This window comes from Falco rusticolus, chromosome 3 (assembly GCF_015220075.1).
Source record: "Falco rusticolus isolate bFalRus1 chromosome 3, bFalRus1.pri, whole genome shotgun sequence".
NCBI lineage: Eukaryota > Metazoa > Chordata > Aves > Falconiformes > Falconidae > Falco > Falco rusticolus.
Genome location: NC_051189.1, coordinates 45,741,138 through 45,812,096, shown reverse-complemented (window position 1 = coordinate 45,812,096; position 70,959 = coordinate 45,741,138). Strand labels below are relative to the sequence as shown.

The 70,959-nt window shown below is 39.8% G+C and overlaps 1 protein-coding gene across 3 annotated transcripts; it reads left to right on the top strand.

Moving 5' to 3' along the window:
* Positions 1-51,047: 51,047 nt before the first annotated feature.
* On the top strand, positions 51,048-67,966 carry UBXN2B (UBX domain protein 2B). Of its 3 annotated transcripts, none has more exons than XM_037379829.1 (9): positions 51,048-51,203; positions 53,290-53,390; positions 55,916-55,987; positions 57,533-57,692; positions 59,245-59,322; positions 60,632-60,741; positions 61,192-61,329; positions 63,431-63,592; positions 64,637-65,258. In XM_037379829.1, exons 1-9 carry the CDS (start codon positions 51,081-51,083, stop codon positions 64,644-64,646), a joined length of 954 nt encoding a protein of 317 aa, XP_037235726.1. In that variant the 5' UTR covers positions 51,048-51,080; the 3' UTR covers positions 64,647-65,258. The 3 variants fall into 3 exon arrangements, with proteins under 3 accessions (XP_037235726.1, XP_037235725.1, XP_037235727.1); XM_037379828.1 differs by lacking the exon at positions 64,637-65,258 and adding an exon at positions 65,760-67,966 and having other exon boundaries at positions 51,049-51,203; XM_037379830.1 differs by lacking the exons at positions 51,048-51,203; positions 64,637-65,258 and adding exons at positions 51,626-51,747; positions 65,760-67,966.
* The last annotated feature ends 2,993 nt before the right edge of the window (positions 67,967-70,959 follow it).

The window sequence follows — 70,959 nt, the reverse complement described above, 5'->3', positions numbered from 1 at the left end:
GCTAAGAGCCAGACGGGGACAGAGTTGCCATCTGCACATTCCTGATTCTCTTCACAATAATCAGCCCATTTTTCAAAACATACTTTGCATGCAAACGCGTGTGCTTAGCATTTATATTAGCGACATATGTGGCATTGCATTGTTTGAGCTGCAAGCTCATTAGCACATCGATGTGACGTGCCACCTGAACAGAATGGATCTTGCAGGACAAAGATTAAAAGGTACGTGGAATTGGCTGAGGGCAGAGTAGACGGTGGCAAACAGTAATACTCTGTCTAGCACCGGTGAGAGTCATACTTTTTATTTGCCATGTATTTTGATCAATGGCTCCAATAGCCTCACATTTGAAGGCATACAAAGAATGGTCATAACCTAAAATGTAGCTTTTGTCAGAGCTCTGAGGACTGTCAGCCCACAGCTGACTAAAGGCAATGGCTGCAAAGACAAAGAGCAAGAGTCTGGACTAGGCTTAGATGGATCAAAAACTCAAATCGAGGCAAGAACAGGAAAAAGAAGACAGAACAATTCCTGAAGCAGCACTGACATTTACATGTGACAAGAAGGTGGAAGAGGTGCTATAAAAAAATGCAACTACTGCTATAGATGATGATTACCGAAATGTCCAAGAGAACAGACTGTGTCTACTGTGCTAGCACTTGTGACTGAAAATCATGAAGGATCAACATGGATTTTGCTAACCAGACTGAAGCTGATCTCAAGCAGTGGCAAAAAGGGAAAAATAAAAATTTAAACTACGAGTTATAGAAAAGAAACAAGTTCAGAACTTTGATGTGAAGAGAAAGAAGAAAAAACAGCAGTTAGCTGTAGCATATGAGCTTGCAGCTACATTTGGTCTAAAGGAAACATAGCTTACTGATCAGTGAATAGCTTGGACTAAGAGTGAAGTAAACTGTGTGAATGACATCCCTAGCACTATATAGCACTTAATTGTACTAGAAAGTCTGGATATGTGGAGAATCGTCATCTTTGTCATCACCAGAATAAATAATGTAACTAAAGGGAGACTGATTTCTTGCAGTGACTTCCTCTGCATTTGGGGTCCTCAGCAGGGAGCCGAGTGTGATTTAAGTGCTTAGATGCATGCACAAGCCACCAAGAAAGGAGAAAAACATTGCCAGGACTGATGTTGGTTTCTGGAGCAGTGGGCTGCTTTTGTGCTGAAAGCCTGGCTGGATTTCATCAGCTTCGTTCAAGCAGAGCATAATAGAGGGGCTTTGAATTAGATATGAAAAGAGGAAAAGGACTTCTACTCAAACTAATGTGGCACAACCCGACATGAGGCAGAGCTTTGAGGTAGATCTGCTTACACCTTTTCCTTCTGGTGAGCACGTGAAAACTGTTTCAGTCTCTGCAGTTCCATTTCAATAAAAAACAAGCTAGACTAAAGTCACTGTTGCAGCCAAGGAAACTCAAATCAGCCACATCTGAAACAGATTAAAACAAAAGGTCTTGTAAACAAATCTTTTCCTCCCCACATCCTCAACCCCCTGTTCTTCAGGGAAGGTCTTCAGTCTTGCTCACAGGCCAGCAACTTTTAGAGGCTTCCTGACTGCAAGAAACTTTACACAGTGTCTCTCCCTGGGAGAGTCTCTTTCTTTCCATCACCTTTGAGGTCTGGCTCCATCTCTGCCTCCGTTGCCCTGCTCAGGAGCCTCCAGCCCTGCTGCCATGGCAGGCTCCCTGCTGCAGCACCTGTCCCTGAGCAGCCCAGCTCAGGCTCCACAAACATCCTCCCCTGCTGCTTCCTCCCCTCCCCGCCAGGGCTCTGCCCGCCTCAAGTGCAGCAGCCCAGACTAATCTCATGGCAAAATATATAGTACCCACAGCATAAAAGGTGAACACACAAGTAAAACCCATCATCCCCTTGCCACTTTTCAATTGATCTAGGAAGTTCAACCCACACAGAAAATATCAGGAGGGTAGTCAAGATGAGTCCCCTTCTGCTGCAGGGCACTGCAACATACGGTATAATATAATCAAGAACCACATATGTAATATAATATATCACATAAACCAGAGAGTCCACTGGACGCCTCATTCTGAGAATAAAAGTAATTGAAGAGTGAGTAAAATTATACCCCAACAGACAGCGCATGGCAGTGGGGCAGAACGAGAGGAGCAGCAGTGCCAGAGAGTGGTAATGGAAGTGTAGTGCCTGTCTTGTGAATACACTAATCCTGACATTACTAATAAATGAAAGTAATGCAGCATGAAATAATAAAGGGTGGATATAAACATGAAAAACAGTAGTGAGATCAGATAGCAATCAATACACAGGAGGGGGGTTAACACAAAATCAGTCAGGGTACTGAACTGTGGCTACTACTGACATGGTTTCTGAGCTTAGCTAAGCCTGAGCTGATAGCTACACAGTACCTGAACACAATGTCAAAACCACGTTGGCATCAGCCCATTCCTCACCCTCCAGACAAACATTCCGTTTGCTACTTCAGGCATACATGCACGTGTACATAAACACGCACACAGAAGAAAGTTATTTTGATTTAGTCACCTCCTCTCATTTTCCTGCATATTGTTCTTCTGCATGATGCCGGCATCCCACTCAGCCTGTAATTCCAACTTAATGGCAATCACCACAGGTGTTTGGTGACATTGATGTACCTTTTGCACATATCCAGGTTGCCTTGCAGTTGTGTGGATACCTAGATCATCTCAGAGTTGCAAGCTGTCTTTGGAAAGGTTGGAAGCCATGAAGTCTGATTGAGTTTGATATTGTTATTATCTCAGCTGTACTGTTAGCATATCACAATACTGCTGAATGGAAGTGCAATACGGAAATGAAAGTGCACCGTAATAATCCAGCCATCTTACATCCCGCTGTGACTTATTTATTTTTTCCTTGCTTTACTCATGAAATCTTTCCTTTTCATGCTTAGTTTTTTTCCCGTAACATTTAATCAAATTTAATTTTATTTTTCATTTTGTAGGTCTCATATGGGTGTTGTTGAAACTGAAACCAATTAAGAAACATCTGCAGACAACAGAACGCTGTCAAGTGTGAACTGCGATTTCTTCTAAGAGAAGAGAGCAACCAGGGCACACTCTCAACAAGTCTAGGAAAGCTTTGTCCAAACAAAAGCCATGTTATTATCTTCACTGGAGCTTCCAGTGTGTTGCAACCTGGCTCTAAAGAGCACTGTAAACCAAGACAGAGCTGACCCAGCCCTTGCAATCAGCAATACTAATTAAGTTTAGCCCATCGCTAGCTAGTCTAGTTTAGGTATGCTGTACTTCAATGATATAGGAACATAAAGCAATGATTGCTTGCTTATGAAAAAGATATTTTAGTTTAAACTGATTTATTTTTTTCTTTTTTTAATTCTCAGGATCTCACTAGAGAACCTTATAAAGGTTATATGAAGACATTTTCCCCACCTCTAACCTAATTTCAGTTCTTTTATGTTTCATCTCAAGTCACTAGGATTGTCATGTTTCTTTATGGGTTAATTATAATATCTCCATAAGGTTTTATTACCTTAACATACCGGTATATATTCTCAACCCTAACTCTGGTTTAATATGTATTTTTAAATAATTAATATGTGAGTATGGACAAGCATGTGGTGCAGCAGAGAAATTAGATACCAGGAGGGTCTCTGAGGGAAAGGCATACCCTGTTCATATTCCTGTCCTCCCTTGAAGAGTGACCAAGAGGGGTCAGACCTGAAAAAATTGGTACCTGCAAGTTGCCGGCTCCTTCCTGCAGGTAGAATGGCCTTTAACACAGCATTGTCAACATGAAGAAGTAAAAAAAATATGAGATGAGGCTTACACATCAGGAGTTTGATCATGCGATTGAAAAAAAATATTATGGGAGAAAGGGCTAGGGTTCTTTTGTGTTTGCAAATGTGAGGATAAGAAAGTGGGTTTGCCTTCTCTTGTGCTTCTCACAAATCTTACGTCATTAAGAACTGCAGGTCTAAGTAACAGAAAAGAGATAGTCTGGTAAGGGCTTGAACGCTAGCACTGCCGGTGTCTATAAACACCACGAATGTATCCAACCCAGCTGTGAAACAGCTAGCTCCGTACTGCTGGTGCTCCAGCTGTCGCAGCAAGGGGGTCCACCCAGATGAATTGCCAGATGTCTCAATGCAGTCCTGAGCGGGTTATTTTGCAGCTGCCCCAGCAAAAGCCCCGGTATGTGTATTTGTAAAAGCCCCAGTATTACCCATCACTTCACGTAGCTGGGTGCAGGGCAGTGCCAGGAGCTGTGGTGCAGACCCGCCAGGAGGGAGCTGACCGAGATTATCATCTGTGGCTTCACAATGAATGTGCTGCCTGACTTTTTTCCTGAGCAGAGATGGGAAGCCTTTACACTTGGGTTTGCAAACATAATATTTCCCTTTCTTTATCAGAAACAACAGATACTGTCATGAAGGCCTTGTGCTCCACGAGTTTTTTTTTCCTCAGGCAATGGTAACTGAGCTCTTGGTTCCACTGGTAAGGCCACAAAAGGAGTCATTAATTATAATAAAAACCAAAGCCAATAGTAGTTGTTACTCACAGATAATGAAAGATGCAGGAAGAAAATTGCCACAGATGAAGCCAACACCTGACACGGGTATCTCAGAGTTACCTTGCAGTACTTCCCAGGAGGGGAACAGCCTTTACCACACCACTAATAACCAGGGGCACGATCAGTGACTGAGGCCTCTGCCACCTTTCAGAAACACTAAATTCACCACCAAGGTCTCTGATTATTTTTCAGAGAAAAAAATTTGGACCAGTGCAGGAAGAACTGATTGTACAGAGAAATTTTCACATGGGGTATCTCCAGACACAGCAAAATCTGCACAACAACATCTAGAAACAAATGGAAGGATGCCTTATGAACTAAGTAAATGCCAACAGATAAAATTATTTGCCCACTCCATTTATTAATGGCCAGTATTTTTGCATTTCCCTCCCTTTGCCATGTAGCCATGGGAAATGCCCATCCATGCAGACATTCATTTTAATAAAAGCTTCTTTTCTGTTCTGACATATCTCCTTATGTTTTCTCTCTTGCAATGTCACCATCTCTGCAGCAAGCTCTTTAAAGCAGTTTCTAATTTTATCTTGAGCTGTGAATTTTTTGAAGAATCTCTGTTTGAAAAAGGCTGCATGAAAAAAATAGGCTGAACTGAATAAATAGTTCTTCTAACATTTTGATGTCTCATGGGTATAAGAGCTGTTCAGAATGCGGGGGTAGGACAAGGCTCTGAAAAATGACAAGCTTATTAAAGCACCCTTGATGTTTTCCTTCTGAAACTCAGGGCTTTAGGTCATGCAACCTCCTTAACCTAGGTGAACTTAGTCACAGAAGTCTGATGCAGTCCTTGTGATGCAGCAGCCCAAGAAAGGAAAGAAACAGGACAGGAGGAGATGAGTAAGAGAGATTGGGTCATAAGCTTCTGCTCCACGTAACTGCAGGCATATGAACAATGGAAATGTTTGCAAAGGCATAAGTCATAATTGTAGCAACGAGTCATGTCTTGCTTTTCTGTGAAAGCCTTGAGGAAACAGCTTTATTGCTTTTTGTCAGTATATGTCTGCCTTTAGAATAATACTAACCTGTATTTACAAAACACTCTGAACGACTTGGGTAGAAAACACTACACGAGTATTATGCAGAGATATGCCTAAATTTCTTAATAATGTACATTGGATCAGTGCCTAATATTTGCAATGTCTTATTAAAAATAAATTTAAATTGTTAACATTGATCAGATACTTTGCTAAAGCAGCTTGGTGGTGGGCTTGTTGTGTGTTTTTAAACTTGGGAGTTCCTCACTTAAAAGCAGTGCTTCACTGACTGCCACAAATTAATTGGCACAATGCGATATATTTAACACGGTAAAGAATTAAACTGTAGTTTTTGTTTAGCTTGGCAGGCCTTGTACTGAAACACATACTCCAAAGAATCCTCTCAAATCCTGCAAACCTATTAAAGAAAATCACTCCACTACTTCTCAAGAAAATATGCTACAGCCTTAGACTATTTGGGGGATAAGTTGTTTCCTTTTCTCGTATCTGAAGCAGTTTTTTTCAAAATTTTTAGTTGTCTTCTCTTCCCATGTTTTCCCCAAACACCTCTCAATGTTGTCTGTGGGAGCAGTCACAAAGAAATAGAAACATGCCAAACATATTGATTACCAAGTAAAATGGTTACCCTGGCAACTAAAAATCCTAGGAAAGCTCTTAAAACTTTCCTTACTCATGTGACTTCTTTTTATATACTTTTATTTCTCTGCTGGTTTCAGAAATCATGGATGTCAAATATAAAAGTACTTGCTCTGAATATACAGCAATGGAGAAAAGGTGATTCATGCCTAGATTATCTATTCCACCAGGAATATAACTACCCACATTACTGCCTTAGTAATCCATCACTTGCATAACGGGCAGGCAATTTTTGTAATTTTTGGGGGCAGAGTAACCCTCTCCCACCAATTTCTAAATCTATATTCAGATGTGATTTAATGAAAGAAATTCAAGGACTAGCATTTTCCTTAAGTGACAAGGTGAGCAAGATGAACAGTGTGAAACAATTATTATTCATGTAACAACCAAAAGCTTGCTCTGCTCTGAACAGAGCGAAGGAAATAAGTATCCTCTCTTGATGGGTGGTTTTGATCAAACGGTGGCTAGGTGTGACAAAAGTACTGACCTAACCAGCGGAGCAGCAGGGACCAGAGCTGGTGGTAGTGGGCTCATGCAGTTACTCAGGCTCATTCCAGGCACAGCTTGGTGGTGCCAGTGTATTTAAAAGCGCGTACAATTGAAAATACACACGAAGCTCATTTGGGAGCAACTTTAGATGGCTTGTTTCTCTGTCTCCTGCTTGGTTCAACCCCCAGATGCACAGAAGACTGCCTACTTACTGCTCAAGCGACTCTCGTGAACAGACTCAGCTTTTCAACCCTTTTGATGTTTCGGGAGGAATTGCCTTTGCAGGCATTAAGCAGATGCTTGCTGGTCCATTAATTTGTAAGCAGGAACTGTAACTGGACTATGAGGAAAGGGGGAAACATGTAACAATGATTACATTAGGGTTTGGGGTTTTGTTAGAATAAGGGACTCTAAGCCAGCAATTCAGAAAACAGGGCACTACTGTTCAGGCTTTGATATGCTGATTTTTTTCTTCCCTGAACAAATGGTGGTAGGGGTTTTTTTGTCCTTCTATACTGGCTTTCCAAATAAAAATGGTTTTGAAAAGCCGCAATTACAGAGGTTACAAATAACGTGCAGCAACACAGCTGGCACTGAAACATTTCCAGAACATAATCACCTGTCGCGCACACTAATTCCCGCTGTGATGAGGGCCCATTATTTCCAGTGGGGTCTGACAGATCTATTGTTAAAAATGTCATCTCTTAATGGAGCAGGTTTGGGATTGTCTGAGCCCTAGCCTGCTTCTCTGTGTCAGCTTGTGTTAAGAAGGTATGTTATTCCTTTGAATGATGGCTTTTTATTTGTCCCAGGCTAGTATTGTCAATAGAAGACTGAGGAAAATGTGATTAAGCTACATGGAACCACAAATTAGGTTGCTATGAAAAGAAATGACACAAGCAAAACTTTCCAGTAAACATAATCCTAAGGATAACCGAATAGGGTATAAAGTGTAGGGAGAAACACAGTGGTTAATTTTTATAGGTGGAATATTACTTCAGTGCAACAAAAGGCAGTTCTCTAACTTCCTTTATTTGAACAGATGTTTGCCTTGTGTTGTCCTTTGTATTCTCTGGGCTTTTCTGTTGGTCTTGAGTGGGAAAGCTCTGCTAATACCCTTCTAATACACAGTCTCTAATTATTTTTTTCTGCTTGAAAAATGCAAACCTCTCTAGTAAGACAGCAATATTTGCCTCACAAGAAGTTGGAATCACTGTCGCTTCTATAAGAAGCCTTCTGCTGAGAAACAGAAAGATGATAAAACAGTAAGCACTAACATTTTGACATGTACCAGTCACAGGACTTAATAGTAATATCAAATTGACATACCTCTTAAGGGAAGGAGCGAGTCCTCAAAGGGAATATGGTCCCACTTTCCTGTAACTGTCATCACTTTCTTTTGCATGGCACTGATTTGGGGATGTTGGATTACATCCCAACCTGACTGATTTTGCTACACGAGTGGGGCAGAGCATATTTCCAATTGCACTCTCAGCCTTCTGCTGCTGTAACAGAGCCCAGTGTTCCTCCAGAGGCCTCTGCCTATCTGCCACAATTCCCAAGTGACCATTTTCCAGTTAAAATGGGAATATGGAGACTGTCCATCATTAAATACCAGAACCCTGTGTGATTTTTCCCGTTAGAGCTTGGCGGCAGCCAAGTTTCTTGCACTAAACCCCACGCATTTTTAATTCTGGCAGCTCTGAAGACTGGTGCACTCTCAAAAGCCAGGTGAATTTAGCTTCCCTGCAGGATGGAAAGGTCCCCTGATGCCACAGATATCCCATATCCCAGCAGGTCATCCAGGTAGCTCTGCCAAAGTCTGAGAGGTTTCCAGAGCAACTCTGCTCCACTTCACCCCTGCCCTGCTGTGCTGCCTTCCCATCCCCAGGTACGCTGTGCCAGCCACGCTGGCAGATGGGGCTCAGCTGCAGGCACAGCAGCAACCGCCGCTGATAAAGTGTTCACTGCCAAAGGTCCTTCCCCACGCATTTGGCAGGGGATGTTTTGTGGAAGCAGAGCAGCTCCCTCAGCCTCTGCCTGACTTCCCAAAGCTGGGGCAGGCAGGGTTTGCATGGAGGTACCCTAGCGCAGCAAGAACCCACAGCTGCATGTATGCTTTAAGTTGCTTTTTGTGCTTTATCATATCCTTCCATTTCCTCTTCTCTCTGTGGATTACTAACAGGCCTACATGTGGCCACGAGCTGTACCCTGTAAGCGCTGTATCCTGTTAAGCCAGTGGGCACACACAGCAGCAGCTACAACTGCCACATGTCCCACAGTGTGGTTCTTTAAAAAGAAGCACCTCCAGGGCAGCTATGGGGAAGGGATGCTCCTGCCTTTCAAGTGTGCCTGCGTGGGGGTGTGTGCACACATAGGAGTTGTTCTTATTACTCACTCCTTGGAAATTAACAGCAAGTCTTATGAAATGATAGATGAGGCATTAAGCACAGGCTGTGGCTTATTGGATGGGAAGTGCTATGTAGATATTGTTGACCCAACAACCTCCTTCTGTGCTCCCAGCCCTTCTCATGGAGATGCTGGACCCAGACTATTCTTTCAGTGTTGAGTACTTGCCTTCTAATCTTCTCTGATCTCTCTCTTGCCTTCTCTGTGCCGAGTAATTATCTGTTACTTATTATATGGACAGGACAAATTTCCTTCATTACTTGATCTTAGGGCCCTTAAGTGGATACTGCTGCTGAAAGCCCTGGGAAGAAGGTCGCCTTGGGAGGCCATGGTTATCGCTGAAGGCCACAGCTAATTACAGGTGCCAATATGGGAGTGTGGAGGGGAGCAAGAGGTGGAAGGAGGGAACAGTCAAAATGGCTTAATCATCAGATGGGGCTTGTTATCAGCAGTGTTATAGCTAGTAGTATTACTAGGAAAGCCCTAGGGTTTTAGTCTTCCTTTATTACTTCCTAATAAAGTAATACAAATAAAGTGTCATTGGTTTTGCACAAGAAATTTAAAACATAATGTATTCACCATTCCCATGAATTTTCCTTTCTGATTTTAAAGTTGTTCCATGTGGACAAATTTATGCACAAACAAGTTAAGGCCTTGTCTTATGGAATCAGAAAGAAACCCAAAGCCTACAGTTAGCATACAGGCTATTGGTAAAGTGGGGTCCCAGAGTGACACAAATCCTGTCATGAATGAACAGAAAGGCTCCTATCTTTTTTTATTTTTAAGCACATCAGTGTTTTTCCAACTCTTATCAGCTGATCTAACAAAAGATGTTGACTCCCCCAATGAATGTTGCCACAGTAATACCAAACCATGCATCTGAAATTGCCCCCCATCTCCAAATGTTGCATTTACAATTATTCTATGGCAAACCAAGTCACTCTTTTGCAAATATGTCAGAGGAGACAGTAACAGTGATTTGTACTTTTAGATAATATCCTTATAGGTGATGGAAGTAGGAAATTAGAATTTGGGGTTCTTCCCAGGCGAAGAGAGTTCATGCACACATTGACCAATTCCCAGTAAATGTCCCAATCTTGATGCTGTAGGAGAGGTCAGGTAGAGAAAAAGCAAGACACTCGTCCCTCTCTTTAAATTGTGCCACTACACAGAAAGTGAATGGTACTCAAGAAGCAAGCCAGAAAGGGAGAATTCTAAAATGAAAAAGTGTCCCATTAAGTTCACCTTGAAGAGGCAGAATAGCCATATGAGCCTGGCAGAAACTGGTGCTGCTTCTTTACATTTGGTACAATGCCCTTTAACACAGCTAGGCATAGCTGGTACTTCAACAGGCTTATGCAGGTCTAGATTGGGCATCTCTCACAGCACGACACTGTGCCACAAACACTTGTTTCAAATTCTGGAGCAAGTGGTGGTCCTCCTAGTGATTCTGATGCACCCCAGAAAGCCTCTCTTCTGTCCATGCTTTCATAGGATATATACATGTTGTTTCAGGAAAAGCACAGTTTCTTGTATTTGCGGTATTAGGCACATACATATGAATCCCTGCCTTACCAAGCTTTACAAATACTGAAGAAGACAGGGCTTGCTACACAATATATTCTTTTCATAAGGAAGTAGCTACGGGTTGATTCATTATTTTATTTTCCATTGTAAATAAAAATTACAAATTATATCGACCATTAAAGTAAACAAAAAATCAATGAATCTAATGAAATTGCACTTGACTTTTCCTCTAGTCTACTTAACTGAAAGCTCAGACACACAGAATAGTTTGTAGAAAACACTCAACAAAGATTATTTCCTCTACTCTGATGAGTTGCAAATCCTTCCAGCAGAAATTACTGGCTCCATTATCCATTGGGTTTTCCAGTCAGGCTTCAGTCTTGCGAAGACTTAAAAGTCCTTGAATAGCTCTGTTTTGCAACACTCAGACCTTTGACTTTATTTCTACTGTCTCATTCATGTACACATATAAGCTGCTGAGGTAGAAGACCTGTACAGCCTTTGATCTGAATAATTCAATTGTAAACTTTTTGATACATCAGAAGTACAGTTAGGGAAGAGCATTTTGTACATTACTGGCACTTTACGATAGGAAGTACCTCCATCTTTGCAATCTCAGAGAAGTGGATTGCATTTTAGGAACCTTCTCCTCCAGCTACATGGGTTGCTTAAACCAGCACTTGAACAACATCAGTAGCAAAAGGAAGAAAAAAGCATGCAGAAGTCACAGAAGACACTGTCAACAGCCTGTGTTTTCTTGCATGTGAAATGAGCTCGCTCATCTTTGCTATTTATCTATCTTTTCCTTTAGTGAAAGAAGTCAAGAAAGCAGATCAAGAAATCGGAACAGATGAAATGAAATTGAGCAGGTTTAAAAATAAACCCAGCTGGAGGTTTGAAAATCAGGAATGAGACCAAATTCATGAATATTGGCCAGCATTTCTGTTGGGCAACTAGTGATTTTGAATTCCTCACTTTTCAGATCCCAACTGCAGAATATCCGAGGTCTCTGACAGTGCTCAGCATCAGACCTCCGGAAATTTGATCTCTTTTGTCAGCCTTAAACTGGGCACTCAGAAGTACTACTTGCTTTTGAGAACTATTAGTCCTGCGAATGTGCCCCACAGAGGGTAAATATTTGTCTTTGTATTCTCTTTTCCCTTCCTTTTTATGCTTCTGTAGTCATTTTGTTCCAGGCTGCCAGTACACTACATCAAATGGATTCTTGTGTTGTGGTTTAGCACAGGAGTATGCTTTAGGGTGGAATAAATTGGGGGATTAGCTCAGTAAAGGTGTCTACGAGTAACTTTATGTACGGAGGAAGTGTACTCCCATGAGTCTTCCCCCACATTAAGTGTGGGCTGCAGATGGACCCAAAAATTAGAGCTAGCCCTTATTTCAGTTGCTGATACCCAAGTGTATCTGCTATGAGGTTAATTTAGGCTGTAGCAGAATCCATTAAAAATATGTTCTTTGCGCAAAAAACAGCCCGTCTCTTTCTGCTACTTGAATCTGACAGATGTTCAAACCCCCCTGAAGACTAGGCTTGTGGTGAGAGAATACATGTGACTAAAATTGAAGGTAAAATCCCAGCTTTGTAAAAATAAGTGGAAAACATCCCATTGCCATCCATGGAACCAAGACATCACACTAAGTGGCTTTGTACAGAGCATTTCCCTTTCTAAAGGCAGCCTTTATGCTTTGAAGCTTCTACAGCAAAGCTAATTTATAATCTGGTCAGGATCTGTGTACGGGTGTACACATTCATATGTCTGCCATGAAAATTTTCTACCAGCCAATCACAACCCCAGTGCAGACTAGAAGCTGGCAGAGTAGCTAATTACTTGCACTAAGAGAAATCTGCTAGCTTGATTAATGCCTGTCTACCAGTTGTTGCTGTTATTTCAACTGTAATCTCAGAAACAGGTTTGCTAGGGATGACTCCCCTGGAACTTTGCTTTTCAGTTTTGCTGTGCTACAAGCAATGTTGCATTCTTCATTCCCAGAGGCAATTCCCTGGATTTTCACATAATGGTAGTGATAGCTGTGAGAATGTAGTAATTAGTATAGTGACTGTGTGGCACCATCCTCTTTCATACCACTATTCATTTGTTGATCTAAACTTACCTTTGGAAGGAGGCCTCACTATCCCTGTTTAACGGTTTAGATCTGGATGTTGAGGTTAACACTGAGGCTTCCACCTTAGTTAAAATTTTCCACCAGGGGTAAATAAATACTAACTTAGCTAAAAGACACTATGTGGAGCACCTGACATAGTCTCACTGAAGTCAGCAGAAAAACTAGCATTGATTCAGATCAGGCTGACAAAGTAGGAAAACCAAAGAGGACAACTTCAAGTCTGCTAAACTGTTTTTTCCATTTCCGTTTCCAACTTCACTGAAAATAAAGATCTCTTGTCACTATGCAGAAATTTACCTTAATCTCTAAGTGCATATTATTTTAAAAATGGGGATTTTTTTAATAGTTGCGGAAAATAACAATGTCCAGCATTTGGCTTATAGTTTATATCACAGTTACTGTGCAGATAGTGGCCATGTAACAACTGTTCCGCAGTGCCTGTTTATTTCTGTAGAATAACTTTCTGCCTTAAAAGGTTACTTACAAATGACTGGATGGACACAGTTGTCACAACTATGATTTTGGTAACCCTTGTAGGTCAAGACCTTGTTCTGTTTATGCCATATGTAGCACTGGGGTATGGGTGGGAGAGTCACCCAGACAACAGAAGAGCTTTCTCTTCCCTTACAAAGGGGCTGAAGTGAGGTGGTAAAGAATATGCTGTCCAGTTTGCTGTTCCAAGACCTACCAGCTACTAAACAGTATCTTGTCCATCTAAAATGAAACAGAAAGAGCAGTTGCTGCCTTTTGCAGAATTTCAAGTGCACTTCGAAAGACAGAATTGTTTGTCCACCTGCACAAGCCCTCTTACAGCAATAATTCACCCTGCCAAGTAGGCTGTGCTTGTAGTTCCTTGGGAAAATCAGATTGTGTGAAAATGCATCCTGTCTTTTTTTTTTTTTTTTTTTTTTTTTCTGGGGGGGTGGGGAGCGGGGGAGGAGTAGTATTCCTCAGCTCTCCCTGTGAGATCATTCTGGAGGCAGAAGCCGGTACTAAGCCGAGCCTGCCAAGCCTCTTCTGACTTATACTGGTTAGCCAAGGCTCCCACCAGGCCCTGGTGCAGTTATGGATAACTGGAGTGCAGCTCAGTCTCCCTTCTCATGGGAAGAAGGCCACCAAGAAGGGCTGGCAGAGGGACAACTTCTGAGAGTCAGACTCCCCCAGATCCCCGTGGCAGTAGTGTAAAGAGTATTGCAGAGCCTGTGCAGCTGGCCTTCATATACTTCCTTCATTATATCAGTGATGCTTTTTTGCAGATCATTTCTATATTAAATGATGGGTTTGCATTTCAGCACTTAATACTGGCCATGCTGAGGGAGAAAAAAGCTTCACCTGGTCCACTGTCTAATTTCCAGAAGTGACCAGTAGCAGTTCTCTTGGGAGGGTACAGGACCAAAGTGAAGGTAGCAATACCTCCTGCTGCACTGCTTCAGCACTGCCTCCAGCAATCTCCGGCTCAAGGGATTCTTGACTGAAAGGTGGTATCCTTGTATTTGCATGTGTGTGCAAATTGACAGGGCCCTGTGCATAAAGGGCTCTTGGTAGGTGGCAGCATCTGCTGCTGCCACCGTCCCTCTGCCCACACGTGATCCAGTGCACTCTGCAGCAGCCTGCAGCTGCTTGCCTATATCCTGCTTGCTCATAATGCAATGAATCTTGAGGACAGAAGCATGTGTTCAAACAGGCTCTGAGCCATGACGATCAGGTCTAGATTTGTAGGCAACTTATTTTCCTGAATCTGGCTATGTTCTGACTCAGTGCTCTGGCTTGGTCTAAAGCTATGGTTTGTGTCTGAACCTGAGCCCAGAGCTTGCTTGAATAGGAACTGTTGTTCTCTTCTGAGACTTTCTCAGGTAACAGTGCTCCCAAAGGAGTAGCTTTGTGCCTTTTGAAGCAGCTCTCTCTCCCTTCCAATGTATTCTTTCATCCCAAATGACCTCAGAAACAGACATGTGAAACAGTTCCTTCTAACAGGAGACTCAACTCAGACTGAACATGGGGCTCAATATTTGTGAACTTCAGCAGCTTTTTGCAAAAATTTTAAATACACAGGTGTAAAATATTGAAACACCCAAGAAGCTGGCAAACTCCACCTTACCTCCAGGCACTGGAGGAGTAGAAGGGAAGGAGGAAAAGGCTAGGAGGAGCATGCCTGGCCAAGGAGTCCGGGAAGGTGCTGTTGATTCTGTGCAAACCTCAGCAAGTCAGTGGGGCAGTTCATGTACATCTCCTGGGAACCAAAATGCATCATTTGTATGTCATTAAACCAGAATTGGTTTACAAACTATTTGTCTATGCTTATTGATGAAGCAGAGTACAAATGGAGTGAGCCATGGGTAGCAAAGACTGGGAGACAGAGCTGAGGCAAGACCCAGCGTCACAGACGTAGTACCTGTGTATGTAGTGTGTGCTGCTGCGCATGAAGCGCCAATGAAAGGAGCTGGGTGCCTGCCTCAGCTTTGAGTAGTGAGAGTATTTCTCTGTAGTCAACATATTATAGGGTAATGATACTGGAATGGGACCTTTTCTTTGAGAAAGGCAGGGGGACCTCTTTCCTTCAGATTTGTCCCCTTTTTCACCTGTGTTGACATACAGGTTTTCTGGAAATAGTTCCTCTCCCAGTGATGTAAGGGTAATTTATTTGCTTAGGTTGATATAAAGTTCAAAACCTAGCTATTTCTATTGTCATTCTTCACCAATGCAAACAAACAAGTAGAATAACATTCGTGCTCTGAGGACCTATTTGACATTTTACTGTCAGCGTAGCAATAAGGAATGTTTGAAAAAAACTCAAGACAAATTATTAAATTCTTTATCTGTCGCACCAAGGAAAGGCTGCTCCTCTCGGTAATAAGGCTGTATTTGTTGTCCCTCAAGGAGAAGGTGAAAAATAAATTCATGATTAGAAGCCATAAAGCTTTACTGGTTGTTTGGTCTATTTCAAGACAAAAATATCTCCTTTGAGTTGGGTAATAGATATTCCTTAAGCGTCAGTTGTCATATTTATCACAGAGATTTCAGAAAATTATAAATTCCTGCACTTAAACCAGTAGCGTTTCCCTGGGAAACATGAATACTGACAAAATCTGCAAAAGCAAACTCTTAACAGAATTTCCCTTTTCAGATTTATACTATTTTGCCTTTATCACATCTATTATTTTAGGTTTCTCTACATGTGAGCAATTTCTAAAAGAATCGTTTTGTTATTTTAAAATTAGACCCCATCTTGGAAAGATGTTAGAAACTCAGTGAAAATGCCCTGGAGACCATGTTGGCATGAGCAGAAAGATGACAAAACACAAGTTGCCATGAGAAAATCAGACTGCGTATCAAAGGCACTACCTTGGAGAAGAAAATGTTGCTGACAGAACTGAAGCAGTGCAATCACAGTTGGGGAAAAAATGAAGGCGTAGCAATCACAGATCTTGGAGCTTTTATTCCTCTAGCACAGGTCACATTATCAGAGATTAGTGTGAATAACTTATACTTCTTGTACAGCATGTAGGATAGGAAACACTAGGATATGGAATTGGTATTTCATGTTAGAATAATTCATAAGCAGGCAACAAGAACATGTTGAAGCATATTTGGTTGTGTTGGCTTATTTGGTGGTTTTATTTGGTAACATTTATTGTGGTTTATTTGGTAAATAAAGAATGGGAAAAATCAGGGGTGGCAAAAGACCTAAGTGACAAGTGCTAAAGATGCTATCTTCTTGGGGAAAGGATCCTTCCAAAGCAGCACTGGGTATGCTCAAAGCTGGTATGGGATTTAGGAGTGCTGCTTGATTTTAAGAAAGAAATGTGTGACAGTGAGCCAAACTGAGGGGTTTTTTTTCTTTATGTTCTGCCAGAATCATAATTAAAGAAGTCAGAGTATGTTGTTTCTCTGCTTTAGTTGTATTATTTGCTGATCACACTTAATCATAAAATATATGAAATAAAAAGCTAGTTAGTCAGTTCCCTGTGCTTTTGGCTTTTTTGAGGTGTTGTTTGATTTCAGGAGTCCCCACTAGTGGGTTTATCCTGACCACAGTGCTGAGCTGCAGGCTGAGGCAGTGGATAGAGCAGGTTTTGTCACAGTCTGCCTCTGCAAGCTCACTCCTGCCTGCTGCGCCAGAAGGCACATCTCTGTTTCTCACCGCAACCACAATCAGTCTGCTGGTCTTGATGTCGTCCCTGGACAACGCCCGTTAATATTTCAGAAACAAGCAAACAAATTCTAACAAACCTAGAGAGAATCTGGCAAGTAAAAAAACCCAGCAACAGAGAGGGAGCACAAGACCTCGTTGCAGGTTGGAGGTGAGGTCAAGTGTAAGAGCAATGCAGAGGAACTTCGGGAGTATTTGTTGGCAGCGGCAAAGCCCTTGGCTGCCTTTCTGCTGGATGAATTCCGGAATCCACTCATCTGTTTTGCAAAAGACAAGGAAACACTTCTAGAGTTAATCATAACCAATTTATGTTTCCAAAAGTGTCAAAACGTGATAAAGAGAGTATTTTCTTGACTAGCTTGTCCTGCTGAACACAATAGCTTGTTATTACTGTCTTCATTACAGTGTGAATATTGCCTCATGTGACTGGAATGAATAACACCTTCCCTATTTAATTAAGCTGTTCAAGATTGCATTTGTACTTGTTGAAGTCATCATTCTTCTTTCCTGGGTTATGTTATCATGGCTGCACCTCAGCTCAGAGGAAAAGGTGAGTAAATTATTAAAAGACGGTTGCCTAACTGTGAATTAGTCCACCTGCTGGGAGTGCTAACTAAATGTAGTGGCTGGCATCTTTGCCGTGACACCAGCCTTGTCATCACCTCCACAGCTGCACCAGCTGGTTTGCTTAGTCCCAGAATTTTGATATCTGCTCAGATGGTATACAGTATGTGTAGATACTGTATAATGTGTGGAAATGATTTATGAGAATTTCCATTAAATTAATTTCATAAAAGTTACCCATGCTGCCTTTAAGGGATTTATTAAAACCATCTGTGTGTTAAGCTTGCAAGATATAAATGAAGTGCCATTTGCACCTTTTCTGTAAGATTCCAAAGCAGGTGTACCCCTTCTGCAGCACCAACCTGGTCTCCTGTGATGTGTTTTGAAGCTGAACCCTCAGGCCAGTATAAGATATGGTAACATATGCCAGAGTTCCCCAGTATTGCTCCTTAGCTTCTTCACAGACACACACCTTCTTAGTGGCAGCACTCTGGGAATTTCGCTAGCGAACTTTCTAGTGCTCCAGACTGTAATGAGAATATCACTACCCAGTGTCTCTGGCAAGTGCTTCTCTCCAATTCTTCATAAACCAGCCATGTACTGGAAACAATTTTGCCTGTAATATTTTTATGTAAGGATTAAAAAAAAAAATAATAATCAGCACTTTGGAGTGTTACACATACGAGAAGCTACTCTTCTGTGCAGGAAGACAAGCCGTAATGAATTGCATGTGTATAGTCAGTCTCTTCCAGGGAGAGGCTGTGAAGTATCCATCCCTGGAAATTTCCAAACCACAACTCAACACCGCCTTGGACACCTGTTCTAGCTGACTGTGCTTTGAGCAAAGAGTTTGGACTAGACAACCTCCAGAGGTCCCATCCAACCTCAACTACTCTGTGAGAAAACAAACCGGTACTAAAAACCCAAGAGTATATTGATCTTCCTAAAATCTATCACAAGGTTAAAGGACTATTGTGCTGTTTCCTTCTGTAGGAAAATATAGATAAGTTGTCTGAGGAACAGTAAGAGACTGAAAAGTTACCCATATTTTAAGAATTCCTAGACAAGAGTAAGCACAGGCTCTTCAAAAGAGTTTACAGCCTGGTCTTCATTAGCTTATGCTTCAACCTGATACAATTTCACTGCTCTGCAAAATTATTTGTGCTCTTCCCATACGCACAGTGTGCACAGCATACTCCACCTTCTCTTTCTTTCACCTGTAGGCAAAATTATAGCATGTAAAAATGCACGTGTGAATTATGAGCATACATTTGCACATGCTCACGTCTGTGACAGTTTTTCAGTGACTGGGATGTCACCAGACCACCTCTGCAGCTAGAGGCAGCTCAGCTGGACAATCTAACACCCTACACAGCTATTTCTTCTACAGGACAGCTCGAAAGCAGCCCTCACTGTGCTGTGCAGTCCCTCAGGCTTTTCTTGCAGGGAGCTGGCACACCAGCTTCCTCCACACAGTCTTTGTGTTTTTTCTTGCAGGTTCTGACAAAATCACCCCCTGAAGTGGTGCAGCTCTTAAATTTTGAGGGGTATAATATAATTTGCAGATGTTTGTACAATACCAGTGCCCAGCTCAGGCCCTGGTAATCATGCTGAAAACCCTGGTAATCAGTGATGAGAGCATTTCAATTTAAACATCATATATTATAAATCATATTATTATGTGTCACTGGAGACATAATAGTTTTGTCCCTCCATTTCATCTCCCATTTTCTAGCCATCTTAACATATGTATATTCCAAAGCTTTGTGTTAAACCAAAATAATTTGTTCCTCTTTTGAAAGGGAACCTTCTGATGCACATCTGATAAAGCCATCAAAAGCCCCTGTTATTATGTTCTATAATGGCCCACAGGAGTGTTTGATTAGAGCATTTTCCTGGTCACACCGACAAGCAACGAGATATTATCTGCTTTAGCAGGCTAAATGGAAGACTTGAGGGATAAAAAGGTCTACTGTTATTATATATATAATCTTGTGACTAAAAATACCACCAGGGATTAAGACAGCTCTCTGGATGTATGAAGTGAGACATTACATGTAAATTAGTTTTGTTTACCAACATTGCTGTGTTGTAATTATTCTATCCAGCTACACTTAAACTTACGAATAAAGTAGGCAGTATTCCAACTGTAATACAATTGCTTCCTTATTTACATCAAATGTTTTCCTTATAATGGGAAATAGTAACAAGTGCTGATAATGAGGTGTCTGTGTAGACCTTACCACAGGAAATTCAGTAGTGATATTAAACATTAATATGATATCAAAGCTCCAGACCTTGACAACCTCTAAGACTACTCACCTGCCTAAAATGTGAGGGTCGGTAGGACAGCAATTCCACGCAGGCAAATACCCCAAGAAATACATGTCCAGATGAAATAAAAGAAACTGATCTTCATCTTTTCTGATCTTTATCAGCACCATATAATATTTTCTTTAGGCATTGCACTAAGGAAAAAAAGAAACACTAGAATTATGTGGTGCTATGTAGAAATATTGCTGAATATACCTGGCTAAGTACATATAAGGTGAAGAAAACAGAAAGAAGGAAGAATTGTGGCTCCAGAGGTGCTGAGACATAAGATGCTGGCCTTCATTTACTTTAATTGTGGTAACACTGATGTAATTGCTGTCAATCTTTGATAATAATCTCCAAATACGTATTTATCATGCCTCATAGATGTATTGCTTTAAAAAAAACGCTGCTTTTCTTGGTGGTAGAACAGTTGTTACGGTGACTCCTCTTTTTTCCTCATTTAATACAGGAAGCAGAGCACTAAAATAAAAAAAATTCAATTTATGGAATTTATAAGAAACCCATTCTGAAGCTGTAACTCAAGAAAGAGATCATTTGGAATATTTAATGACATATTTATTTTTTATTATTTGACTTTTCATTCTGGAACTTGAAATTTTGTGGAAAGATCTAGTAACGGGAAATGCAATATGGAAGGAAATGCAGTTTTCTATGGCATCTATGATTTCATTTGCTTATATATGATATCTATACATTATTGTGTGCACTGAACGTACAAATATATTTTGCAGAGAATTTTGGCATGTCCTATATTGGTCAAAACTTCCAGGTGGACATCAAGGATAGGCTGCTCCATAGAGTGCTTGATTCCTATCCAGTGGAGACAATGCCCGTTTGAATGTATCTTCACTGATGCTAAAGAATCTGCACTTCCACAGAACAGATATGAAGGAGGCAGAACATGGGCTAAACTACTCACACACAGCAGGAGCTGATAGACAAGAGGGCTCAAGCATGAAGACAGAGGGTATATGGGAAATTATCAACTGAAAATGTTTAGAACAGAAAAAAAAAATCAGACAAAGGGAAAATATCTGAAGTAGCATACAAGTCAGGATGTAGCTGAGGATGTGCTTTGAGAAGCATGAGGGCCTGCCAATTGGCAAAAGTGAAATCAGTCACAGGGAATACAGAATCCAATAATATTTATCATATGAAAACACTAAAAGGTATCTGTGGGAAAGTGTTGCATTTGAATTACTGTGAGAGGATAATTTCCCCAGGAGCAGTTATCATTTTATCAGTGTCCTATAGAAAAGTAGAAGCATCAGAGTGGATGAGAATTGCTAGAGTTTATTAGGACCAGACTATCAGAGTAACTTTTTAATGAGTAATTTATCATCACACTCACAAGCCCTGATTTTTATTAACCTCATCTGCAGCTGAAGATGAATTACTTTCCCAATCTAGGAGCCAGCAGCCACAGAGCATCCCTTTATCAGCAGCAGGTTGTTCGCGTAACAAGCAGCTCTTATGGCAAGAGGGATCCATACTCGGGAGCACTTCAGTCTGGGACAGATGCAGTGCCAGTGCCACCTGCTGAGGGGCTGTAGGCCCTCTTAGGATGTGTCAAGATGTGCAAAAAGGATTTCTAGCTGTTCCAGTAGGTTTACAAACTTACCTGTTCATCTTCAGACTGTGCTTGAGGAGCTTTACATTTGTCCCACTAAAGACAATCTTGTAAGTGCCCCTGTAAAGTTTTCCCCTGTTGCTGGAGTACAAATGTCTCCTTCATGCCTGCATGCAAATACAAGGCAGTTCTCACCCAACAGTGCTGCACTTGTATGCTGAAAACACAGCTTCTGTGAGCCCCACAGCCTTTCCCCCCCAACATTGTTACTCTTATTTTTCATACGCTTATGCTTCCTCTGAAATCCCTGACAGACACCATCCTCTGGCCACTGACCAGCCACAGAGGGTTTATACCTCATATTTGGGTAAAGCTACCTGCAGGACTTGGACCACAGAGGGGTACCAAGGTGCCCACCAGTGCTGGTGATCTCAGCCCAAGGCACCTATGTCCACACTGAAGGGGCCAATTTGACCTGAAGTCACCATACTCTATAATCTTAGGTCACCTCCAGGCAGAGCTCCTGCTGTTCCCAGCCACTGCCTTTTTTTGTTCCTAAACTGCACCAGCTTAATTAAATGATGTGTTTTGGAAACCAGATTAGACCAAAGGGTGACATTATCTGCATGGAACACCTGGGTTCAGCCCCAACACTACCCAGCGCAACATGGCCCAGCCCCATGCGAATGCTCCTTCAAGAGATTTGCAGAGGCCAAGCAGACAGGCAGAGCTGTCAAACAAACCAACCCCAAATCAGTCTAATAGGATCCACTTTAGATCCAAGTGATGATCATACAGCTCAGGTTCAAAATGCAACCAGAAAGCCTGCTGGGTTTTTTTAAGACTTAAAAAAAAAGTGTCCAGAGAAGGGCAATGAAGCTGGGGAAGAGTCTGGAGCACAAGTGTTATGAGGAGCAGCTGATGGGACTGGGGGTGGTTTAGCCTGGAGAAAAGGAGGCTCAAGGGGGACCTTATCGGTCTCTACAGCTGCCTGGAAGGAGGTTGCAGTGAGGGGGTTGTCAATCTCTTCTCCCATGTAACAAGCAACAGGGAAAGAGGAAATGGCCTCAAGTTCTGCCAGAGGAGGTTTAGATTGGATATTAGGAAAAATGTCTTCACTGAAAGCATTGTCAAGCACTGGAACAGGCTGTCCAGGGAAGTGGTTGAGTCACCATCCCTAGAGGTATTTAAAAGATGTGCAGATGTGGCACTTGGGGACACAGTTTGGTGGCAGACTTGGCAGTGCTTGGTTAATGGTTGGACTCAATGCTGTAGGTCTTTTCCAACCTAAACGATTCTATGATTTTATCCTATGACAAATCAGGTGACCCTAGGTTTTGGGGGCCTGATTCTAGTCTGCCTTTAATATCTTTGAACATATTCTTAGTAAAGCCCCTCAGCTGATACCTTAACAATCTATTGGGGGCAGGTTAAGTTCTTTACAATTGAGACCCTCACAGTGATATAATTTAAAATATCTTAAAATTCATCACTTAAGGGTATTCAGTTCAATTGCCTTGTAACTTTCAAATCACACTATTGTAATTACTGTCTTGCGTTCACAAAAATCTGGTCTATTAGGAGTGTTGGGAAGTGGGAAAAGTAAGACTGTCTTTCTGTTGTTTGATGATAAAATGTCAATTTGATGCAAGTAAAAACAGATGTCTCTGAAACACAAGGAAATGAATACCTACAACTTGCCCATTCCACCTGATCCATTCATTCCCACCCAAGACATGCTAATCTATGGGTTTGCAGGAATGAAGAAACAAACCTATAACCCACCATAAGATGAGGAATACCCAAGCAGATTCTTAATATAAACTCCATGGAAAAAAAAGTTAAGTGCTTTTCTAGTTTTGATGTTGTTGAGTAGTCTCCAGGAAGCAGCAGCAGGGACTACACACAAGGCCAGAGAAAAGGAGACTTTACATCATCTGATTATAATAAATAATCTCATTGGAATAATCGCTGTTGGAGCAGACGACTCAAAATGTCCACTATGATTTCAAATAGCTGAAGCAATAAAACCCAAATAGAATGGTTTAGAATGCAAATACCACCAGCTACGTAACTGGAGTACATGAGTATCACAATGGTATTAATAAAGAGATGATAAGACATGCAAAGGCAAATTAAAAGTGAAATCACCAAAGCAGAAAAAAAAAGGCAAGTGATGTCTTGGATGCGAAAAACAAGCTCTTTTTTAAGGATGTAAAATAATACAGAAAATTCCATTTACTGTTCACCACAGTGGCAAACTAGGCAAGCACTGTTGCAGGATTTACCGGGCTATATGTGTATGAAAATGAACGCTTGGGTACCTGTATTCTGCTTTATGGAAGTAAAAACCCAAAATGTTGAAGATCACACCTACAACTCACTGCAACATAAAAACATGTCCCAACACATTGCCATACTAGTGACACATCAAACCAGGGGGGAAATGAAATTCAGCCCTCCCTCCTTCTGTGTTGCTGCCAAGGGACAAAAATATACCATAGGCTAAAAGTTCTCTGCCAGCCCCAGCCAGTTACAACATAACATACAATTAACTTTCACAGCTGGTCACAGGCTTTGTCAGAAGCCTGGGGAAAACAAAAAATCCTGTGTGTTGAACCTGGTCGTGAACGTACTTTAAATATATCTCATTAAATCTGTCTGAGTTACACTTGCTGCTAGCTGGGTTAGCTGGCTGATGGTGTGCTTACAGGACCTCATGGGAACAGTACAAGATGATCTATCTAGTCAATAAAATTCTTAACTTCCACGGTCTAAATTGCTTTTGTCATTACACTATATGCAGCCACAGTGAGATCACTGAAATCATGCCTTTTTCCTCACTTTGGCTTCATTCCTGTCCACAATTACACACATGCTCACAATTTACCAACAAGACTCACTCTACCTAAACTTTTATACCTTGCCTGTTAACTCTCTATGGCCAAAGTTATCATTGTATTCTACATACCTATATATATGGCTATCCAAAACTCTACTACTGCAGTAATAGTTGCCCCTTTCTGGACCCAAGGAAACATGGAGGGAACAGGGAGTTCCCACTTACTGCTCAGAAATGCTAGCTCAGGGGGTTTCAAGACTGTCACTTGATGAATTTAAGCCATCTAACAAAAGGTTTTCTCTCCTTTTCATCCTTGTACGCATGCTTTAGAGGTTGCCACAGGCTTCAGGGAGTTGTGGACCACTCTTCTGTCTGATCTCAGAGTAAAATGGACAGGGCACATGTGTGCACCATGCTAAAGCAATTATTTGGTTACCAGACTGGAACCTGACTGTGTATGCTGGACTTGGAGCACTTGGACGTATCTGAATTCTTCTGGTTTGTTGTGATTTCAATACAGACTCCCCAAGGGGAGTTTTTTAAAGGGATGATCACCTTCTGATTGCTGCAGTTATAAACCTGGTCTGGCAGAAGTGGTAGCTATTCAGAATTATGAATGATACACTTCTAGCTATGTAGATCTCTTTATTTTAATTAAAATGAACAGTTCTGATCTTCTCTATCAAGTTCTACTGTAAGATAAGGTGGTGAGGACCAGCTGAGGTGGATCAAACCAGATTTAACCATTTCGGTTGTGTTCTTGTAACTGTTTCCAAATGATCCCTGGTTGGTGTATTTGCCTTAGTGAAAGTAATGGGAATTTTGCCATGGATTTGAGTGAGGTCAGGATATAAGCACTGACATATGCTGCATATAGAAATGTTTTCCATTTCCATGTCGTGCCCTGAATAATAGCAAAGATGACTTCGATCTGTCTTTGCAATGTACTGGTATAGTTCAATGCCCCCAGCAGTGACCTAAAGACAAACAGTGGGGTTTTTGCCTACAGCATGGAAGCTGATGGAGAATGAGTAAATTGTAACTTCACACAGCTAAGGACATGCAAGTATGCTTAACTGTCTTAAATTTCTGTACAGAAGAACACAATTAAAATATAGTTATATGCAAAAATAGGTGAGTCATTAAAAATAACTCCTAGATATATGTATTCCTTTTCTTTAGTTCTGCCTTTCACGAAATTTTCTAGATGTGTCTTTCTAGAGAAAGCTTCATATTATATATACAAGAGCCGTATGTAAACCATGTAGTTTCATATTCCATTTTAATTACAGCTTTACTTGTAATTCATAGCATGATGTTGCTGCTAGCAAGGAATAATATCACAGCCCTCCTGAGACTACTTTAACATATGTACATTCCTGTAAGAAGGCTGTGAATCTAATGGATAAGGTTGTCTGTTTTGTTTGAGGATTCACAACACCTCACCTTTAGCTTTTCTGAAGGTTCACATGTTTCTTTATACCTGGATAAGGTAAAAAGAAAAAGTTTGGTTAGCTCTTAATTGTACTTAATCTTGCTTTTTTTCTAAAGTAAATCTCAATCCAAGTTATTTTGCAAATAATGGAAGTCTACACAGTGTGGAAAAAATAAACACAATCATCTGAAACTGCTCCATGGACTAGTTTTGTTAGGAAAAAGAAAAGACTATCCCAGTATGTATGTCCGGCCACCTAACAATGAGCGCTATAAACTTTCCTTCAAAAACTGCATGGCATTAGCAAGATGCGATATTTTCTTTGCTAACAAAAGCCCCTACATCTGTTTGCACTTCAAGAAAACTTCAGTCTAAGAGCTAGGCATTGGACACAGTAGTAAAGCATTTAAATAGCGACCCAGGAATGAAAAAGCTGTTCCAAATTTCAATGTAGATGTTGTGTGTAACCCCAGCCTCTCTTAAAAACATACATTTATAGGTCATAAAAAATACACTTATACATAGACCACTCTTCTAGTAAGTGAAATGACACTAAGGAGTGTTCCCAGGCACAGGAACTGAAATCATCTATAATCTTAAATATTAGGAGGGTCTCTGGCGTGTTTTTGGCATTGTCTGGTTTGCACTTTCTCTCACAGTTCCCAGGCACAGTTTAGGAGATAGTATAAGCCAAGGAGCATTCCCAGTGGGTAGTTTACTTGTTTTACCAGGTAATAGAGTATAACATGGGATATTTGGTCCCAGTTGTCACCGCTGCCATAGAATGTGTCCAGGCAACTTTAATTTAGTACTGTAATAAACTCTTAAGGAACCCCAGCCCACAGTGAATGGAGCTAAGTTAGCTTTGCACATAGGCTGCTCTGGGGGTTGAGCACAGCCTTTAGTTTACAGTTCAGTATTTATACAAAGAAACCCTATTCCACTGCAGCGTGTTTGACTTAGGTAGGGAGAGGTAATCCTTATGTAGCCTTGGGACTTCCATGAAAGCATCTGCTTATCTGTTTTGTTGGCATGTTTTATCTCTGTGCAAACCCCTGTTAGAGGAGAGAAGTTTTTCACTCTTCGAATTAGGAAACTGTGATAGATATAAAAGCTAACTGTATGCATCATTGTATGCATGCATGAGCTTAAACCAAACCAAACCAAAACAAAAAGCAGCCTATCAGATTGTAACATCCTGATGGATAGACAACCAAGCCATATGAACCATAATGTTCACTGCAGTGTTTTTGAACTAGAGGCTTCTGTCAGAATCCTGTTACCCAGCAAAAGCCTCAGCTTTCGTTCCCTGAAACTGGATATTCAGTCATGTAGCAAATCAGCTCCCCTTCATGCCCATTTGCAATTTATATAATTTGTGAAAAGCTAATTCCTGCATTTCAACAAATACATTTCATGGTTCACTTTCTAGGTTCCATTGTCAAAATGGTATTCCTGCATGTGGAAAGAAATAATTGCAGGCACTTCCAGGATGCCTAGCTGTACATGAAGTACCCAGCTCACGTACAGACAGCTAGCTGTGCTGCACAGATAGATAAATGCTTTGTGCCTCCATTGACATATAGCTCTCAACTTCTAGGTCCTGGACCTCAGGACTGCTCTAATCCCACTCAGCACTTTGCTTGCAATTTTTTCTACCTTGTGAAAGTCACTCAGAAACAAGGGAGCTTCTTCATTGTTTCCAGTGGCTGCTTCCTTCCCCAAACTGCTTTTAACCCACATGGCATCTTCTCTGATCTGCATAGCTATATTTGTCCCAAATTAAGCTTCTTGGTGCTTCATTCTTTCTTCCTTCATTAGAACACTTACCTCAGCCTGGAATAGGAGACTTCAGATAAAAGTTGCTGTGTGCTCCCAGATCATATTAATTAATCGCCTGGATCAGTGATTTTAAAAAGAGAAGGAGACAAAACACGTTCTTTAAACTTTTTAAAAAAATCTCGTTCTGGAGGGATATGTCTTTCCCCAGAACAGCTCCTAGCCAGATTTTTAATTATAAAAGCCTCTGTCTTCCAAAGAGCAGGACAAGCTCTGCAAAGATAAATTAGTTCCAAAGGAAGTCTGAGAGAATATAAAAGATTGTCCCTCTGAGATCACAGTGAAGGTACAAAGAAGCTTGTAATAGCATCACATCCTAATGGAGTCCTTCTGCCAGGCAGGAATAACTCCACAGGCAATATTACAGATCACACTCAGCAAAGGACTGCTGTGGCCTGAAACTGAACTTCCTCACATGATATCAAAATATGTTCCCATTGCCTCCACTGTGGCAATATCCACTTTCAGTGGATTTAAACACAGCCAAAGTGGTAAAAGTAGAATTTATACAAAAAGTAAGTATTTACATAAAGGAAGAAATATAGCAGACATTGGCAACAGAGAAACTTCAGAAGCTATGTGACAGGAATGCTCCTGTGACTTTGTGCTAGTCAGAGTTTTGTATTGGTTTTACCTGCTACATGCATTCATTCCATCAGACAACATCAGTCAGAATGCTTGCTTTGAGTCACGGTTGTGGTACAAATTCACTCTGCTTTCCAGAAGGGCTAGGCAAGCAGCTAGCTAAACCTGGCTAGCTCAGCCTAGTAGGTCTGAAAGAGCTTTTTCTTTTTTTGAATAATGCATATCCATAGGTCCGCACACACCAAAGAATGGCAAAGTGTATTTTAATGTTATACAACCTCTAGCATTGACATATAGCTACTTCACTACAGAGAGAGAGACTACAGGCAGCTCATGTGGTATCGCACAGTTGCAGCATTTGGAGGCAGAGAAATCACGGCCAAGGACAGAAAGGTGAAGCTACTTCATATATTAGTCAGGAGATTTTTAATGTCTGTGCTGCTCAGACAGAAACACAGCTTTTGAAGTCTGGTCTTGAATATTCAACACATAGCAAGCTGAAGGGAACTCAATTTATCCAGTGCAGAAAGGAGAAGGGAAAACTCAGTTTACCACGGTAGCTTTAGCAACTGATGCTAGAAATGCTGCCAGCTGTGACATTTAAAGTTTCATCTGAAATCCTGGAAATGCCACTACCCAATCCAGGCACCGTCACCACTGCAAGTAATGCCTCACACTTCCTTTGAGCACTCTCCTATGATGCTGTGAAGTGCCTGAGGAGGCAGAAAGGGAATTTCACGCATCACCACAGGTGGGTTGTGACATTTCACCAATGCTATGCTTTCTCAGCCACCAGAGCAGCCTCAACAGTGGCTCAACATACTGTCCTCTGTCCTCAGCTTTCTTCCTCTTCAAACACCTCGACAAGGAACTTTGCGGAAGGGGAGCAGTCCACCCATAATCTTCAAAAGCTGCTAGGCTTTTGAAGGCATGCCTGGGGCCCCATGTTTTGTGTGCACCCCACAAACTGCTCCATCCTCCCCTGATCAGTGGAGCCATAGCACTTCCATCAAGCCACTATCTTCCATGGTGGGTCTGGTGGCCTCCTTTCTCACCTTCTGGGACAGGGGACAACTTTGGAGCTGGAGGTAGGAGAATAACTCTAGAGTGATGTCTGCAATAAAGCCAGAGAGATGATTCAAAGAGGTAGTTATCTCTCAGAAATACCTATGGAGCGCGCAGAGCAGGTGACTGGCCATCTGGAGGAGGAATTGTGAAGGTCCATGTAGCTGCATGTGGAGCTTTCCTGTGGGATGAGCTGAGTTGGGACTGGCCATCTGGGCCTGCATGCACTGTGCAGGGTGACACATAGCCCCCTCGCTCCTGTAACCCTGTCTGGCAGAAATGCCTCACTGAGTGAACCTACCTTGTTCTTCACTCAGTGTGGCAGGCCCTCCCTAAGCACCTTTAGGACACCCTCTGGTCACACAGTATATCCCGCAATTCACGATGGGACATCTGGGAGAAGAAAAGACAATGTAAAATTGTAACTTCCTTCCTAGGGTCTGAAAGATTCTTGTGATTCAATTCTCACATAACATTCGGTAGATACAGCAATGACATTGCAATCCTTGACCAACCCCAGTGCAGGGCAGGGAGGAATCAAAATAAAGAGGCAGGGGAAAAAGAAAAATCACTGAAAGCTGTTGTTATGTGACTTGCAACATCAAAAAATTACTAGCTATTTAATTGTCTGTGTTCTTCAGAAAAAAATTTTCTTTGATTGATATTTAATGCACTTATAGAAAAGTATCTATCACAGTGTCAACAACTATCAACAATAAAGCTGACAGTGTGGGAGTACTAGGAAATGTACTGTACATTTACTGTACGTGTAAACGAAGAGAGGAAAAGCATCCCTAAGAGCATATATATATCTTGTGCTATATCTTGCATCAAGACACTCCCCATCAGAGATCAAATAAAGAGTTACAAAGTAATTTTAGATGGCTAAAGAGAAAGTGAAGTCCTACGGAGAGCAAAGAGCTGCAGAATGTTTTGGTCTTCTATCTAATGAAAGCAATAAAACGGAACTATTTTTCCCCCTATAATGGAGGATATATATCCACATGTGGACACAATGATGAAGTGACTCAAAAGCACGACAGCTGCCTTCAATGAATGGTATAAGAGCCTGCAAAAAGAAGGCGAACTAACTTTTGATGGGTCATGGGCCATTTTTAAATGTCATGCCAGAAAAGTCCAAGCTGAAGTCCACCTTCAGGAAAAAGAAACTATCAGCTAGAGACTCCTGGCAAAAACATCATATTGGAAATGCTTTACTTCAGTGACCTCTATCGAGTGTGAGATGTCCGTAACCCCTGAAACATGCCTGAGCTGATGTCAGCTTCACCCTTTCAAAAGCAGCACAATAATATCAACAGCCTCGTGTCCGGTATCAAGCTCTTCTGAGAGGCACTGAGACTGATGACTTCATTTGAATTTATCGCATTTTGGAGTCTGCTCCAAGCTGGTTTGGAAGACAGAGCACACAGGAAAAGAGGAAATTGATGGAGATAATATTAATCTGATCATCTCCCTTAGGATTTTCATGTCTCAGATTTTCATGGGAAAGTTTTCTCTTCAAATTAAACTCATCTATACTTCATACCACAAAAGCAGGATTGTTTCCTAAGTAAGTGTCTCAAAGGCCTAGGGGCCAATGCGCTTTGCATTTTCACCATCCAATCCACTGCCCAGCAAGGCATTAAAGCTCTGTCTTTCAGCCACACACAGACATATTATGACAGGAATGAGAACATTATAATGCAGTGCTCTTAAATATTGGATATATTTTCAGCCACAGTAAGCATTTCAGAAAAAATAGAATTAAGGTTTCTCATGTTTATTGAGTTGTGAGGACTTTTGGTTCATACTGAAACATGCATTTACTGCAGGTGTTAAAACAGTGGGCAGCATTGTATATACTCTTAAGTCATACTTAAGTCTTGCATTGTGCTTTTAAATGTGCACTGACATTGCATTTATTCAGTGTGGAAGCAAAATCCTCTTCCTCAGCATCACCACTGCAGATCATCATGACATTCTAATTCAGTGTGACTTTCCTTCTGCTTTGTGCAGTGGCTGCTGTTACCTATATAGTCTTTAGTCCCTTGCCCCATTCACCCTACAAGGTACAGATTCTTTCAGAATGTGTTATCTATACATTTTTAATATGTTTTCAATACAGTAGCAATGCATACTGTGTACATCTCGACTTTGCTCAGAATGTTTTATGACCATTATTAAAAGAAACAGCACTGTACATTCTACAACACAGTACTCAGGTTCGTAACTTAATCAAACAAGTTATAGGTAAGGGACATGCAGGGAGAGGACTGGGTTTGTTTACTTCTTTCAAGGAGAGCAATACAGAATGTTTAAATTTGCATGTAGTTGTTTTAACACAGAATCTCATTTATTTTTAAAAGATTTGTATTATAGATTTATACGTTATCTCTATGAAGAACATACTTCATTTGTGTTCAGGAGTAACAAGTTTTTCTTATATCTCAAGGATAAAATGTATACGTTTTAACGTTCTTTCATGTTGCCAGAACAGTGTTTGGGTATCAGTGTAAATGAGAATCAGGTCCTATGAGAATTAGGTGTTTAGAAACCCTGCATGATTTTTCATAAAAAGCTTCCACATAAGAATACAGGAATTAATCAGCACCTGAAAGTTAGTGATTTCCTAACAGCTATTAGGACTGGGAGACAGTATGAATCCTTTCTTACCCACTTACCCCAAGTACAATATCTGTCAATTTGGTTTAAGCATTAAATGCATTCATGTGACCTAACAGTATGAGAACCAAAATCAGTGTAAATGATATATGCAAATGCTCACCATTTCAAATGTCGTGCCAGTTACATAATGCAAACATTTTCCCATAGCATCAATCAGGAAATGTGCACTAACATTAAAATCATTAATATTTCTAAGTTTAAACAGAGCCTGAACTCCTAAAAATTACTAGTGACTAATCAGCATGAAATCCATTCACTTTGCATCTGCTCATGTCAGTTGAAGCTAGATAGCAGATATTTGATTCTTAATGCCGGCTGTAAACATGAGAATTTACTGGAAAAAAAAGCAAGAGAAGAGAAAGGGTACTCTTCTGGCATCGTTCTTATTGCTAAGGAAACCATCTCCTTTCGCAACAGGCTACAAAACCTATTATATCTCTGGTGTTTATCACATTTGCTCCAGTACAGTTCACTTCATTGCATGGTGGTAGAAAGAATTTAAAGTCTCACCACTAGTAATAGATACATTTAAAAGTATTGCTTTCAGTTTCTCTGAATTTCATTATATAACCTCAATATATATTTTTTCTGAAAGCTGATATTGTTCATAAGTTGATGTCGTTGGCACATCTGTTCACATACTATTCAGTACCTGGGAACACATACAAAATTTGTAAATAATACCCACAGTGCTGTAAGGAATGAGCCCCTTTTTGGATTTTTACTGCTTTCAAGCAGCAATAACGTACACATGGGTGTGTAACATGCCAATTAGGACACTACAATGGGATAAAGGTAGCGGATTATATGGGCTGGAATAACACAACTGAATTGCTTTGTACTGCAGCATCAGGACTATAATGTTAAACAAAAGAAGGCATAGACCTGAATTTAGACACCAGAGCCCTGGGTGTCCACGTTAATTGCTGGCCTGCTCTGTTTTGGACTGTTCCAATGGAGTCTCTCCAGGAAAAATCTGCTCTTGAGAAGGCTAAGCACTGCAGATACAGGCAAGTCAGTGCTACTTGGCCTCTTTAATATACCATCTTACATACAACTCATAGTACAGCTGCATCACAAAATGGAGATTCTTGGAGTCATGGGAACCTGAGTGCCTGAGTGGGTCAGTGCAGGCACAGCTGGCAGCCAGATGCAGCCCAGATGTGTTGGGTGGCAGAGCCAACTAAACAGTGAGACTGATTCTGGACCTAAGATGGTACATTACAAGTCACTGCCTGGTACCTTATAGCCCACAGTGATAGTTGTTAAAGTACTGTAATTTGCCAAAGAAATACAATCGTCTTCTACCGGTTAATTAGTATGGAAATCATGAGGAACCTTTTGGAAAAGCTAGACTTCCTAACAATATCTACTTGACGTTTTGATTCATTTCCACTGCTGAACTTTCTATTCTGTATGTTGAACGTTGCTTAAGAAAGTCCCATGATATCATTTCCTTTAATCAAAAGGATTTTCTTTCTTAGCTTAGAAAAAAATAGGAGGGGATAAGTCTGATACTTTCTCCCTCCTCAAAGATGTGGCACTTGCACCTTTTGTAGTCCTACCTTCAATAACTGCATTGATATTTTTGGACATGACATGCAACATGATCATGACTAGCAAGTTGTGGTTTAATCATATTGGCTGCCACAAGTGTTTTCCGTCTCCTAATGTTGTTTGCCTACAGAGCTAATGATAACATTTTCTCCAGTCATCTCAACTAAGTCTGCTCTACTGCACACAGCACTGTTCAGTATGTATCCACATGACATATTCTTGGAACAGAGTAGAATAGGCTGTTGTATGGGCTTTTAAGGCTTTGCTGCCTTTGGTGAATCTCTGTATAAATATCTAGGGGAAGAAGAGGTAAAAAAGTTATCCATTCTCTTAATCGTATTTTTTTAACAAAATAAAAATCATCAAACTTAGCCTTAAGTTTATAAAATAAAATGCTGTTAAAATGTCAAGGTTCAGTCCTACCTTTACTCTAGCCTCAGTCTAGCAAGATAAATTTGGCTTGTAGAATAAATAATCATAATACATAAAAAAATTAATCCAAGTAATAGATATCTGAAAGATCACTTACAGCAGCAGGGTTCGTTTGGTGCTTCATAGGACAAATCCCTCTGGCCTACCACATTTCACAAAGGAAACACTTAGAGCTGAAATATTTATGCACTGTAGGTAGTTAGGGAAAAGTGAGACTGCAGGCATTTCTTCTCAATACACATTTGCATGGCCCAACATTTACTGTTACATCAACAAAAAACATTGCAGGGGGCCCTAAACTGTAGGCCCCCCACCTCAATCCAACCACTATAGCTAACAAGGCCGGACCACCTGAAAGGTTTCATTGTATTGCTTTCAAAGCTAGAATATTTACAGTGTAGGTAGGATATTTCCATTCTTCTCCAAAAATAACATGTATTTCCAGTGGCTGGGATTTTCAAGGGCAGCTGGGGGAATCAGAACTGCTGCTGAAGGTTTGCAAGACATTAGATCCAAAATCTCTTGATGCTTAGAAAATGCCAATCACGTACCTCATCCAGATATATCTTTTTCTCAAATGTAGCCCAGACAACAACATGGCCAGAGCTTCAGATTTGGCATTTATTTGGATTTTCCTTCTGTCAGCTGCCTATTTGTTTCGGCTGCCCTAACTCCCACTGCCTCAGAGATGCACCTGTTATTTAAGTGGGGAGAAAAAAAAATGCTTCTGTATTCCATTTCAATGCACCTTCTCAAAGGAAGAGTCAGACATCCCTATCCAATGTCCTGAGTCCTTCCCTTCTTCCCCCACGCAGACGAAAACCCACAATTCTTCCCAATCCCAAGGCCCTTTTGCCCAAAGTTTCATTGTTGGAGCACAGCCATGTGCAATGGCTTCAGATGGCCTATTTCGACTGTAGTGCTGTATGGATGCAGGGTTTTGCCTAGCACTTACAGAGAAGCCTTAACGCTGCTGCCAGTACTGTTGTAAGAGAAGGATACGGGGCTGTAAAACCGCTCATTTTGTTCAATCAGAAAAGCAAATGAGAATATCAGCATTTGGCTACTACCAGCACCAGATGGAGGTTAGAGAGAAAACAATAAGCAGAACATCACCAATGTACCAGCATAATCAGGAGAGGTTGATAAAGTGGCTTGTTCTTCCCCATGATTTCCTGAAGGTGTAGCTGCTCAGAGCTTATAAAATTCTCTTGTTAAATTTAAAGGGCCTTAGGTCAAGTCCATTGTAGTGTTGAGTGCTTTTCCCGTATTCCTGGCAAATAAATCATGTTTCTTTTTGACATTTTCCCTGCTCAATAAGCGGTTGCTGTGTCCTACACGGTGGTGTGAGGCTTGTCAGATCGGTGCAGTATGAATTAAAGTGCAATTTTAACACAAATGCCAGCTTTCTGCAGAAGCTCTTCCTTCAAGGCAGACCTATGTTCCCTGCCCCTCTGAGCGGGGTCTGTTTATATAGTGAGGAACTTGCAGATTATAGAAAGGTCCTGTTATTCAGATTTAAACATTTTATTTTAACACTTCATGTGTATTTATACAGTTCCAGGGTTTCATCTCTTTAAACTCAGATTGGTCTTTTGAAGTCTGGTGGGAACCATATTTGTCAGTCCTTCAGAACAAAGTGAGGCAGATGCACAGCATTTTTCCAGCCTTGTTTTGTATTCTACAGCCCATGCATGTTGTCTGGACAAAAGCATAAAGTCCAATAAAACTGGCATTGCATAAAACCACACTGAGTTTCCACTATTTCTTCCTTTCTTATGTAAACTTGCCTAGGATTAATTCTTTTAATTAGACTATAACCTCCTACGTGACACATATATTGCATATTTTTATTTCTTTCTCAGACATTTATCTTCTGCACTAGTATGTTTCTTATCAAGTGAATTTTGGGACTCCCTGCCACTTGTTCAAATGAAATTGTAAAATGAAATGGCAAAATCAACAAAGTGTATATTAAGCATATTCATCACAAAGTCACAGAGCTACAAATGTATCTGAGGTGTCCCTATATGTCTCCTCTCTCCCTGGTTTCCCATGAGGTAGTCACCTATATTCCTTCATTGTTCTGTGTCTTTTAAGAAATGTAGTATCCTGGAGTCTATGTTATTTTTAATTAGAGTTGAGTTTTTTCTTCTTTCCATATGTTACATTTATCCAGCCATAACTTTGTCTTACTTGTTGCTGAATCTAAAGTCAATAAAGTAATACACTTAACTTTATTGTTAATAGAGAATTTATATTTTAGATTCTCGAGATGTTCTGCCCAAATTTTCACTTGGTAAAACATGCTGTGAAACAGCCTTCTAGAACTTGGTAATTTCCTCTCATTCCAAAACTTATTACAGCTGTATATTTTGATCAGCAAAGCAAATTAAGAATAGGTTGTGCTGGCTTAAATATTAATGTGTCATATATAAACTGGTTCACTGTATTCCACAGTGTTAAATGCAAATAATTTCATTAGCCATTTTTGGTCTAATTAAAACAAATATATTTTAGAATTTTCTCACAATAGTCTTCTATATCCTTTTTAGATTGTTTTCTTATATATTACTTTGCAACAGAGCCATCATTCCACCATTTCATTTTAGGTCATTTTGTGTCTGTGACCAATGGTTTAGAAAATTCTTTCTTTCAGCAGAAATACCTGCCTCCAAATCGTATCATAATACAACCTTCAAGATGCACATCAAGGGCAAGAAAATTGTTAATGTACTCGATTTCATAACTTCTTTCAGAAATTTCCTTGGCATCAAATATGCTATTTGCAGAAATGAGCATGACTTTGGTTGTTCTCAGATCAAATTCTTGAGTTTTGAGCCTCTCTTAGGGACATATTGGCCTGTTTAAAGCCACAAGCATATCTCCCCAACTCTCCTCATCTCCCATTCACCACAGTTACTGTTACTAAATGTATTTTTTTTACCCTTCTCTTATTTTTGCACATTTCTGTGCCAGTCCATTGACCTATCTGGAACTCTCAAAGTCAGCAACACCACCTAAGGACTCTCCTATTTAACAGGTAAAAGCCTTGTCTGCCCATGCATCTGAGGACCCCAAGTAGGGGAAAACGATTTTGTTGTGCCTTACTTTGGAGGGAGGGGGGGAGGGGGGCGGGGGGGGTGTTGTTGGGGTAAAGTTCAATGTTCAGTAAGTTCACTGTTTCTGAAATGACATTTTTTCACCATTTCACTCTTGCCAGAGGACTTCTATACTTTGTTCAGTCAGAAAACATACTTTATTTATAAGGGTTGATATTTCCAGAGTCAGAATATTCTTCCTGTGGCCAGGAAAAGTTACTGCTCCCCCTTTCCAGTCATGCTGCCGAGCATCTCTGCTATAACCTTGCCCTGCAAGCCCTGGACACTGGGCTGGGAAGATGGGAGCAAGTGCTAGAGACTGGCGGGATGGAGCAACCGGTCTCATCCATTCAGATGTATACTCTGTTGTGGAGACCGCGCTGAGCGTTGGTGACCTACTCACTCAGTACACAGCAAGGTGCATGCATGGCGTATCAGTTAGTGCCAACAGGTGTAAAAGCCCTTTCAGCATGTTATTCTCCCATAAAGCTGCAACTGGACTTGACAGCCATATTGCAGAACTGGTGGCTCCCAGTGCCATGGCCTCAGCCGTGTTTGCAATGTTGTGACTCTTGGAGTTGACCCTGAAGCAAATGTAATAAAGTCATTCTTGTTTCAGCTGCAGAATCACCACATAAGTGCACATGGCACTATAGCGCTAAGACCAGAGCCTGAGTGTCACCTGTATATCTATACCACAGCTTGCACGTATGTTGTATTAGTGAATTAATGCTACATCAGCCTTCTAGCAACTATAATAAATGTTAAGATTTTCCAATGTAAAAATAGTTGATAACAGCATAATGGGAGATGGGAAGCTAGCTGTAGCCCTAGAGATAGTCACTAACTCCTGCACTATCAGCTCTGTATTATATCAGATCTATGTTATACAGCATAAAAGAATGATTCAATATCCAATAGTGCTTTGGTGTTTGTTCTGTTGAAGTCAATGCAATGTACAACAGACAAAAGTACTCATTAACTTTGTCTTATCTTTACCTGAAAAAAATTTGCTTACTCTCAAATGTTCACATAGGTTTCAGGATGTCATTCAATATGACAAAATGAGACTATCCTGGGGGAAATCCATAGGTTTTCTGTAAATTATTTTAAGATAAATATGTCTTCGGTGGAACCGAAAAGTTTGTTTACTGTGAAATTGAAACACCATGTAAGACACTCCAGAATACTAAAACATAATGAAACAGAAAGTCAGTTCTAAATGTACAGTCTTTCCCTATATTTTGGGGACAACATATCTTATGAAAGTCCTACTTCTGGATTCTAGTGAAGAATATGGCCCTTTGTGTCATTTTAACATCTTGTATGAACCTCGGGAGACAGACTATAATCCAACAATCACAATCAATGCCTTGTTACGCTGTTGAACAGAAAAAGGGTTCTTTGACAAGATGATTTGGTGTTATACATGCTAATGCGAGCCATAGCATCTGCATAATAGCTCATGAATGCCCCAAATACTGTTCAGCACTCTAGTCAGAGATGTGTTTTACTTAGCTATAGTGCCAAGATGCCATTTCATTAACCTTATTTCTCTTTTTTTTCTGTAAGGCATAATTCTGTTGTAGCTTAGACTCACCAGGATACGTCATGGATACCAAGTAGAGTAAATAGTATTAACATAATATGCACAGTCTGTGCTTCCAATTTCCATGCTTCACACAGGAAGATGTGTAATGACTAAAGTCTGACAGTTTAATTTATTCAGCCCCATTAGACTGGTTTGTTAAAAAACCCCTTCAATTTCAGATTCATTTTCCTTTTCTTAAACCATGAAGAAGGAAGTAATTTACTTCCATCCTGCCTTAATTTTAACTGACCTACACTGCATGCAGTTAATGGAAGAGCTCAGATTTTTCAAATGTCACAAGGACCCTGTCTATATTTAAAATTCTGACCACTTCTTAGTATTGACCTCATGCCATGGTCTCTCAAAGTCAAAGAACAAATGAATTAGATGTATATTCAGAAAATGAACAAAGTTAGAAACACTATATTAGAAGTAAATTTCCAGGATGCAGTGAGGTAATTTGTTATAACAGGAAGAAAGATGTTTCATCTTCAATTTTAGTAAGTTAAAAGCCAAACAAAAAATAATCTAGACTATGTCAGAAGTTGATGGAAATAAATTCACTGCAAAAATGGGCAAATATTAGCATATACTTCTGGAACAGAACTTTTCCAGAGAGACCTTACCTAAACCCTCAGTTCAAGTCTCAATCACAGGTTTGCACTGTAATCCTAAGCAAAACACTTATGACCAGATTTTTCAAAGTATTTAGACACCAAATCCCATTAGACATTTTTCTGTGTCTAGTTACTTTACAGCCTCTCTGTCATAAAGTTCATTCCTATTGCAGAGAGGACAGACATGCTGACTTTGCTTAGAGATGTGGTAGAAGTACATTAAATGCTGGAGTAACTGATCACTTTATTAAATTAAAATATAAACAAATGAAGTTTGCTTGTAAATCTCAACTTTCCAATATTCACAGAACTCAGATTCTGAATTTTGCTTTGTACAGTCTTTGGTTCTCCATTTCTAGCAAACTTCCTCTTCAATCCTTACAAAAGGTACAATAATCTGCCATGTCAGAATAGCTAACCTCTACAGATCACATTACAGCCTTAAGGCTCTCAAAGTTTGTCTACATGTGAAAACGTTTTGGACTGTGCTGCCAGCACAATTATTCTGATGACTGAACCACTCCCCTTACCTTATGCCTCTTTCAGCACTCTTATTTTTAACCCCTTCAAAGGTATCATAACCTAAATCAAAATTCCCAATTTTCTCACTTGAACTTTTTGTAGGTTACAATATTCACTTGAAGATGGGTCATCTAAGTCATGATACTTTATTTTTGTCACACACTAAGAACACACATGAACAGTTATACCACCATGCAGTTGACAAGTAGCAACTCATCAAGTCATAGATCACGACAATCCTGAATCCTGTAATCCATACCTCACCTGAAACCAGCATATGCTTTCCACAAAATCAAGCCTCTAGACTCCAATACAAATTCCACATGGTGGCCTCCTTGGTTAGCATCGAACGCAGCTTCTGATGAATGAAATTATCCAGAAGTTCAGCAATGCAATCCAATATTCCACTCACATTCAGACAGAAAGGGAGGAGTTTCGAAAATTCAGGGGATATTTAGACAAGCAAATTGAGCTTAATGGCATTACTAATAAGAGAAATACAGAAAGGTCCCTCAATGGCCAAAAATATGTTCATTTTTAATTACTTAATGCAGCAATAGTCTGTTGGGTAATTCACCATGGGTTTTGCTTTTCTTTCACAATAAAAATTGGTTCATTTCCTATTACAAATATAGCATCTAATTGCTTCAGACAAGCTGTGCTTGTGGTGTCACTACGAAAGAAATCTCTCTGTTGATCAAAGATCTCTATCTCATTATTGTTTCTGTCCTGGTTGTGGCATGCTGATAGAGCTCACCCACAGCATTTGCTCTGGCTCTGCTAGACCAATGTCAACGTATCGGAAGATGTCACAGCTTGCTAATACCTTTCATTCATGGGCCAATGCCAGCTACTTGGTGAAGCTGGCAATATTGAATGTAATTCCACAGTCACAAGGTAGAGACACATAAAAGCACCCCTTAACAAATCAACAGTTAGTAACGGTGCCCAAAGTTGCAAAGTTTTGACAACAAACTGAATAAAAATCCAATAAAATAAGAAGCCAATACCATGTAACACCAAGTAATTTCAAACAAGGGCAAAAATGCCCTATAGCCACGGACTACTTGTGCAGCCACACATGAGATTTGGCCTATGCGAAATATTCCAGGAGGAAGAGTCTTTTCAGGGAGTTTGGGTCAATCATAATTGTGCTGCCTCTGAATATACATCTTGGGAAGATTTTGCCCGTACTAGTGTCTCATCATGTAGCATTACACAACAAACTGGGAAATGATGGGTGTTCAAGACCCCTTTCTTTGAAGTACTTTTCACTTAAATCCAAAAAATGTCAGAGAGAGGAATCAAAGTTTACATAAACACATCACAGAAAACTCCCCAAAACCTGATTTTTGAAGGCAGACTGACCCATGAAAAGCTTGTAGCACCTAAATGGCAAATCATTATAAAAGCATGTTGACTCCTCAGCAATTCTTTAAAAAAATATAGAAGTCCTGCTGATGTTGCTTGTCAGTGCTGTAGCAACCAGCACCTCTTTGCTGATCAGTGCTGAATGAGAGGACATGCAGCTCCATGCAACACCAGGGCACATACAAACTTCCCTCAGCGTCCATCCTGGGACTTTTTTACCATGCTCTTTCACTAGCCAGACCATAATTTGTTAACACTTTTGACAATCTAATCTCACATCTGACAATGTGACACACCGTGCACAGTAAGGCAGGTAACAGTATAGTGCCTTCACCCAGAGGCAAGTTACTAGATTACTAGGTGAATCTGGAGAACCTCAAGAGTATTTTCACAGTCATCTGTGAGGAAGAACAATAAGGGAAGACTGCAGAACTGCCTAACCTTCCCCTGTTATAAATAAACACAGTTGGGCAGGAATTTCTCACTCAAGTGATTTTTCGACTGCAAAATGCCAGATTGTCAAAACTGACATGTTAGTGAGGAAAGGGCTTTGCTTTCAACAAATTTTTGTTCCTGAAGATATTTTGGGGAAAAGGCAACACATTTTGAATCTATCAAAACATCTATTAGCATCATTATTAATTGGAAGTTTTCAGCTCTTCTGTTACTTATTTTTAAATTCAAGCTACTTCAAACTATCAAAACTAAACAACCAATAAACCATTTAAAATAAATTACCTATTTAATTTTGCTCATGCATATTTTGCAATATTTTAATTTTTCATCCTGACTTGAGTAAGGGCCAAAACTGATAGTAAAGAAGGGAATGAGTGGAACAAAAACATTTTACTTCCAAAAATATGTTGCAGTTGACTCCCAGCTGCCCTAGCTTGCAGAAACCTGCAAGAATCAATCTACCAATTTATGCCACACCAAGTGGCCTTTCTTGGCATTCCTGTATTTTTGCTTTGCACAGAGCACTTCAAAGACTTACTGGAGACATCTCTTTTTCCAGGATTCTTCCTTTATAGACTTTTTTCAGGTGATGTCTTTTTCCAAAGTTCACATTTACCAAAATAGCACAGGTGGTGTTCGTCATCTCTCAGCTTGCAAGGTGTGGCAGGTTCTAGCACTCCACCGTGGGCTGTCCCTGCTAATGCAGATTCATGGGAGGGTGATTTGTAGATCCAGATTTCTGTCATTTGTTTGTAAGTGCCTAGAAGAAACTGTCATGGCTGCTGAGTAGCAGCCAACAGCTGCCTCTTGTTATTCACCTCCTTTAATTCTTCTTTCCCTCCTCATTGCTTCCATTTACTCTTTCAGTAATGAGGGAAGATTAAAGAACTTCCAAACATGAGAAATGCAAAATGCAGAAATGAAAGGAAACAGACAGGATACTTGTAGATGACTTTCTAGAGCTTGTGTTGAGTTAAAGGTCAGAAGCTTAAGTGGATGGGGAAGACGTTTTGCTCATGTTCCCTGGTACACTCTAATTTCACTTTCCAAAATAATAATAAAAATCCATTGAAACTGTTTTCCAAGAAGGAAGAGATAATAAAATTACAAAAGAAATAAAGACCTAAAGGAGTAAGCATCCCTCGGGGTCCAGAACACAGCTGAAATATGTTACTTTTTTTCTAGATGTGTTTTTCTAAGCATTAGTCTACAACTAAAATCTTTATTTAAAAAAAGACAGAATTTTAATTGTCTCCAAAAGAACTGGGGACTTAATCAAATTTTATAACACTCAGAGCAAATAGCATGAAAGTAAGCATGAGAACTGTGTATAATTCTGCTTATAAGGGACAGAAATTTAACAAATCCTTTCATTGCAATTACCACTAGTGAACTGAAGAAAAAATTAGTATTTCCTGGGATTAAATTCCTTATGATGTGCTGCCTGTACATCAACCGATGTTCCCTAACAAACATTTCACCTTAAATTATGGTAGAGCTGTGCACTGACAAACAGGAGGGGAAAAAAGACTGAAGAACAGCAGATGCTTTCCAAAATTGTTTTACCATGAGCCACTTACATTAAGAGAACTTTGTGGGAAACATATTTTTCTTTGAATACTTTACGGGGTAAATGATTCAATCTCAGATAACAATTCAAAGTGGTAGGGATGCTATTCAATGCAAAGAGTACTTTTCTACAAATTCTTTTTCAAGTGCCTGCTGTACAATGCAACTGTAAGTTTCAAGCATGTCTCTTTGAGTTTGCAGTAATATATAGGTATTCCCGTAGGTGTGAACTGTACTGAAGGTAAAGAAACCACCTCAACTTGACCTTTAGTTCATTGGTAGCATTTTGTCAAACTTTTGAGAAGTCCCATGACTGCATTGTTAACCTGTTTGCTTGAACCAGTGGAGGAACAAAATGCTATATATTGTCTTTTTGTTCTTAATGTATATAGAGCTTAGTGCTGTGTCGTGTTGGTACATAGCTACAGCTCTTAGCCCCCACAGCAATGAGGCAACAATATTTTAAATAAGAAAGAGATGTAGTAATGGTATCAGCTGGGAAGAAAAGTTTGGAAGCGTTGGCTTTGAAGTCGTCCGCAGACCCTGCTGACTGTGGTGTGAGCACCATCTACTGGTACCTCACACCCTTCCTCTTTGCAATACTGTCTAGAAGTTTTCCCTTTGTATTTCATTTGAGCTCTAAAAATACTTGGGGGGCATTAGAAAGAAAGTTTGTTGTTTCCTAAACTCTTTTGAGACCACACAGGATAATTCGTGCTGATGTTATTTGCTTCAGGGGGAGCAGAATAGGAGGGTTATCCGAATCTATTAGAACCTGAGTTAGGTAAACCTTGTCTGAAACCGGTAGGAAGGATCTGGGGAGTTGACTTCTGGTTTGCATACTTTTTTTTGGTTTGTTTTTTTGTATTCTAGCTCATGGTATTTTTGAAACTGAAACAAATTTGGATTCATTGGTACAATGAATGATTCTGAAATTATTTGTACACATACTTCATTTCACCTGTGGTGACTGTGAACAGTCTCAGCATTTCAAATGGAGGATTCATCTCATCTGACACAGTCACCTCCAAGAGTATGTCCCTGATCAGCTGAGTCATATCACCAGATAGGACTGCCACAGCTTGTCCCAGAAACCTCCCCTTGCTATTCTTGCAACAGTACAGTACATGTCATGCTGAGATTGAGGTGCCTTAGCAAACCCAGAGTGAAATCAGTAGGTATAAAGAGGTGGCATCCATCCCATGCTGAAAGGGCCACCAATGACCCTTCTGAGGTCTCTCCATTGATCGCAATGGGTGCTTTACCAAGCTCTTGAAAATGAAAGCTGAAGTTCATGTGGGACTGACACTACCAGCTCTATTTACTGTATCAGTATTTATATAACTGTATTTTAATAGACACATTAAATTACTGCTAGTTGCATGTTATTTTCCTGAAGAGACTTCCAGGGGAATGGCATGAGAATGTACTATAGTTAAAAACATCAGGAATACAGAAACTCAAGATCAGGAAACATTTCAAAGGTCATCAAATCCACTCCACTTGTATTATTAGCTGATACAATATATCAACCTTTTAACTAAAATGAAGTTGAATTCTACTTTTTTTTTTCTTTTTTCCAGATATCCAAATCTACCAAATAGATGCCCAAGTGAAGCAGAGAGAACTTATTCATGCATGAGAACAGGGAAATGTAGGGATAACAAAATCTGTTCATTTTTCTGGGAGGCAGGCAGGCAGCCATGCAGGTACATGCAGCTCTGGACAAGCCACAGCAAATGATGTTCCTGGTTCGAGCAATGGGTCAAAATAGGCAGCTGTGAGACACAACAGGGGAGATGCGACATTGCTATACAAGGGTGCTGGGGATACAAAAATGATGTTACTTACAGAAGGGACTGGAGGTACTGAAATGGCCTTAGGGAGGACAGGAGAGGGAAGAACCTGGCATTTTGGCTTGGAGCTGGAGAGGTATATAATGGGAGGAGGTATAAAGGGAGAAATGGAAATAGGGAATGCAGGAGATTTGTGAGAATTTGGCTTCCTTAGTTGTGTGGAACAGTTTATCTAATATTTTTATTATTGCAGCTTCCTCCCTGGCAGAAGCAGTGGGAGGTCTGTTGCAGGCTCACTGCCTATAGACTTGCTTTCACATCAATGTAAACATGCCCTCACTGCTTTTCCTCATCAAGATGCTTTCCTACTGCAATGTCATAAATCTGTTTTGCAGCATCTGCTGCACTACAGAACAACTGTCAAACCTCTGAAACCTTTGTCTTTTTCTGTAGTCTGCCTCTGTACCCACTAGCTGCCCTAAGGGAGGCAAAGGGATGGCTACTAGAGCACCAAAATGAAGTAAACATACATTAGCATTGGAAGGATTAAATCAAATATCCTGATTTTCAGAGCATCTGCAGGAAGAATAGAAAGAGTATTTGAAAATGCCCTCAAAAATATAAGAAAATATCTATTTTGCTTTTTATTTCACGTGTATTGTATGTGGGAGATTTGTCTGATATCCTTAAATCCCACTGTTTTCTCCTGTGTGTTCTTGAACCTTTTGGTCACATGGTGTCAAGTGCAAAGTTAAGGTTTTCAGGGATCCAAATTACTCGTATCTTCCTATCAAAGGCACTGAAGTGGCCAGCCTCATTTTGTCCACTGTTACAGGAAGCATCTCCGTTCTGCTTTTGTACGCTACAACTGGAGCCATAGTTTTTGGGGGTTTCTTTTTTTCCTCATTTCTCTTTTCTCTTTATCTTTCATTTTATCCTACTGTTTGTTTTGTTAGAAAACTTTGCACACGTGCAGTTCTTGTAAAATAAAAGTCAAATACCTGTCATTTGTAGATCCCATAAGTGAATGATACATCATCAAATCTTTTCACTATCCTAAGTAAATATAACCAGCAATAAAAAATGTCAGTGATGAAACATTTGGAGACAACCAAGCAGCAGTGGGAAAATGAAGAGACTGTTGCTTTTTTGCAGTTATTGTAATACAATATCTATAACAAAATCCAATGCAAACTACAGAGCTAAGCCAAAGAAATTCTAGGTTGAAGTGATAATGAAATAGCAGAACATTAGACCTCAACAATAACAAAAAGCCTATTAAAGTATTTTAACATACTGAGTTTGAGAAGTGCAGAGCTTTTTTTTTTTAGTAATGCTGATATATTTTTAATGGACTATGTTCTGTTTGCTTTGGTTATGATCTTTTTATTTTTTAAATGCAAATATGAATCTCTCAACACATAAGAAATTTCCTTTGATTTATCATACAATGTTATCAGTTGCAAAACAGCTGGTACCTTGTGACCATGGGCCATGACAAACCGTTGTGTCCACCTCAACCCTTTTCTTGTTCCTATGATATTTCCTATGGGTAATTTCCCTCTAACACAGTTCACTCCACAACCACAAAACACAGAGGTCCTCCTCCCTATTGCACTCCTTCCTTTCCAGCACAAGCTTCATGGGACTGCAGCTCCTGGAGAAGCAATAAAACCAGGGAATTACCAGCTGACCATCACTCACAAAAACAGGACAATGCATTTTTAGCAGAAAACAAGCAAATGATTTAAATAAAAAAGTTATGTCAGCACACACTCATTTGGTGTTGGAGTAAGAAATAAATTTTCCAATCAAGGAGATATTCTACTTCACTGTGACTTCAGAAGTGCCTTTAAAAGATTTTATCTCACCTATCTTCATTCTCCAAACTCTAGTGTGGCTTTTGTTTAGATAGAAAAAATCCAAAACATTATCTTTTCAGTCTGGAAATTTACCACAGAAATTATGTGTGAAACCAAGTCAATTATAAATTAGGCATTCAAAGTCTAAAGGCTGGAGAGGCACAGCAAACTATCAAAGCAGCTCTAGAAAGAATTTCTCAAGAATGGACATGCAATGTTCTCAAGAGCTACTGATGTCCTGAGATTTCTGCAAAAACCTCACTGCTAAAGCTCTCTTGAACTCTGAAACATCTCCTCCAGCTGCCCCAGTTACCAGATCTCTACATCAGCTACTTCTCAGAGTTTCAGCAATGATATTGTGCCTTCTCAGAGTAATGACAACGTGCACATCACAGCAATATCCACCTCTAGCTGTCTCTCCCCCTGCTAGTCCTCCTAGCCCAGAGCTGCTGGAAATACAATCCCAGCCAGCCCCAGGACAGACAGCACCTCTCACTTTTGGCAGGTCATGGCTGAACTAAAGTTAAATTGAAAGAAAATGGTATTTTCTATGTCAGCCATATCATAATAGAAACTCAGCAAAATACAGCAGCCAAGTTCAAGTTTTGAGAACTCCCATAAAAACCACAATGAAGTTCCAACAGCTGTCCTGGTTCTGCCAGAAAAGTCTTCCTTTCAACCTTTTTCATCTAAGAACATTGTTGACAGACCTTTCTGAATACTCTGTATTCAGAGTACTGAAGACAGGAGGCTTTTCCTCAAAGAGCAGAGATAGGTATTTGACAAGCAGATCCAATCCAAACAGCAGACTGGACAGAATATCCCACAGACTGCATGCAGATTACATGCTGCCAGTTAAACCATAATTAGCAAAGGAATGCACCATAAATAAGTAAACTAATTAAAACCTCTGGATTTTCTTTCCCTGCGCTCCCCCCACCCCCACCCTCACCTACCCCCACCCCCCCAACTCTTGTCACTTTAAATATCTAGGGTTTAGTTATTTATTGAGGATACTTGCATTACTGTTTTGTATGTTATTGAAAATTGCCTTCTAAATTTATGTGCTCCCTAGTACATAAAAAGGTCTCCCATATGTTCCTGAGGTTTGGGGTAATCCCATTGTGCCAATAGGTAATCGGTCTGTATCTTAATTTTTTTGTGTTGTTTTTGTTTACACAGTAATTTTAATGTGGCATCACTAGTCCTTGAAGTTCAAAGTCCTGGGATGGTATTGCCTGTCTTACTTCAATCTCGATCCAATAAGCATTTAATCATGTCATGTTTCAGGTCTCTATCTCAGCCTCTAAGCCCTTTATACTTGGTGGCTCCTTAATGCTTATAAACCTAAAAATATAAATTTTATTGCCTACCCTTATCCTTATCACTATTTTAAAAGCCTCTACGAAGGTGACTACTAATTTTACCTTTGTTCTAACTTTATTTTTCTTTCCTCCTCTCTTAAGTCACATCCAAAATTTGGGGTGGCGGGTGAGTTGAGTTTTAATAACTGGGATTTGCTATTTTTACTTGCATTTTAATTATATATTTCCTCCCAGACAGCACCAACCACAGTGAAATTTTGAAAACAAAAGGCTTGGCCATTACCTGAGTCACTCCCAAACAGAAGACTGTAAACGGTGCTAGTTTTAAACCTCTAGAAGGAAAATATCTAGGATAACTGAAGAGTATTTCAGACATTAAAAAAAATACAGGAGCAATTTTAATTAAGGAACTAGAGCTTCCAGATAGTAATTAACTGTTTTAAATCTACAGCTGTGTGAGAAAACATTGGTCACAACAATAATGTTATGCAAATTAAAATAGCTGCTTGGGATAGACAGATTTAAATTTCCAGATGTCTGTGGCTATATAAATTTAACTGAGAAAAAAATCATGTGCTAATCTGTATTCAGGTGATCTCTTGAAACATTGTTGGCAGCCTTAACCAAAGAAGAGGCAATCGCAAAGAAAGACAGAGAGGAATACTGCCAATGTTTAGGGAAGATACGTCTGTTGAAATATGGGACACTGAATTACAAAAAAACCTGGTTATATAATAAGGTTATTTGACTTTTAAAGCAATTACAGTTTAGACATCCCTTCTGCTAATTCAGTCTGTATCACCACAGGACTATCCTATGACTCTATGTGATTCTATGACATTTTCACTTAAACAACAGCTGCGTACTGTGTATCAATCCAAGGAAGGCTGAATGAAATGTGACTACATTTTCATTCTTGACATAGTCATACAAAGGCTTCAAGCACAGGAGCCAGCTGAAGGGGGATCTTATTTCTGTTCAGGTTTGGTACTTTTTTCCTAAATAAAGCAAAGAGTAAGAGTACTTTGCAACCATACATTGTCAGCATATAAACTTCAGAATGTGGGAGCTACATGAAATGCATTATATATACAATTTTTTTTATATTTATATATACATACACACACACACATATAAATCCTCAGTGGTGGCATTCTTCTTTGTCAAACACCCAAAAAAGTTCTGCAAAAAGAAACAATCATCAGTATCTACATTCTCCATAAGAACAATATTATCACCAGTGTAGAGCAAGTAGCATTGACTCTTGAAAAAGATCTAGGTACCAGAACACATATTTTTGCCTGTTGTTTGTGGGTTGGAACAGATTGTTTCTGTCTGTGTGCTCACCGAGGGTTTGGCTTACTATGAAGGCATGAACATAAGCGCCTGGCTTAAAATATCCTGTGTGACCCCAGCTCCATTAGCCATCATTCCCATTGTTTCTGAACTGTAAACTAGTGTCAACAGGGTCTAGAGAGATTGATTAGAAAGCAGTGGGTGTTTGAGGTAATGGCACTGGAAACAACTGAGGATGGCTAGCGGGCTATCCCAGCTGCAGCTTCACAGTGTTTCAGTTCAGCATTGAGGTTACAGTCGCGAGTTGCCCTGCGTGGTTCAGTTGGTGGCCACTGAGCATTATGTGTGAATGTTGGACGACTAACAATTTTAGCTGTCAGTCCACAATTTCAGATGAAATCCCAACCAGTTAATTGATTGCTGCACTCACTTTGCATATTCACCAGTTCAGATTATAAAACATTTCACATTTCTGTCAATGGACCTCACTTAGGGCACCAATGTATTTGTGTGCAGATACTACGTATCCATGACTTGATGAAATATCAAATTGGAAACCGATCTATTCATTCCTCTCTGTAGTATTATAAATATTTGTTTTCTGTTATATATAAAACCCCTTCGTTTATATCAAAGAACATAATGTTTGCCGTCAGCCTGCTTGTCACGATGTTTTGGTTTATAATCCAAATGGCAAATACTAATGTTTGCTGAGAATTTATTTTAAGGACTTCTTTCACTGCCTTCTTTCTTTCTTTGCCTTAGGTTTACTGTTGGGGAACTGAAAAACATCTACTTTTAAACATTACTTGCTCTTCATTAGTTATATTTAGGGTAATTTCACATTACAGGTAGTAATTTTTCCTTCTGAATTTCTAGGTTTGGTTTTTGACATGCAACATTGTCGTACCTGACTACAAAATTACAAGATAGCTAGCCTTTTTCCTCAGTTTCAGAGTACTTAAACCCCAGCGTTTTTCCTCAGAGTATTCCAACCCCTAAGATTCAAGGTCCAAACTCAACTTCCACATTCAGAAAGCTTTTCATTCTTAATACTTGAGTCTGAAAGAAAATAGTATCTCACACTTTTTAAACTAGCCCAATATTCTGGCACCCACGAGCCACAAATTTGAGCATTCAGAGTTAGCATTTGCCAGTCTGATATCCCTTTCTCCTCTGAGTTTTCTTAAGCATTTCAAGTGAACAACCCAGCTCGGTTTTAGCCGTCATCACTGGTACTTCACAGTTCTCCAGACAGCCCTGCATGTAACGGTAGGCTGGGAAATTCCGTGCGCCACAGGCACACGGGCCATTGGGCTGAAGGCACGGAGCGATGCCTGCCAGGCTCCACGGCGGCCCGGGCTCGCCCCGGCCTGTCGGGGGACAAACGCCTTCCTCCGCCGCCAGGCGCTGGGAGGAGGCCGCGGCCAAGCCCGCCCTCCCCTCTGCGCCCGCTGGGAGGGACACGGCCGGGCCCCGCCGGCCGCAGGGATGCGCACGCAGCTGCCCGCTGGGCGAGGGGGGCTGAGGGCGCCCGGCCGCCCCCCGCCATGCCAGCTGCCTCGGCGGCGGCAGGACCCACCTCCCCCTTGGAAGCGGCCCGCTGGGCGGGGCTACGCCGGCCCTGCCCGGCCCTCCTGTTGCCATGGCAGCTGCCGCTGGCGGCGGAAGTGCCTCGCGGCGCTGGCCCCGCCCCTCCCTACCAGGCCCCGCCCCCCCCCCGCCGCCGCCACGGCCCTCAGAAGATGGCGGACGGCGGGGCAGCTCCCGCGCAGCAGGAAGGGGACGTGTCCGCGGCGGCCGGCGGGGGCCGGCGGGATCGGCAACCCCGCAGCAGCGGCCGCCCGCCCAGCGCCCGGGATTTGCAGGTGAGCGGGTGGAGTGGGCGTCCCATCCCTCTGTGGGGCGGGGCCGAGCGGGGCGGGGTGCCGCGCCGTGCTGCCGCGGGGCGCCCCTGGCCTAACCCCCCGGCTGCCCCTGAGGGCGGCGGGCGGCGCGCGGCTCCCCCGCTCCTCTCGCCGCCCGTCGGGGCTGTCCCCGCGTAGCCAGGAAGGACTGGACCCCTGGGCAGGGGCTGTCGTGTTCCTTTCTTTCCCCCGCCCCCGTCTGAGGCTGGGAAAGGGAGGGCGCCTCCGAGAGGGGACGGGGCTCTGTGGGAGACAGGGTCGGCGTGTGTGGCGGTCGCTCTCCAGGGGCCGGGGCGGCTCTCCCGACACCTCCGTGCCTGGGTTTTGACTGTACTTGAAGTTATTTTGGCGCCGTTGTATTTCTTGATTATTTGTAGGAGTGTCTTTTTCGGCACGAAAACGGCAGTCTCCGCAAATGTGGTGTAAGGCTAAGGGCAGGGTCTTTTCCCAAGTTCACAAGGGGAAGGTTTTGAGAGAGTGTCATCACAGATGTGACGCGGCATTGGTACTTAAATGCTGAAATGCAAACGCTTTTAGTAGTATTCTTTTTTTGTGTGTGACTTTTAAACTGTATGAAAGTCCCAAATAATTTTGCAACAAATTGATTGGAAAACCGACGGAACTTCTGGTAACTGAAACAGCCCCTTTTTATGTAATTGTACATAATTAGCAGAGAAAGATGGATATAATTTTCTTTTTTTCTTGGGTTCTATTTGCAGTTGTAGGGTTTTGTTGAGATTAACTTTGCTACAATAAGTAACAGTAATAAAGACTGTGACATTCTGTTTGTAAGGTCTTTAGTTAGCCAGCTGAAAACAATTGGTAAAATGTTAAAAACAAAAAAAAGTACCCTCCTGGATCAGTAGCGCAGACCATCCATCCATCCAATTTCTTGTGGCACCGTAAGAGACGAGGTATGAGGAAAGCACAGAAGCCTGACGATGCCTTTTTACATTCCCTCAGCATCCTCCAGTCTTTGGATTAGGGACAGTAAAGGGTATATCTTTGCCTGTTCATTTCTGTGTCCACTTACGGATTTGTCCATGACTTAAGCCAGCAGCTTTACATATCTACAATATATTTGCTTGTATCCTCAGATAGAATGGAGATTGTGGTTTTCTTGAGCTGTCTCATTACTCAGTTTAATTTTTTTAATCAGTATAATTCCTCGGCTCATATTTTTTCCCTGCAGAAAGTGCCTCATGATAATATGGGATTAATATCTTGTGTTCATAGCAGTGTGTTTTGAAGGACAGATGATGTTTCATTTCATTTTAATTTGTGTTCCTCTAACATAAAACTAATGAAATTGTAACCTAATACCTATTCTAGAGTGTATGATAAAATGTTAATACCACTTCCATAGGGTGAACAAAATAGTTTAAGGACAAAATTAAAGGATGATTTGACAAAGTAGAATAGTATTCGGGGCAAAAGTAAGATTGTTAAAAAATTATGCTAGGTGTGCCTTGCCCAACTTCCTAAAAAATAACTTGCCAGCGATATGACAGCATTTGGGGAACCTGTGGGAATCTTGTTGTTGTTTCTTTGGTTTTTTTTTAAAAAAAAAGTGTTTGCAATGATGTCTTGAATTCAAGACAGCAAGGCTGAATTTGTTCTTAATTCTGGCACAAGCTTATTTGAGTTTTTTTTCTATTTCTGTGTAAAATGTTTGTAAAATTTATTGTGCTTCTCAGTCTTATCAGAGGGCTAGCTGGCAACTTTGAGTTTGCTAACGTTAATAAGGTGATGCTTAATATATACTGTGTATATACTTTTGTGATTCTGAATCTAATACAGGCTGCATGTAGCTAGTGAAGTGCTATGAAGCAAAAATGACATCAGAGTACAAGTTCCAAGTCACAATGTCATTAAGCATTGTGTGTTTTTTTCATAAAGCAGAAAGGAAGTTGAATTTAGAGAAGTAGTTTGGGTTTCTCATGTTGATGTTTCTAATTTTCTGGTGATGCACACATTTTACATTAGGTTTTTTTGTATTTCTGTTCCATTATGTAGTTCTAGAGTTACAAACTTCTGTTTCCTACAGTTGGCCTTGGCAGAGTTGTACGAAGATGAAGCTAAAAGGCAGTCATTGTGTCCTGACAAACCAACAGCTACAAAGATCAGTAACACAAAAGTATCACAGAGGTAAGATGTGCTTTGTACTTTGGAAATGTGTTGAATAGAGTACTGTATTAGCTCATAAACTGTCGTCATGCTTACTGAATCTCCTTCTTGTATAAAAAGTGATCTATAGCAGTTCATGATTCAGAATTGTGAATCCCTGTAATAGTGCATAGTCTTTGTCTTCTCAGAATGCGTTGAAAATTGTATTTTAAAATAATAAAATGCATCTTAAAATAATAAATAATATTGTATATGATAATACAATCTATTATATGTATTATTATATTATGTATTTATACCTTTGTGCTCTATGGTATTCCAAAACACTTTAAAGCCACTTCAGATGAGATTAAGATACTGTACGTGAAACTCAGTGTTGCACTTTGTTTACACAGATAGAAATCTTGAAATTTGTGGTATCAGAAGAATCAGTTCTTTGTTTCTTCAAAGTTCAGCAAATCAGTAGTCTGTGTGAAACTTGGCAAGTGATTTGAGTGTTGTACTTATGTCAGTACCTGATGAAACAAATGTTCATTTGAAAAAAGATTAGTGGGTTCATTAGTAGGCTCCTGTGGTTGAGAGAAATAAGAAAGGCTTCTTAATGAATTTGTCAGTGTTTGGCAGGTGGAAGAAAAGACATGGAACTATGTGTAAATCCAGGTTTTGTTGACCTGCAGTATTTACAGTTCACATAGCACTTTAAGGTTCAGTGTAGTTTACAATTTTTTATGAAGAAATCTTGCCAATTTTTAATTAATTTTTATTAAATTGTTGTAAAGAAGAGAAGTCTTTACATCATTACTATCAGTAATGCCATAACAAGTCTTGTATTTGGCTTGTCTTTCAATTACTGCTGCCAATATGGATACCTGTTTTAAAGGAGGTTAAGCAGCAGAAAAATACTAGTCGCCAGAGCCATGCTTCAAATGCATCTGCAAATGCAGATCTTCAGGAGTAGGGATTTTAGCACAGTATGTGACACTGGGAAAAGAATAGCTTTTTTTATTACTTTCTTTGGTTTTGATGAAACCACCTGAGTTGACTTATCAGCTACATAGAACACAGTTTATAAATAAAGCAAATGGCTCCATTTACTGATGCATATTGTGAAGTTACAACTTCCCACTCCAACTGAAGAAAAAGCTGCAATACAGTATCTCAGATACATCAGTGTGGTAGCTGTTAGCAAATGCTTGCACTTTCTTGGCAATCATACTGGAATCTGTCTGAGAAAGAAGAGATGGCTGCTATTTGTATGGTATCCAAAATGAGATGTTTTCTTGTAGTACACATCGGTTTGCTCTCAGATGAGCAGTGTATTAATTGCAAGGAATCATCGTGCAGTTCTTGAAGTCATCTGCTTGGCTTGTTTTCCACAATTGCAGGTATAGAAGAATGTCTCTGGGCCCTGTTGGAACAGATGGCATATTATATATGCTGGCACGATGTGTAAGCTCCTTTAAGAAACTTAAAGCTATTGGCCCCATAAAACCTACAATGGGACTAAAGAAGAAAATACAAGAGTTTAAAGTGTTTCTAGTGCCCATGACCTAAGTCCATAATAATATACTTTTTTTCTGAGAAAGTAATAAGAAGCAGATCGTTCACTAGGTGTAGAATTACATTGTTTTATCAACACCGATACTTAAAAAAGCAGTGGCCTACTGCTACATTTTTAACTCAAAGGTATAGTAATTGGGCAAATTGAATAAATATGAAGTAGTGGTCTGCCATTACTTATGTAGCAGATTTTATGTATGTTATCCCGTGGTAGTCAGCTACCTCGTATACGTCTTGCATTAATTAATTTTATTATCAAGTACTACAGGGTAAGAGCACATACCTGTATAGCTTTTCCTGGCATTTTTACAAGCTAATAACCCTAGCTTGTCCTGCAGTAGCTTATCAGTCTGCCCCTATTGTAAAACAGAATTTGATTCTGCATTTTAACCATCTTTTGAAAGTCTTTGTGAAGTTGCCATTCTAAGTATTTTTAAAATTGCATGAAATAGAAGTGAGAACTAGTTTTTAGGATCCTCGTAGACAGGGACTCCAGGATGTCGAGCAAAGCCGATGTTGACTTTACCAGGCAAGTTAACCTCTTGACAAAAAACAGCTAAAATGTGGAAAGAATTTAAAGTTTAATTCTAATAATCTGGATTCTGAAACCGCTGTTGAGCTTGCATATTACCTTTGTTATCTGTGAGACCAGCAGTGGCATGAAGCAGAATTCTGCATAACCTGTGTTAAAATAGGATAGTTCAGTTGAAAGGGACCTACAACGATCATTTAGTCCAACTGTTATTGCAAAATGACTTTGCCATACATGTACAAATTCCTGCTTATTCACTGTAAGGCATTCATGGCTGGTACTTTGGCAAAAAAAACACCCCAACAACAAAAGAAATGGGATGGAGGGAGCAAACCAAACCCAACAACTTGATATCCTTAGTTTTTGAAGAAGTAGTGTCAGAAGTTAGATATGAAGTACTTAGGGAAGTGTTTGTACCAGTCATCTTCAAACTTTTCTTTTATTCTCTTGGCAGTCTTAAAATCGATTCTCTTAGAAGGTTGAGGAAACCAGAGAGAAGCATGAGCGATGACAAAGAAAACCAAAGGTATTGTTAAAACAGAAAAAGTCATTTAACAATTGTGAAGGGATTTGGGTTTTTTTTGTGACATTTACACTTTGCTCCCCCCTGTTTTTCAAAATGCATGTGAACTCAGTCTATGCTGCAGAGAGCTAGTAACTACAGAGATGCTATTAGAGTAAGTGTTTGCTGTACACTGCTGTAGTAAAACAATGTTTAGCAGAATCTGGCTGTAGTGGTCTAGGACCTGTAGATGCCTTAACACGTGACTGTGTGGATGTTAAAAGTTGTAACTTACACTTGGACTCAAAAGCTTTTTTGTCTTTTCTCAAATATCCTGAATTTTCTGTGTATCCATTACTCAAGTATTTGAGTACTTCCTTTCTTTCTTGAACACAAATTCTAGTGAGAATTCTTGTTTCATTTCCTTAGCACTAGCATTCTTTTGAATCTAATGAAAGATTTTCCATATAAATGGCATTTGGGATGATAAATACAGATGTATATACAAAGGAGAAATGATATTAAGGCATTGTCGCTTATGTGACATCATAAAAGCAGTATGATTGTACAGCACCTTCATACCCACTCTTTGGGGGTAATTATAAAATATGGTGGAATCAACAGCATTTTGAAGTCATTGGTCTGAGCGGCAGTTTCACATGGATTGATGTGCCTTAACCCAATTGGTTAAATGAAAAAGTTAAGGAAAGTAGGAAGCGCTTACTTTATTAGTTATTAACACTTCTTGTAATCAAAGACAAAACACTCAGGTTTGCCAGGCTTACCTGGCAAAAAATATAAAGTATAAAAAATATAAAATAAAATATATAATATATAATTATATGATCTAATATATATAATTAGATACAATAAATATATTTTAAATAAAATGTATTAAAAATATCTTGATCTTCATAATCAAGCAGATAAGTTTTGATCAGAATTATTTGTCTTTAAGAGCTAAAGTGGAGCTGTGTTGAAGAAAAAGAACATCAATTAGCTTTCACAGTGGTTTCTGCAGTTTCTAAAAGGTCTTGAAAGGTCAATTAAATTTATTAAAAACCTTCCCATTTCTGGTCGGAATGGAAGTATACTAGATCTTTGATTTATAAGATTAAATTGTGGCACTGTTTGGGTTTTCCAACAACAGTTGTTCTGCCAAGGTAGTGTTAGTTGTGAATCGTATTCTAACAAGCCTAGGCACAGTCCCATGCACAGGACAACCCTGAGGAAATTGTTCTTTCTGGGAGCGGGTGGCATCCACATCAGATGAGGTATGTAAAGCCACAGGTGCATCAGGGATGCACTTAAACATATGGCCTTGGCCCCTAACCTCTTGGGTCTGTTCCAGAAGGCACACTGGTAGTTTTGTTAGTGAAATATCTTTGGACTAGTGCTGCTTGGATTGCTGGGAAGGTCAGAATCAAGAGGAACATTTCTGTGATCAGAAAGAAAAGGCTTTGTGCCAGATTTGGCTTGTTCTTCATTAATTTTTTTTCTTTGATGAGAAGAGGAAAATTATGCTTATCATTTAAAGCATTGCTACTTTTGAACATTACTGTTCTAAAGATTTTATTCAGGTGACTCGGAATATAGAGGATTACAAATTTCTGGGGCTTCTACAAATCCAAGTAAAATTGTTGCTGAACTCTTCAAGGAAGCGAAAGAACATGGAGCTGTCCCATTAGATGAAGCATCAAGATCATCTGGAGATTTCAGTAAAGCCAAGGTAAAAGTTAAAAGATATTTTGATCTCTATTTACATTAGTCTCTCTGAAACTTATCTGACCACGTGAAAGCAAATATGCATTTTTGTAGTTTGTAAATAGCAGAGGATTTGATCAACACAGTTGTGTGTTATCATAGCTTGCTCTAGAAACTAAAGTAGGGAGGAACGACACAATTTCAGGAGAAATCATTAGAAATCAACCAGAACTGTAATTATTTGCTTTATTTTTAATTAAAAGTGATTTAATCAAATAAATAGCCATTGCATCGCAAATCAGAATCTTCTTATCTGTTGAATTACTACTAGAGGGTAGTGGTCAATGGCTCAATATGCAGATGGGTATCAGTGCCAAGTGGTGTCCCTCAGGGGTCCATACTGGGACCAGCATTGTTTAATATCTTCATCAATGACATAGACAGTGGGATCGAGTGCACCCTCAGCAAGTTTGCAGATGACACCAAGCTGAGTGGTGCAGTTGACATGCCTGAGGGACAGGATGCCATCCGGAGGGACCTGGACAAGCTCAGGAAGTGAGCTCATGTGAACCTCCTGAAGTTCAGCAAGGCCAAGTGCAAGGTCCTGCGCCTGGGTCAGGGCAGCCCCTGGTATCAGCAGAGGCTGTGGGATGAAGGGGTTGAGAGCAGCCCTGAGGAGAAGGACTTGGGGTACTGGTGGGTGCAAAGCTGGACGTGAGCCGCGAATGTGCGCTCACAGCCCGGAAGGCCAAACGGTGTGAACAAGAAGGTATTTCACAAGAAGCATGGCCAGCAGGTTGAGGGAGGTGATTGTCCCCCTCTGCTCAGCTCTGGTGAGACCCCACCTGGAGTGCTGCATCCAGCTCTGGAGCCCTCAGCACAGGAAAGTCATGGACTTGTGGGAGCGGGTCCAGGGGAGAGCTACAAAAATGATCAGAGGGCTGGAACACCTCTCCTGTGAGGGCAAGCTGAGACAGCTGGGGTGGTTTAGCCTGGAAAGGGGAAGGCTTCAGGGAAACCTTATAGTGGCCTTTCGGTACTTAAAGGGAGCTTGTAAAAGAGATGAGGACGACTTCTTAGCAGGGCCTGTAGTGATAGGACAAGGTGCAAGGGGTTTAAACTAGAGGAGGGTAGATTTAGACTAGATATAAGGAATACATTTTTTTACATGTGGGTGGTGAAACACAGGAACAGGTTGCCCAGAGAGGTGGTAGATGCCCCATCCCAGTAAACCGTTGAGATCAGGTTGGACGGTGCTCTGGGCAACCTGACCCAGTTGAAGATGTTACTGCTTATTGCAGGGGTTTGGAGTAGATGACTTTTAATAATCCCTTCCAACCCAAACTATTCTATGATTCTAATCATAACTGAAAGGCATCACCTAGAACCTGCATAGCCTATTTATGGTTATTAGGTATAAATTTCCACTTGGAAATGTAAAAGTTAGGATAGTGTATTTGCTTTTTATCACAGAAGCAAGCTTTCTGATGCTTTTATTTGTACCTAGGTAGGGATTTTAATAAACTGTTTCAGGTATTTATTTCAATAAGCTTTTCTATGTTTGTTTTTTTTTGCAGTCATTTTCTGGTGGTGGATATAGATTGGGTGACTCATCACAAAAGCACTCTGAATATATATATGGAGAAAATCAAGATGTAAGTAAAATTTTGAAAACAGAATCTCCAACAGATTCCTACTTAATCATGTTTACAGCTTGAAATGCCAGTATTACTGTAACTATGTCTATGAGGAAAAACTAATATCTAATTATTAGGAATATGTTATACAGGAACTGTTCAAAGTGACCGCAGAGGACAGATATTCATTGGATACCCCTAAGGTCTCCATTATGGAATTTTCTGACACAAATTACTTTGAAATTCTTGGCAGACATTCCTTTCAATTACTTTCTTCCAGGTGTTGTTCTGCTTTCCCCTAGCTATGCTAACATTTTAATTCTCTTACATTAGGCGTTGTTTCTTCTTGTGGCTTGCAAAGTAGCCAGTCTGAAACTGGAGGATATGGATGTATTCTAGGAATGGTTAAGCAGCAGGTTAGAGGCCTTCTGAAAATAGTCTGGCCTTTCTTTCCTCTCACTTAAAAAACAGGGAGTGAGGGATAAAGGGGGGAAAAAGTTCTCTACACTTTACATTTGTGTGAATGGCTAGAGCATGTATTATGCTTATCTAGAAATAAAACCAAGAAATGAGTAAGGCAAAGGATATGGTTCAGGCAGACCAGAAGCTGCTACCATCTATCCTTTTAAGTCATTCTTCTACCCTCTAAGTAACAGCCAGCTGTACTGAGCCAGAAGCCTGTTGCAGTGGGTTACCATAACTGGGGTCACTGCCTAGGGGAGCGTAGCCGTGCTACACTGCAGGGCAGTTGGAGGGAAGACAGGTGCAGGCTCTGAAGGTGAAAGCCTCTGGACATACAGGCACGCAGCAAAATAATAAGGGAGCAAAGGAGATTGGTTTCCAGGTTTCTCAGCTTTTGAGCGGAATGGAGCTAGTATCAACTTTATCAGAGCTCAGCATATAATTGAGGAACGAGTAGTTTTTGCTGTAACTGATGTGTCAGCAGTAATTTGTAATTTTATGGATTTATTTCTTAATTTATCAACAAGAAACTGCTTCTGAAAGTAATTGGAATACTGTGAAGATCACTACAGTCGCTGTATCATCTGTTATGTCATGGATAGCAGATTAAGAGATTCTTTTTCACCAAGTGTGGAAGTGGTCTTGAGGTAGATGGTAGCCTAATACTTGCTTTTTTTAAAAAAAGATTCTAGCAATGATAGTTACAGTGCAGTGCTCTGTTCTTCTCTCTCTTGCGTTATTTGTGGTCTGCTATAAAATCTTTTAAATATAGACCAAAAGTTGTGTAACTAATCTGTATAAAATTGAAATACCTTATTTGTCTATCTTCAGTTTTCTAGTTTTTTGATTTCACCATTTTTGATAGGTTCAAATTTTGCTGAAACTGTGGAGGAATGGCTTCAGTTTAGATGACGGCGAGTTGAGATCTTATTCAGACCCAACAAATGCTCAGTTTCTTGAGTCTGTTAAAAGAGGGTAAGTTAAAATGACAACTTTTTTGAGGTATGTTTTACAAGTGAAGTGAAAAAAATGCTTACTCCACATGCTTATAATTGCTAAAAGCTCCAGGCTTCTTCTCTGCCTGCACCCATAAAATACACTCTGTATTTCTCATCAGATGCGTGGGACATTTGAAAATTTGGAACGCATTGGTTTCTTCTGGTGGTTTAACTCTGAATGGTACTTGTTACAGCTTTTAGTTTCACGTGTTGTGTTAGTGTATTCTAGGTTTTGACTGTCAGCTCACTGATACTTTTTTTTTCTGTATGAAATCAATTAAAAAACCAATTGGATATCTATGACTTTTAAAGTGAACAAAGTAATAATATCAGCTCATGTTGTACTGTGCAAGATTTTTTGTGTAACTTTGTATTGCTGTTCAGAACATAATCAAGAAACTTTTATTTTTGTAATTCTGTAATTAAGGGAAATTCCTGTGGAACTGCAGCGACTTGTTCATGGTGGCCAGGTTAATTTGGATATGGAAGACCACCAAGAACAGGAATATGTGAAGCCTAGACTGCGATTCAAAGCTTTCAGTGGTGAAGGACAAAAACTTGGAAGGTAAAATTGCTAGGGTTTTTTTTGTGTTCGTATAATATTTCAAAAGATGGATTTAATCAATTAGGAGACTGTTGGAGAAGCTAATCAGGTGACAAAAGCAGTATCAAATTATTCTGTGCTACAAGCCTTAGCCAGCCTTGATTTCAGTCACCAATAATCATGAAAGCTTGTATATAATCAAAAGTTAAGTCATTGTTCTCTGTTGGAACTGCTCATAGATTTGCTAGATGCTGTGTGCTTTGTTGTGACTGAGATTTCTCTGCCTGTTCTTGCATATCATTTTACTTATTTTTTTTTAAACTTCAGTCATGTTTAAAACAGGAGCAAAGGAAGCTGAAAGGTGATTAGTACTGTACAAATTTAATGAGAAACTCTGGATAGAGGAAGCAGGCCCAAATAAATTGTTCCCCATTTCATGACAAACAGGTGGAACTTAGTTATGCCACTAAGGATGTACTCTGCTCTGGCTTAGCTACAATACATTGTCTTTTACTGCTGGGATCATCACAAAGGGAATAGGAGATGCTATTGTAGCAATATGGCTGATCCCCGACTTAATACAGATGGAGAGTATTTTTATATGGGAGCAACTCCTATATTTTTTTTTATCTGGAATTAAGCAGCACAAATATTGTCCTGAAATATAACCTTGTAAACAGTCGCTCATTTTAAGTTATACAAAGTAAATCTGTTAGCTTTAAAAAATGTGAACTATTTTTTAATTTGATCCGAAATAAATAAACAATAAATTGTATCAAAATCTCTCAACTTTTACTAGGATTTGATTTTAAAACTTCAAATGCAAAACTGCAAAAATCTATAGTAGGAGTGGTGTGTTTTTTTTAAGGCAAACAACCAGAGAAATTGTACCTGCTCTCCTACATGAAATAATACTGCAAAGCCTGGTTTGTTGGAGAGGAGGAGTTCAACTTTTAACCTTTGATTTGGTCCCCCACTTCCTCCTATTCTAACACCATCTCCAACTACAATATAAAGTTCATATATGTAGTAAAAAAAATGAAATTTAATAATTTACAAAAGTTTACCCCTGATTCTGTTCCATTTGCTGTCCCAGTGCGAGGGTAGGCTGATGCTGTTAAAACTCTTAATATGTGTGTAATTCAATTGAACTGATATATAGTGTGCCAAAACTCATTCCCACAACTGAACATTTCAGACTGCTTTGTCTAAAAGTGCATAATCTCTGTTCAGCTAAAGTTGGTCAGTGAGAGTAATGTGACCTCAACTCTTCCAATCATTAGCCTTTTCACATAACAATTATAGGCATTTCATCTTTTTAAAAATGAGGAAATGTGCTCAGTAAAACTGAGAAGGTGGTAAGCTCTGGTAGGGGTGACATAGGGAACAATTGTATACGATAACTTCTTCACCTGAGCACTTGCTTAGATTTTTGAAGAAAAGAGATCAGGAAGAGAGATGGTTCTGTATATAAGAAAATGTGTACACCTGTTGTGGCATTTTTATTTGTTTTGGTAGCCAATGAAGTCTCAGGTATGCAAGCAATGAAAGGAGTGGCCAAATGGTTATACCCAATTGGAGTACGTTCTCTTTATACTACATGTGAAAAATTCCATGCTTACTATGTGGTGATATCAATTACCTGTTAATATTGTTTGTGCTTAAAATGGGTGGGGGGTGCCCAGAATTATATAGTAGTGATCATGAAAGCAATTACTAAAGCAGTTTGGGTCTTTTGTGCACTATAATGCTGCATGATTAATTTTTAATACGGTCCAGGAGGTGCAATATATAAATCTTGGCATCAGACTGTCATGCTCTGTAAGCATAAACAAAGATAGTTTTGTTTCTACTTGATTACCTGTTTAAAATCATGCAAATGTAATGATATGCACCGTTATAAGAATGAAATATTGCAATAATTGACAAGAAACTACAAAAGCATTATTTGTGTCTGTTAGAAAAGCTGTGTTTATACTTAGTTCAGATAACATTGAGAGGATTTTCATTGCTCATTTGTACTATGTATATATTGTAGTAATTCAGTGAAAAAGACAACTGAAGCAGTTCTGATTTGTCTCCTCTTAGTAACATCTGGTTTGGTTTTCTTCCAATCCTTTAGCCTTACACCTGAAATAGTCAGCACACCTTCATCCCCAGAGGAGGAGGAGAAATCCATTCTTAATGCACCTGTCCTGATTGATGATTCCATGCCAGCCACTAAAATTCAAATTAGATTAGCAGATGGAAGCCGATTAATACAAAGATTTAATCAAACACACAGGTAAATTGATTCTGCATCAATGCAGGAAACCATAACTGTTTTGCTAAGTTTGTGGTTTGTCATTGAACGAGTATCAGCAAGACATCAAAAGGGGAAAATACAGCTCCACTGAAATGTGTAGCTCTTGTGTCATTTTCATAATATAGATGTTCTTCTAAATTTGCTGTCAAAGCAAAATTCTGTACACAGAAGCACAAGACATTTGATAACTGAAAAGTCACAAACTTTTATAACCAATTATGCCCTGTGATTTGTAAGGACACAGTACCAGCTGTAACTTCTCAAGGTGACTGAAATCTGGACAGCCTCACTATGTAGTCATCCCAGCCCTGGGCTCTTGTTGGTATTAGCATGTGGCTGACTCAAATGCCACTGTGAAGGCACTTTATTGCAGAGTGTGGAATATAATCTCAATTGGAATATAGTGTTCACACGACAGGCAGAGAAGTCCTGTGGCCCATAATCGAGAGCTTCAGCTTTCTATCTCGTTATACTTGAGACTGTGACTAAACATGACATGGGTTATAAGTTTAGGCTGCAGCCAATACTCAGAAGGGTATATGGATGTAATATGCTCATTTGTAATTCTGGCATGTGGGCTGGACATAATTCTGACAACCTTTGTTTTGTTTTGGATGGCCATCTCCTAGGAACTGGCAGTGTGTGAACTTGCTGGGTTTTTAGATCTGTTAGTAGTTTGCTGATTAGAGTTTACCATCAGTTTTATTGACATTTTTGGGGCATTGCCACAAATGGTGTTGGCCAACTCCATTTATTTGCCTAAGGGGTTGTTTTAGTGCAAGGTTCTGCAAAGCTCTGCTTTGCGCTGCATGGCTCAGAGACCTTTGGGCAGAGGGCAGAGATTTGGGCAGTAGTTCCACCCACATTTCACAGCAAGCAGGGTTCAAGCCAACCCTGATCTGAAATCTGCACCATTTTGTTAGAACAGAGCTGAAACTGAGCTTGAACCCCTCCAAGGAAGGAATGGAGGTGGTCTTAGCATGGGGAGTTCACCTGTTGCCTTTTCTTTTTTTTTCCTTCTAGTTCAGAATAAGGGCAGAACCAGTATGCAGCTTTCCTCACCTGACAACATACACAGAGCACAATGAGGCAATTTTAGCGGAGATGCTAGTAGGGAGGAAGAAACAGCAGTAACTTTTCATATTTTAGCAGACATGGTAATGTACACTGATGGCACAGGCCCAGATCCTTTCTTCATAGCACCTTCTGGAAGAGTACCTTAGATAAACATTAGGGCTTATTGGGAGCCTCTGTAGCTATGATGTGTTTTCTTCTATCTGCGTGAAAGGGTAGAAGTGGTAAACCTCACAGTAACATCTGTAACCAGGGTTCTGTTGACAAGCTTATTTTAATCATTATTAACTTTTTCTTGGATGTGAATCTTTGTAGTTATCCTTGCCATATGTATGATCAAAATCAGCTACTGAAAGGCATTGCTTCTGTCATAAGCCTTGAAGACTGATAAAAGCTGAAGTCTCTGCTTATTTGGCTACAGTAAATCTACTTACTTACTAGTTAGGAGAAATCTTCAATGATTTATTCTCAGCTTACTGTCTTAGAATGGAAACCTCAAATATAAGATTTTTGTCTCTAAAATCTTACTTATTTTTCATCCATGTATTATAAAGCTAAATTATTCTTGTTATACTGTCAATGTGATTGTTTTATTAACTATTGTTCAGAAGTGTGGTGCCAAGTGAAAACAGGGGAAACCTCTTGCTGTTGAAGTGCGTTAATAATTGCCCTCTGTTTTCTCATTACTGTCACCATATATTTTAAGATTCCTCCTTCCATTAATAATTCAGTCTTTTTAGAATATACTAATTAATAGTGAAATTTTGGCAGCTGGTGTTGAAATTACGTGACTTTCTGTGCTGTCAATTTGCAATATACTTCTCTGTTACCAATTTTATTTCTGCTATTTGAGAAAAGAAGCAACGTGCATTTCAATTGTTCCGGGTTTTTTATGCAAGAAGCAAGATTCTAGGCTACAACCATTAGTGATCTGGATCAAATGGAAATGTAAAATCAGTGGGACATAATAAATGGTTTAGTCTGTTAGAAGGTTTTGTGTTCTCTGATCATCTCAGAGATTTATGTCAAAATAGAATCATACACAATTGTCATGTCCATGTCCTTTCCACAGGATTAAGCATATTCGAGACTTCATTATCCAGTCCCGTCCAGCATTTGCAACAACTGATTTTGTTCTTGTGACTACCTTTCCAAATAAAGAGCTAACAGATGAAAGCCTGACACTACAAGAAGCAGACATACTTAACACTGTGATTCTTCAGCAATTAAAGTAATCTTACACTTGTTTGTACAATATAGGGCGTGTGCTGTATTGTCATACAATATGTTTCCAACAGATGAAAAAACAAAAGACCAGTGTCTTTTATTCCCCCACTTACATGGATCAGATTTTTGGGTTTCATGTCTTCCAGCTATAGCATATCTACATTTTTATTTTAATTTCTTAACTTCAGTATTAAAATTAAGCTTTCTTATGTTAGTGTGTTTCAAATCACTTCTTGTACTAAATGTGAAATGAGATGTGACTTTGACTATTATTTTGAAGGGGATGGGGGAAGAAGCATTTTTTGAAGGGGACAGTATCTTTCATACAGTTGGTAAGATTTGCACTATGGAAATGTTTTATGCTGCATTGACAAACAGCCATTTGAAAACTTAGCCTGTAGATTGTTTACTTTCCAAGTTGTATTAATATTAAGGTATTCTGTTTAATAGGTTGACAGATAATTAAAGCCCTAATGTAATTTTTGGATATTCTGTTTGTAGTGTTTCATGGTGCAGTATAATATTTATATTCTGGGTTTTGTGTAATTTTCCCTGTGTTGTCGCTCACATGAGTGAATCGGGTCAGGAGATGCAAAACGCGGCTATTGCAGACTATAATAGATTGTTCTCATTTGTATTCTAGTTGTTCTACTTGTGGTGAAAATAAGTACAGTTCTTTTCTTCCTGAAGTAAAAGAAATGGGAGAGATGACTGTAATCTGGAGAAATGCTGTGATGTAGATTCCATGAGAGTGTGCCTGTGGTCACTTCGAACCTGAATATGCAGTTGAACCCTGTGCGGCTACATGATTCTTCACATGAGCAGTTACTTAAATAACCCCAAACAAAAAAATACTGAGGTTCACAAACACAAAATTTGTTTATGCTGTCACTTGCATGCACAAAAGTAGATGTGTTAATTGGTCATGTATTTTTTACCTGAATTTCAGGTCTTTATATTTGAAATTTTGGCCAAAGGTATTTTGTAATATTCTATGGGGATTTGGTTGTGCAGCTTTCACTATACTTGTTTGGAAGCTGTATAATTAAACCCCTTGATCTTTGAAATGATATATTTTTCCAAATAACTTGGCCCTATTGCAGGTAGGAATCTTATGTTGTGGGCAAACTGGCTGCTGTGCTTTGTAGTATGCAGTTTTATAGTATTTGTGGCTTTATATCAGATGAGTGGATCATGCTCTGAGGGAGGCTAAATGGGCTGTGTCTCTTGTACTGATGTATGTGTTAAAAATGCTGTTTTCACTAATTATTCTGAAAATATCAATATTTATTTATGCTAAGCTTATAATTGCTCAGTATATTTGATTAATCTTACATTTTTCCTTAAAGTAGATATTTGACTGAGTAAATTTTAAACATGCAGTTGTATTTGAAGTGTTTTGTTTTGTAATCTGAATATCTGCATGGTTTTAGTCATAATTCATTTCATGTGCGAGTAATTAAAGTTTTAAACTAAAAAGATCATGGGCAACACTTATCGTCTTTCCAGTTTATGTTGTGATGAAGCAGTGATTGTGTGGCACAACAAATATTTAAGCTTAAATGGAAAGGAACGGACACTGACTATGCATATATTCTATATACTAACACTTCTCTATATAAATGCAAGGCCAAAGTCAATATTGTGATATCTGTCTTGGGCAATCTGTGATTTAGGCATTTTGAGTTCAGAATATAGGTAGAGTTACATTGCTTATTGCTTCTGAAGACCATTATTAATTAAGTGCTGATGTACGAAGGACAGTGGTTAACTAAGTTGTGGGGGTTTTCCCTCTTGCTATGTCAAAAAACACAACTGCATATTATCACAATCTCTTTGTTTCAAGTAGCTGGTAAATTTTAGTGTTCAGTAGCAGCTGAGAGTAACTGGGGGTGCCAGTAGGTGACATTATTTTGTCAAGCACTAAGAAAATGTAGTGCTTATGTTTAAATATTCCACTGTTTCTCTGTACTTTAAAACCTCTAGAATCGTCCATCTCATAATTTTATGTCATATCTTTTATTAACATTAAATTCTGACTTGTATAGCTAACATCTTGGCATTTTTGGCACAAAACAGTTGAGTACAGACCTATGTGGGTACACAGTTAAGACTGGCTATGAGAGAGAAGGGAGACTGAGACAAGGATGAAGGAACTTGGCAAAGAATGGTGATCTTTCCTCACAGCAAGGCCACTGAGCTTCTTGGGAATTCCTCGTAGCTTTCACGAAGTACAGGTAATAATCCTGTCACTTGCTCTTGTATTTAGCTTATGGAAGGCTCAGACTTCATCTATGCTGTCTTTACCAGAAATCCTTTATCACATGAAAGCCAAATAGTTCAACACTGAATGTTTTCTCTTAAGAAAATCTCTGGACCTGAATGCTTGTGGGGTTTTTTTTTTGGTTGTTTTTTTTTTGGGGGGGGTGGGGGGTGGTGGAGCGGGGGATACTACTCTCATCTTTGTAGTCATTTATTCTGGATAAACACAATCAGGCTTGTTAGGTTTTGGGTTTTCTTGTTTTTTCCAGCAACACATTGAGATGTTTGTAAACATTCTGCTTTAATCAGACTACTGGACACACTTGTACAATTAGCATATATTAACGGCTGTCTCATGCTGTTCTCTCCCTGCTGAAAATCTGTGCAATATTAAATGAACCAAGGAAGAGCACTCAGAGGTGCTATTACTAGCTTCCTACTTAGTTGCTTGCACTAAGCTAAAGCTCTCATGATCTTTAAATTTTATTATTCTGTGCAGGGAGAACAGAGATGCACCTTCCCCTTGCTCATGCTGATTAAGCCTGACAGGCCTCAGTGTAGGCATGTGCTGTTCTATGGGCAGGGGAGACAGCAGCAAGAGTCTGGAATAATGAATAGTGACTTCATGGCTTGTGTTTCTGTGGGATGGATATAGTTGGAGTGGGTTCCTGAGGAGATTGAAAGTAGGACTGGTACTATTTAGCTGCTTATCAATTATTGGAAAATAAACTCTGAAAACCCAAAGATTAGTGCAATAATAAACAACAGTAGGCAGAAACGACGACGAACATTTAGAGACCTGTAGTAATCAGAGAAATTGATAAATTGCATCCTTAATACAGCGAAATGTCAAGTTACAAATCTGGAACTAACTGTGAAAGACGCCAATAGCGTGGAGAGCACTGGCCCTGGAAGAGAGCTGGGTGACAGTAGTAAAACAGTGCAGCAGAACTATTTACACCCCTTCGAGGTTTACAGAGTTGACTTTGTGACTGGGAGATTATTTTAATCCATGTGTTTTTACTGGTGAGTTTGATACTGTTTACAGTCCTGCTTCTTAAGAACTTTAGAGATGGGACCAAAAAAGTCAATGGAAATACTGAATTAAATACCTTCAAAGAGCTCAAAACAGGTAGCTTATCAGGAAGAAAACAGATGAGGTGATTTACAGCAGGCAGTTACCTCATAGAGGGGCAAAAATTATAGGACTGTTTGGTAGAGAAAAGCATTACAGGAATTAGAAGCTTGTACAAAGCTGGAAACTCAGTTTAGGTATTTTCAAAGTGAAATTAAAATGCATTTTTAAATAGTTGAACTACTGAAATGAACCAACCTTGAAAATCAGCTTCTCTGTCTTCTGTTTTAACTCTGATGGTTGTGTTGACTTTCTGTAAGATTTGTTTTAATTAAAACAAATTTGGGGTTTGCTACTGAGACAAGGTAGGTAAGAAGCCTTAGTTGTCAGAAAGCAATTTACTTTGCCTTTGTCCAGTCATAATTACAATTAATAAATTCTGCTGTGTGTTTCATATTTGAAGGCTGGAAATGTTAGGTACCTCACTGTAAATCTTCAATATTTTCAGACATCAGAGACAGTCTAAAAAAAGTCTGCTGAATTTCAAAGAGATGATTAACAGAACTCAGATTACAGGCCAGAAGTCACCTTCTTACAGTCCTTACTTGCAACTTTCCTCCTTCAGTAATGGTCTTGTTCTGTCTGTAATTGAAGAGCTCTCTGGCAGCACATCTGAATGTTAATGGAAAGAAGCCACGTTTTAAAAGTTTATCATCTAAAACAGAAGTGGGGAGGATGTCCGGTTCTTTTCTGTTTGCTGGGAGCTATCTGCTCTTGCGTTAAATATGTAATCTATAAGCTACATATGTGGGCTCTTTTTCTGGGGTGTGAGAAGGCAGATGGATTATTCCAAACTGCATTAAGGTAAACTGAGCAAGACGTTCTTAACTGTGGAATTAAAAAAAAATCCTTTAGGGAGTTATTCTGAAAAAGCTACTATTTTACTCTATAAAGCCTACCTCAATCAAAATTAATATGGTGAACTCTTAGACCATTTAAATAATAAGGAGCAGGTACTCCCAAATGGAAATACCCAGGAGTGATTTTTCCTATATGATGCTTTGAGCTGAAGTTTGAATAGGAGGGATTACTTATGCAGGGCTGTGAAGCTGGTATTTATTTCATGGAATTTTTAAGTGTCTTACTAGGTGCTGATATAAAAATTTTAATTGTCTATTCTAGTAAAAGAAAAAGAATTCATAGTGTTTACTAGCTCTATCCTAAAAATTACCAAATAATTACACTTTGAGGAAAAAACAGATTTTCTGATTTCCAAATTAAATTTTAATTAACTTTTTTGTGTTAATACCTGTCTGCACTGTTTTGGACCAATGGAAGCCTCAGAACTTTCGTGCTGGCGTTGTGCAAACCTGAGACAAATGTTCCATTTTAGTAAACAGAATTCATTTCTGCATATCTTGCAGCTATTCATAATCAAGTTAAATTAAATCATACCTTAATCTGGTGTTCACAATGTAAATGTCCTTACAGTCTTTTGTGCCGATTTTGTTAATCCATTTTAAAGTAGATTTTACAATAAAGATCTGCCTGAATGTCAAAATCTAAGTGCTATTTTTTTGGAAAGTCTGCAGTTAATAGAGAAGAACTTAGATAAGGTATTTATTTCTACTTGCAATTTGGATAATTCTTTTAGCAAGCTGGTTCTTGTTAAAAGAATTTGAGAAATATTCAGAAGAGAAGACTTTGG

Excerpts from the sequence above, each read along its gene's own strand:
- UBXN2B (XM_037379828.1), top strand. The coding sequence starts at position 51,081 with ATGGCGGACGGCGGGGCAGCTCCCGCGCAGCAGGAAGGGGACGTGTCC. Across the intron at positions 59,323-60,631 it reads TATATGGAGAAAATCAAGAT|GTTCAAATTTTGCTGAAACT; the intron begins GTAAGTAAAATT and ends CATTTTTGATAG. Across the intron at positions 60,742-61,191 it reads CTTGAGTCTGTTAAAAGAGG|GGAAATTCCTGTGGAACTGC; the intron begins GTAAGTTAAAAT and ends TCTGTAATTAAG.